The sequence below is a fragment of the Camellia sinensis genome, chromosome 10, assembly GCF_055761805.1.
Source record: "Camellia sinensis isolate YWXY chromosome 10, ASM5576180v1, whole genome shotgun sequence".
Lineage (NCBI taxonomy): Eukaryota > Viridiplantae > Streptophyta > Magnoliopsida > Ericales > Theaceae > Camellia > Camellia sinensis.
In genome coordinates this window covers 5,942,958-6,015,046 of record NC_138970.1, presented here as the reverse complement: position 1 = coordinate 6,015,046, position 72,089 = coordinate 5,942,958, and positions in this window count along the sequence as shown.

The window sequence follows — 72,089 nt, the reverse complement described above, 5'->3', positions numbered from 1 at the left end:
TATGAAATTCAAGTGAAGCAGGCATGCAACAAGGGTTTCACTCTTGGTTGGATGTCTCTTCTAAAGAGGCTTAATGTCCCCAAGGACTCGTCCTTCAGAAATACCGACCTCATTCCTCTTCCATTCCCTCCAGCCCCAACTCCAGCTCTTGCTCAATCTGGCAGTGATTCTGAATCTGAGGAGGAGATTTTGGTGAGGAAGCCAAAAGATGCTGCTGGGGTCAAGTCCCCTCCTCAGAATGAGCAAGTCCTAGACTTGACTCAAGATGAGGAAGGTGATGAGATTCCTGAAGACGCTACTCCTGAGAAGGCATCAGCCGACGTCACCATTGCTGATAAGAGCCTTGACGAAACTTTGCAAGAGATTGATGCAGAGCTTGCAGCGGAGAAGGCGGCCGAGGTGATTCCTCAACAGTCTTCCGAGGTCCTAACCCAGCTCACTGCCAATGCTGAGGAATCTTAGTTTTCGTGTCTTTTCTTTTGTACTTTGTTTTTCTTTGTTTTTGAAACAATGTAAGCCCTCCATATGGCCGATGTGCCTCCTTTTTGTTGAATGCTAATACAGCTTTCCTTTACTGAGTGCTTGTACCTTTGTCTTCTTTTGACTGCTTTTGGGTGATTCTATACTTAGAATATTCTGCATGTTTTTAACATACTCTTTCTTCTTTGTGCAATCTTCTCGGGGTGACACACCTCGGATATACAATACTTCTCGGCTTAACTTGTAAACTTTTAACAAGTGTTGAACATCATACTGGTTTAATTCAACTTGTAAATTGCTACAAATTTTAACAAGTGTTTAAACAATAATCTGGGTTTAACTTCAACTTGCAAATTGTCCACAAATTTCAGCAAGTGTTTAATAATCTCGGTTTAACTTCAACTTATAAATTGTCCACAAATTTCAGCAAGTGTTAAACAATGATTTTGGTTTAACTTAACTTGTAAATTGTCCACAAATTTCAACAAGTGTTAAACAATGACTTCAGCTTAACTTTAACTTGTAAATTGTCCACAAATTTCAACAAGTGTTAAACAATGATTTCGGCTTAACTTCAACTTGTAAATTGTCCACAAATTTCAACAAGTGTTAAACATATTCTTCTTCTCTCTACCCCCTAATGTGAACTTGAGTTTCACTTGGGTTCTCATTATGTATGTATTCTAGAGACAATGTCAAGTATCTTGAAAAGAGAACTGAATCTTTATTTATTTACTTCGGCAAATGGCAAAGGAACAAAGAAATTCTAATGATAGAAAAATTTCAAATTACAAGTGTTCCAAGGTCTTGGAAATTCTTTGCCCTCATTATCTTCAAGCCGATATGCCCCATTACCTAGTACCGTGATGATTCTGTAAGGTCCTTCCCAATTTGGGCCAAGCTTGCCTTCTCTGGGATTTTTCTTGTTGCCGACGATTTTTCTTAAGACGAGGTCACCAATCTGAAATTCTCTTGGATTGACCTTTTTGTTATAAGCTTTTGCAAGTTGCTGCTGGTATACTGCGAGTTAGATTGCAGCTTTCTTTCTTCTTTCTTCTAAAAGATCCAGATCTCGAGCTAAGAGTACATCATTAATACTGTTCTCTACTCCCTAGGTTCTGATTCCTGGGATGCCGATTTCCAGTGGAATAACTGCTTCTGTGCCATAAGCCATGGCAAAGGGGGATTCCCCTGTTGATCTTCTCGGCGTAGTCTGATATGCCCAAAGTACATTGGGCAATTCGTCTACCCACTTGCCTTTTGCTACCTGTAGCCTCTTCTTTATCCCATCCAAAATTACTTTGTTGGATGCTTCTGCTTGTCCATTGCTTTGTGGAAAGCTTGGGGTTGAAAAGTAGTTCTTGATCTTGAACTTTACACAGAAGTTCTTGATTAGTTTACTGTCAAATTGAGTTCCATTGTCTGCAACAATTGCTCTTGGAATCCCAAATCTGGTGATAATGTTTTCCCAAATGAAGTTCTTCACGTCCACATCTCGGATCTTGGCAAGAGGTTCAGCTTCTATCCATTTTGTGAAGTAGTTCGTTGCTACCAGCAAGTACTTTCTTTGTCCAGTTGCTTGGGGTAATTGCCTAACGAGATCCATGCCCCATTGGGCAAATGGCCAAGGGCTGGATACAGGGTTCAGGTCAACAGCTGGCTGGTGTATCAAAGGTGCAAACCTTTGGCATTGTTCACACTTCTTCATGTAGGCTTCTGCATCTTTTTGCATGTAAGGCCACCAATACCCCTGGGTAATGGCCCTATGGGCGAGTGATCTGCCCCCAGCGTGGCTTCCACAAATTCCTTCATGAATTTCATATAAAAAGTCTTCAACTTGCAAAGGGTGTACGCACCTTAAAAGGGGTCCAGTGAAGGATCTTCTGTAGAGGTGTCCCTCTGTTGTTAGACTGAATCTTGCCGACTTCAATCTGATCTTGTGTACCTCCTTGCGGTCATTTGGCAGCTTTCCTTCTTTTAAGAACGTAACAATTGCGTCCATCCAGCTTGGTCCCATGTCTACGCACATTGCTTCATGCTCTGTGGTTACTGGTTCAATGCTTGGCCCCGACAGGTAGTCAATCATTATTGTTCTTGTTTTTCTAGGTTGTACTGCACTAGCTAGGTTGACCAACGCATCGACGTGGCTGTTATCATCTCGGCTTACCTGAAGTAGTCGGCAGTTCTGAAACAAGTCTGACAGTCTGATGACTTCCTTTGCGTAGGCCGACATTCGTTCATCTCGGGCTGCAAATTCGCCTGTTGTCTGGTTAACTATTAGTTGTGAATCACAAAAAACTATTACCTCATCTGTTTGCACTGCTGTTGCCAACTTCAGTCCTGCAATGAGTGCTTCATACTCTGCTTCATTGTTTGAGGCCTTGAACCCCAAACGAATTGACTGTTCTAGTACCTGCCCATCTGGGGATATCAATACTACTCCTGCCCCTGCTCCCTGTCGGTTTGAACTCCCATCAACGAACAGTCGAAAGGAGTCGCCGATGTAAATGCTGCAGGGTCTGAGTTTTTCTTCTTTCTTTTGTTCTTTCGCCTTTACCTGGGCTTCTCATTGCTTGTCTGGACATCATTCATCCAGGCTCAACGGAGCCCGATGTTCGATGGATTCTGGTGTAAACTCAACCATGAAGTCGGCCAGAACCTAGCCTTTAATTGTTATCCTTGGCCTGTACTCTAGGTCGTACTGGCCTAGGGTGACTGCCCACCTGGCTATTCTTCCTGTCAGGTCTCCTTGTCGTAGTAAGGACTTCAAGGGATGCTCTGTTAGCACCACAATTTTATGGGCCTGGAAGTAATGGTTCAACTTCTTTGAAGCCATTACTAGAGCTAGTGCCAATTTCTCTAAGGGTAGATACCTAGTTTTTGCGTCGACTAGGGTTTTGCTTACACAGTAAACAGCCATTTGCTCCCATTTTTCTTCTCAGATTAGTACTGCACTTATCACATGTTCTGAAACGGCTAAGTACAGGAACAACTCCTCTCCAGGTTTTAGATTTGAAAGAACTGGAGCTGTGGTCAAGTACTTCTTCAGGTCGACCAAAGCAGCTTCGCATTCTTCTGTCCACAGGAAGTTCGTGGCTTTCTTCACTAAGTTGAAGAAAGGTCTGCACTTATCTGAGCTTCTGCTGATGAATCTGTTTAGGGCTGCGGCCTTCCAGTTAGCATCTGCACCTGTTTTGCCGACGTCGGGCTCTTTAACTCTAGGATGGCCTTGAATTGATCTGGGCTGACCTCGATGCCCCTTCTAGTCACCAAGTATCCTAAAAACTTACCAGATCCAACTCCAAATGCACACTTCGATGCATTGAATCGGAGCCGGTATGTTTTAAGGATTTCAAAGACTGCTTTTAGATCGGCGAGATGACCTTCAGGCTCCTTAGTCTTAACGACCATGTCGTCGATGTAGACTTCTACTGTTCGGCTGATCAGGTGTTTGAACATTTTGGTTACCAGTCTTTGGTAAGTTGCTCCTGCGTTTTTCAACCCGAAAGGCATTACTTTGTAACAGTATAGGCCTTTTGGGGTGATGAACGCGGTCTTCTCTTCGTCTGGGGGGTACATGGCTATCTGGTGGTACCCCCTGTAGGCGTCTAGGAAGCTCATTCTTCCATGCCCTGAAGTGGTATCTACTAGCTGGTCAATCTTGGGTAGAGGAAAACTGTCTTTGGGACAGGCTTTGTTGAGGCTGGTAAAGTCTACGCAGACCCTCCATTTACCGTTCTTCTTCTTTACCACCACTGTATTGGATAGCCATGTCGGGTAGTGAACTTCTCTAATGGCCCTGGCCTCCAGAAGTCTGTCTACTTCTTCCTCTACTGCTTCGACGTGCATCAACGTCGGTCTTTTGGCTTATTGAATCACAGGTTTGGCCGACCTGTCAACATTCAGTTTGTGGCAAGTGACCTCGGGGTCAATGCCAGACATTTCGTAAGGTGTCCAAGCAAACACCTCAATATTTGCTCTAAAAAAAGCTTTCAACTCTTTTTCCTCTTCTTCGGCTAATCCCGAGCCGAGAAGAAAGAAGTGTTCTTCATCCCCATCCTGGACGAGAATTTTCTTCAGTGCCTCTATGCTCTTCTCGGCTGGCTCCTTGCCGACGTCTTCTAGGACTTCCATGTCCTCATCTTCAATTTCTGCCTTTTCTAGTTCTCGTATGCTGCAAGTAGATTTCATTGCTGCCATGGAGCAATTCTTCGCCTGCAGCTGATCGCCTCTGACTTCCTCTATCCCATGCTCTGTTGGAAATCGCAATAGTTGATGCAATGTTGAGGGAACTGCCCCCATTGCATGTAACCATGGCCTTCCCAAGATGACGTTGTAAGGGGAGGGTGTGTCGATGATGGTGAATTCTGTCCTAATCTTCCTGGTGCCAGCCTACACCTCCAAGCTTACTGTTCCCAGTGACCATGTCGACGTTCCATTGAACCCAACCATTGGGCCATTGGATTGTTCCATATCATCTGGGTGAAGGCCGAGCTCCTTGTAACATCGGACGTACATGATGTCACAAGAGCTGCCTTGATCAATCAGGATGCGTTTCACTTGGCACTCCCCAACCTGGAGGGATACTACCAATGCATCATTATGCGGATGCTGGACCATTTCTAGGTCGGCTTCAGTAAACTTTATCATTGGTCCCTGGCACTTTTCTACCTGATGTCTTTTCTCCCCGACTTGGTCGACATGTTGTAGGTGTTTTACTTTCTGGGTCTCTCCTCGGATTTTGTTTTCGTTGACCTTTGAGTGGATTACGTTGATTATCCGAGGTCCTCCTGCCTGTGGCTGCTGTGCTGGGGGAGGTGGGGCTGCTGGCGCCTGAGGCAACCTTGCCCGTTCTTCCCTTGTCCTGGTCTCATCGACAAGGTCTCTCAGATGTCCTTGTCTCACCAGGTCTTCCAAATGTGTTTTCAGGGCTCTATAACCCTGAGGTGTATGCCCATCTGCATTGTGGTAGGCACAATGTCTGCTAACGTTTCTTCCCATGAACTCTCTTGGAGTCCTCTCTGGCGTTCTAAAATAGGGCTGGTTCCGAATTTGATCCAGGACTTTGTAGATCGGGATTCGGAACACAGTTGTTACTGCCTGTGTGGCCCTCAGTTCTGCTTCTTGTTTGTTCGATCCATTGTTACCTCGGCCTCGCTTCGGCGAGCCGTTTTCTTTTTCTTGTTTTATCTCATTTGCCCCCGACGTGTCTTCTTCGGCTCTGGCATACTTCTCGATTCTTGCATGAGCTCTTCCATACTTTTTGGGAATGTCTTTGCCAAAGACTTTCGTAGTGGACAGTTGTTTTTTAGGCCGTTCTTGAAAGACACGACCGCCATCTCTTGATTACATTTGGGTATTCGATTGAACACCTCATAGTATCTTTTTGCATAGGCCCTAAGGCCTTCATCCTTGCTGATCTTCAGAGCCATCAATGCGTCCACCCTTAATGGCTGCAGCTTGTTTGTCACGAACCTAGCCACAAACATCTCGGTCAGGCCTTCCCGAGTCTTCACACTTCCCTTCGGTAGTTTGTGGAACCAATCTGATGCAATCTCCCCGAAGGATGAGGGGAATACTTTGCAGACCAATGGCTCGTTCCCACTATACAATGCCATTGAGTTCAAATATAGTCTAACGTGGAAGTTGGGGTCTGACTTACCATCGTATATTTGAAACCTCGGCATACTGAATCTCTTTGCTGCCTCAAATCTGTCTAATTCCACCGAGAATGGTGTCTTCGGCTTATCTGGGGAGGCTACCTCGACTTCGGCATTCTGTTGCTTCCTTTTGAGGTAATCTCTTAAGTCTTTTTTGCTCCGTCCAGGAGCTCGGCTATCTTTCGACTTCAGTCCTTTCGGTATACTACTCTTGGCCTCGTGGTGAGCCCTTTTCGACCCTTCTCCATGAGTTGTGTCGAAGCGCAGTGCCTGCCCCTGAACATGCCGATGTCCTTTGGGGTCTACCTCCTTCGTGCGATGCGTCCTCTGTGATTTTTCTCTTCTTGATTCTCTTCGTCCGACCTCCCTAGAAGGTCAGTGAGAGTATCTTTCGCTCCCGTTGTGCTGAGGGGCTATAGGGATTTTTTTTGCCCTCTCTTCTGGGTATTGGCCGCTGGAATCGGCGTGTCTTGCAACGGGAATGATGGCTGCATGACGTTATTTTGCATCATGAAATTGACGACCGACTGTAGGTCTGCCAATTTGTTTTCCATATCTCTTACTTCTTCGTCCCTCTGTAGGCGCTTATCCTTCCATACCTGGAGGTCGTCCTCGTTGTAGTACCCACTCTGATTTGGTTTCTTTGGTGCGTCGCCAGTCTGGCCGACGTCTTTTACTCCGTGATTTTGGTCACGAGTTTCTGCGTTGCATTCATCTCCTGTGATATCAAGGTCAATTAGTCTCTCACTCTCGCCAGGAGTGTCGTCCCTAATCTTTTCCTTCTGTCCGTTACTGGCCATCTATTCTCCTTTCGTTCCCACAGACGGCGCCAAGTTGTGTGAGTGATTTTCTGATCACATTGCCCGACTCAGTATTCAGCTGGAGAGCACTGGCAGGGTAGATGACCCATGGGGGTGCCTCTCTTTTATAATTAACTAGTTTAATTTTGCATGTGTTGAATATGTATTCGTTGTGATTGATTCAGTTATATATATATTTTAAGAATTTGTGTCAAAGTGTTTGTTGTAACAATATTTATAAAGTGAAATTATTTTAAATAAATTCAAAACTAAGAGATAAATTACTTTTTATTTTCCAAGATATTTTTTTTTAAAAAAATTTACACTGTTAAATGTTCCACAAATTATTATGTATTGCAATCATCGTCCACAATTAGATTTATATAAATTTAAGTTTAAATTTTAAACTTTATAAATGTGTCAATTTACATATGGTAATTGCCATTATAATTTTTTCCTTAAAATAAACTGTCATAATTACAATGTAATATTATTTGAAATTTATTTTTGTGTATTATTTGTAAATAATTCTTAATTGGAAAGAAAACTTTACACTTAAATATTTCCATATTAATCTTTTCAAAATTTAAAATACAATTTTGAAAACTTTTCCATGTTAGTCTTTGGAAATAATATAATTTAAAAAATTTATAAAGTTGTTATGAATGGATTTCCACATTAGTCTTTGGAAACAATTTAATTAAAGAAAATTTGTAAAGTCATTATTAATGGATTAATTGACTTTTGTAGTGTAGACACCTCATTTTTGACCGCCCTTACGATGTGGACGTTACCACTTGCATACCCAATGATGAATGTGTATATGCTTGTTAAGTGCTCGGAGTCATTATTAATGGATTAATTATTAAAGTCATTATTAATGGATTAATTGACTTTTGTAGTGTAGACACCTCATTTTTGACCGCCCTTACGATGTGGACGTTACCACTTGCATACCCAATGATGAATGTGTATATGCTTGTTAAGTGCTCGGAGTCCTTAGTGGAATGCCACAATTTTGAGCCTTCAAACCCTATATACCTCTTGCCTTGTTTTGGACCAAAACCCTAGCTTTTCAAGCCTGAAAAACCTTGAGGCCTGCTGGCCACCACGGTTGCCTGTTGGCCACTTATGTGGCTTGCCGACCAGAATTAATTACCTACTGGCCACAAGCGTGTTTTGCAGATATTTTCTGCCAACTGTACCAGTTGTTGTCATAGATGCATGCACTTGTTTACACGTGTATGTATTGATATATCTGAGGGAGTTTGATGTTTGTCTATATATATAGAGGACCTTCCCTCTTGCTTTGAAGGTTAGAAAATTTTGGAGCAAATTATTTTCTCTCTCTCTACAATTCTTTGTCTCTCTCTTGCTAGTTATTGAACCTTTGCCTATACACTCTGAACCCAACCTTGCCATTTTTGAGCTGAGGTACTTTTGAGCCTACTTTGAGCCCTTGAGGGTGAGTATGTGTTGAATTGTTGCTTAGAAGTGTTCTCCTCTTCAAGAGGTATAAAGCTTGATTTGTTTCCTTACTTTGTTTGCTTCGTTTGTTTACTGTTTTTTGGACTGTTTAAACTATATAATTTTGGGTTGAAACTTGTGATTTAAGGTCTTAAAGGGTGGAGGGGTGATTCACTTTTCTTTCTACCTTGCGTCTCTAGCTTTATCCCTTGTGTTTTCCACCCTTACACTACTTTTTTTTTTGAGCTTTTAAACACTGATTTGCAGAGCTTTTTTCTTCAGTGACTAAAATGTTGTTTTGAAGTCCAAAAATGGAGGGGGTAGCCTCCCCTCCTTATGCTTTGTTTACTAGCTTACAGAGCTCCATGTTTTAGCTTATTGTTCTAGCTTATTATTCTAGCCATTTTTGTCTTAATTCTAGCATGATTTAAGACTTATTTAACATTGTTTTAGGACTGTTTTTAGTGGTTCATTGCATTTGAATTTTGTATTGCATGCTTATAGTGTAATTGTCCTCATAAGTTTGGTGGTTTAGGCCTTAGCCACCATCCTTTTTGAATTGATAGCATTTGTTTATAGCTTTCCATACTTGTTTTCACCCATAATCACTTCTGCAACCTCCCTGCTTTCTCGGCTTTTGCTTTGTTTTGAAAGTTGGTTCAAACTATTTGCTTGTTTAAAGCATGAGATTGAGGTCTTGTGCTTAATGGTTTAATCCCTTTGGGGGTTCATTACTAATGGCATGACACTTCTCTCATTCCCAAAACAACTCTTGGTTTGATGCTTCTTTTTATTAGAGGACTTAAAGCTCACTTTTGGACTTAATTTACTAAGGAATGGTTAGTAACTAAAATGGAGTAATAACATTGGGGAGTAAAAATGATGCAAGATAATAATTTGGTTTGGGTTCAATCGGACATTAATTAAACCCTTGAGTCTTGAATCGTTTCATACTTGTTAGTGATGTAAACGGTTCAAGAGTCATTGTCAATCACTTCCGTTGATCAATTTATGATAGGGAGGGGGTTTGAGAGTCTTTATTTGTTGCATTTATTAAACTTGCACACTTTGATTCATAAGTCATTATGCAATGAAATTGCATCAATTGATAGTTTGTGAATCAAATTTACTACTTCTTTGAGTTGTTTGATGATAAGGAGCGGTAAGTTGTGCAAACAACCCTTGAGAATACCATGTGCTTGCTTTGTTTGTTTTCTGTTACAGCAGGAAAAACCAAGCATTAGTGGTCAGTAGGCCACTTTTTGTGGACGATAGACCATTATTTGTGGTCGGCAGGCCACCACTTCTAGCCTGCCGGCCACCTTTGCAAAACCCAGCAATGGCTTTTTGAAATGGAACAGAGCTGATTTTGAGGTAAAAAAACAATGCAAATGTTCTAACTGTGCAACAGAGACTTCTTGGTAGCAGAATAGTGGCTTTTTCGAGTAGGAATCCGTACGCATGCATGAGCACTCCTCGCTTCCCGGTGCCGTTTAATTTAATTATTTAACTTAGTTATTTGTTGTAAATAATTAATTAGCTAGACTAGTTATTTAATTTTGTCTTGTAATAATTAGTTAATTAAGCTAGCATAGTTTAATTCGGTTTGTAATAATTAGTTAAGTAGGTTAACTAATTTATTTATTTCGTTTTGTAATAGTTAGTTAATTCGTAGTAATTAGTTTAGCTGGTTAGTTTATTCAGTCCCTCCTACATAAGGGCGTAATGTTACAATAATGTGTATGTTTTTCAACCCTACGTCTTTCTCTCTTTTATTTACTTACTTATGATGGTTAGTTTAGGACATCATGTTTTGTTTAGCATCTCTTATGCCTTATATCCACTTGTCTTGCATACATTGGGCTCGACGTATCATTCTAATTTGCATTGTCGTTTAAATACTTCGTGGCATACGTACTTAGACCGCATGCTATCAAATTGATTCACATGCCATATTAGTAGCCGAGTTTAATAATTGCATATCGCATGTGTTGCATTAGTCATATTGCATTAGTTAGGATTATGCATTTTTCCTAACTCTTTTCTTTTGGCTTGCCTTGGAGTACTAGGTGAGCATTTTTGCTTTAGCATATTGCATTTGTATGTTAGTGTTGCCATGTCAAAGCATGTTCACCATGAGGCTAAGTGCTTAATTGATAAATTGCTTGAATGCCTGTGGATGAAGGCTAGTTGCTTGAATTGGAATAATTTGAGTAATGTTCATATGCGATCACTTTTTCAAGTGGTACATATTCGAAACAATTTTAAAAAACAAACATGAATTAAGTGATCTAATTTTTGCAAATTAGTCTATACTTGTGTGCATGCGCATCATATAGTAATGTTAGCCTAATAAATCGGAATAAGAGCATATAATGTAAATAAGATTCACCTTGCTTGTTTTCACTTTTCAAAAAACATTTTTCAAAAAATTTTACTTTCTTATTCTCCGTGTTTTTTTGTTTTTACTGTTTTTTTTAATATTTTAAGTATTTTTTTTTATACTTTTGAGGCACACCTAACATAAATACACCTAAAAAGTAAAAAAAATTGTAAAAAAAATCTTTTAAAAATTCACAAAATACCAAAAATATAAAAAAAATACAAGAATTCAGTGTATTTTTTGTATTTTTATGTATTTATTAATTTTTTAAAAAAAATTTCACAAATTTTCTACTTTTTAAATACATCTAAGTAATGTGCATGTAAAAAAGTAAAAAAAATGTTTAAAATTTTAAAAAATATTCACTAAAAACAAAAAAACACGAAAACCAAAAAAGTCAATTTTCAAAAAACTTAATCCAGAAAACTCAAACCAAACACACTGATTCACATTATGATTAGTAGAGGCTGATCTTTGATCGGGCGAGCGGGGGTGCTTAATTCATGACCTTTCCCTTTCGTACCTAAGTTCCCGATCTGAGACAATCTTCGTGATGACGGACACGTGCCCTTTGACACGAGTCATGGGTTTTCTAAATTTCTCAAAAATATTTAGGTGGCAACTCTATATCTAACAAACAGTCTATTCTTGGCAATTTGATTCAAAATCGATTTTTCCAAAGATTTGCCGGATTTGGACTCTTTGGTGTTTATCTATTTCACATTGCACTTGTGAGATCAGATTCAGAACTGCGGGAGTCCGATACTGTAGGGTATATTCGTCTTCTAAAAGGGGGCATGAAAAGTCGAGCTGCAGTTTCTGGCGACTCTACTGGGGAAATTAGAGAACTTGACTTAAACTTCATGATGTGAACTTTTATTTACACTTATATGTTTCTTTGCATTGCATTTCCATTGGTGCGCTTAAGTCACTGTGTTTACCATCTGCTATTCTTGGACAGTTTGCCGGAGGCTTCTAAAAGCTTGCCAAAAGGCTGACCGGTCATGGGCTCTACCATGATGAGAACACGACCCTTGGATATGGACTATCGCTGTATCGTTTGATCCTCCTTTCACTTCTCGGTATTAGGTGTAAGAGGTATATTAGGTAGTCTTGCTGAGGTACCCTTTTGACTATTCGGCCTAGTTGCATATCAAAAAGCCATAGAGACTGTTCCAAACTAGGACAAGATGCTCACTCGAAATGCAGGATTGCGTAAAAACCACTTTGTTTGAATAGTGAACCCTAGTTCTTGATGAAACTAGGATAGGGTAATCCTACTCCCTCATAGAGAAACTAGGATAGGGTAATCCTACTCCCTCATAGGGGTGCTTTGGCTCTCATGTAACTGGTATGTATTTACAATGAAACTGTACAGGAATGTGCATAGCAGTTGCGAGTTTACAAGTTTGATATCTGTTTTGGAGGCAAAATTTAGTGTGAAGTGCAGTCCTACAGCTTTGATCATGTCTGTGTTGATAACATCATTAGCTGAGGTGCTGTGCGATTTCTGATTACTACTTTCTTTTTGCTTTATTTCTTTTTGATAGGTAGTTTACCACCATAGCTTCAGAAAGTTCGGATATCCCCCAAGTACTCTGGACCCGAGTCAGAAGGCTTTGTAAAGCCGAGGATCTTGTTCGGGGATAGCCCGTGTTTACTTCACTTCCACTGGTTACAAGACGGAGGAGAATCAGACAGAGTTCACAGGTTCAGTTTTTACAGCAGTCACCCCTCAATTCACCTGCGTCTAGTCAGGTTCAGGGATAGTCTTCTATTTCTAGTCTAGTACGAGATCACTCGCTTATTCCGATGGCACAGTATCCCCCAGTCAGTATGGAAGAATTGATACATCATTTGTAGCAGATAGTCGAAACCCTATAGCAAGATGTTGCCCACCAGGCCGAGGTCACGACCCGTCAGTTTGAGGTTATAAACAGGTTATAACAACAGCAACTGCAGCCGACTGCGGCCTCTGCATCCCATGCACCTCCCATGGGTATCCCAACACCCGGAGCCACTGCTCATACTGCCAATGTCCAAGAAAATTAGGGCAATCCAGCAGAGCCAATCCTAGCACAAGCCTCCAAAGCACCTGTTTATCAGACTGAGGCTCCGTTCGAGTTTGAGGTTGACCCAATTACACTCAAGGTCAATAAACTAGAGAAGTTGTTCAAGAGAGCACAAGGGGATAACTCTATCTTGGACATAGAAGACGGGTATACCGATTCTGCAATGACATTGCCAAATCAGTTCAAAATGCTGCACATTGATCGATTCGACGGCTCCGGAGATCCAATTGTTTACCTTTGGCTATTTTCGGACATCTTGCAGCCGATGGGCCCGACTAGACTACAGAAGCTGTCTTTCTTTGGCCATACTATGTCTGGTATAGCAACTATTTGGTATGCGAAATTGGAAGACTCTGTTAAGCAAAGTTGGGAGGAGATAGCCGAGGCCTTTGTCTCACAGTATTTGTACAATACACAAATCGAGGTCACAACTCGTGATCTCGAGGCAACACACCAAGAGCCAAAGGAACGCTTCTCTGAATTTGTGATAAGGTGGAGAGCTAAAGCCTCGATGATGACCACGAGGCCTTCCGAGAAGGATCAGATCAGGATGGTTGTCCGGAATCTACATGACAAGCTGCCGCAAAAGATGATTGTCCTACCTCTGTTCATATTTACAAAACTCCATGAAATGAGAGTGCAAATCGAAAATGCCATGAAACAAGGGCTGATTACAGATGAGAATGAGCTGGCAAATAGGCCGTTTGTCCGCAGTTCCAATGTTGCCAGTGGTAGCACAACTGCGACGTCGTCAGATGTAAGCATTGTCACCACAACCAAAACTGCCGACCCCTTTGCCAATACAAGCTCACAAACATCGTCCAACCCTGGCCGATCCCAGAGGACTTTCACAAAAGGGCACCTCAAACCTCTAGAACCCCGTCCCCTTCCTGATTCTCTCCCAACCAAGCATAATCTCGCAAAATATTGCGCGTTTCACTAACAGCATGGTTATGATACTGACCAGTGCTTTCGATTGTGTCATGAGATTCAGGATCTCATTGACAACAAGGTGATCGCTCCACCCTAAAAACCCAATGTAACCACAAATCCACTCTCAGCCCATAATCAAGTCCCTCCGCCTCGAAATCTTAACCTGATCCATACACTGGCCACCCCCTATGACCCCAGTGTATATATTACCCCCTCTCACCTACCAAAACCGACGTTGTTCATTTCACAAGGCGCAGATCTGTGCGTGATGGACACGTCCAACCCTCAACCCAAACTTTTGGTGACAAGACTTACAATAGAAGGGGAGTCGACCTTGGAGGAAGGTACTAATCCGTTGTCGGAGTGTTCTGAGGGCTCAAATGATGGGGCGTATAACCCAAGCTGCTACATTATGCCGACTGGTCAAATCAAGCCTGAACTGGTACTGCCGACCTGGGTAGATGTCAATGTGGTCATGGAAGATGGCCTGAGCCAGGGGTTGGATGATCTAGCAGAACTGGAGGAGGACTTGGACAATTTGTAGTTCTTTGATAAGCAGGATTAGGGGGATGTACAGATTGGGTGGTTCGACTTGAACGGATCAACTGACAACTCTAGATGGCTGAGTGATGAGCCAGATAAGGAGGAAGAAGCTGGAATGGGACAAAAGGGAAAAGAAGTAGAGATAGTCGTAGTGGCCGGAAAGGCTAATGAGAAAGGAAAGTTGCCAGAGAATGCTGGCGTGGAAAGCTCAGCCCAAGAAGTGGGCACTGTGAGCACTGCGGATACAAAATAGGAAGCTGCACTGAAGCAGTTTGAACTAGAAAGGGTTGTAGATAGCCTAGAAGCTGTGAATGCATAATACCCTATGAAGGGCACCTATGAGGCAATGGTGATACGAGCAGAGCCGGACAATTGATTTCATTGATTTCAAACATAAATTTCTCCAACTCTCTGATACAAATCAAAGTTGCTTTTACATCATAAAACTTGAAAATAAAGGTCAAAGCAATAAACTAGGGGCATAGGTGAGTCAATTGCTCCTGCGTCCTCTACTCGTGCTTGCGGAAGCTTCTGAAGCCAAAGTGGGCCCGGTTTGTGCCTCATCCTCGAGCCAAGCTAAGCTCTCGCCAAAAAGGGCATAACTGAAGCTAGGGGCAGGGGCCAGAAGCTCTCTCATCCTCTAGGTAGTGAGGTACCTAGCCAAGTGTGAAGCATGAATCGGGAATGAAGCCGGGTATTCTACCCCCTCCTCTGGGCAGGTCTGATCATGCCCGAACTGACGTCTGAACCGAAAAGGGAAGTAGAACACGCAGTGCGTGAGGCCAATCAACTGTATACCAGGCTGTCGAGTCATTGTAGACCGCCCCGAGAACTCCGCTCTCCGCCCCGCGAGGGCGTGAATCGCTTTGTTCTTTAGCTACTACAGTTTGGACTCAATGTGACGGTTCTGAATCTAATCTCACAAAGTACAATGTGAGACCGATAAATCACCAAAGAGTCCAAATCCGACAAATCGTTTTGAAAAATTGATTTTTATAAAGAAATGCCGAACATGGACTGCTTTGCCAAATACAGAGTCGCCACCTAAATATTTTATTTTTGAAAAATTTAGGAAACCCTGACTCGTGCTTAAAGCCACGTGTCCGTCGTCACCAAAGTTGCCTCGGCTTGGGAGCTTGGGTACGAGAGGGGAAGGTCATGCAATGAGCACCCCCGCTCGCCCGATCAAAGATCGGCCTGTACTAAGCATGATATTTTATTTTTGAAAACACATGTGTTCTTATTCCGTTTATTAACCTAGAATTACTATGTGATGCGCACAGCATACAAGTATAAACTAGATTGCCTAAGTTAGAACAAAACATTGCATGTTCGTTTGTTTGAAAATGGTTTGAAGTTTGCTACTCGCAAGTAGGCTAAGACATAGATTTTGCCACCATCAAGTGGGCTTATAAAACATGGTTTTGCCACTTCAAGTGGGCTTAAAACTCATAGTTTGATGAATTGTTCCAATTCAAGCAATGAAGCCTTCATCCACAGGCATTCATGCAGTTAATCACTTAAGCAGTTAGCTTCATGGCAAGCATGCTATCATGGCAACACTTACACACATGCAGTATGCTAAAGCGTAAACACTCACAGTGTACTCCGAGCCAAAACAGAGAACTAGTTAGAAATCATGCATGATCCTAGTTCATGTTAAGATGGCTAATGCAACACATGCAGAAATGCAACTAAGGTAGGCTCGACTATCGGCATATGAATGCAACTTGGTACATGTATTCAAATTGGAATTGAAATACAATGCAGTTAGTATGATGTGCCGAGCCTGGTGCATGCAAGACAGATGAATGAATGCACGCATGCGAAACATAAGGTATGCTAAACAAAATATGCCCTAAAACTAACCATTGTACGCGGTTAAGTAAAAGGGAGAAAGAAATGGAGGTTGGAAGACATGCATCACACACACGCACGCTTATTACAACAGTTGGCCCTCTCGCAGGAGGGTCCGAATAAGAAGCTAACTAGCTAATCTAAGCTAATTAAACTAATTATTACATCACAAAACTAGCTAACTAACAAAACTAATTAAGTACAAAACGAAGCTAATTAACTGATAAGTTAACTAACTAGTTATTACAACACAAATAAGCAGCTAAACGCATTAACTACTTAAATACAAAACCAAAGCATAAACTAGCTAAGGAAAGCAGTAGAGAGAAGCCCTCAGGAAGAGGAGTGCATGCATGCCCGGTCGCCTCGTTCGGTAATCCATCGCGATGCCCCGATTTGCTTCTGTTTGCAACTATTCTCAGAACCTTGCACCAAGCTGCAGAAAGCTTCCAACTCACTTTGGGGACCTGTGGGAGGGCTGCCGACTACCTAGGGATGTTGCCAGCCACTGGTCGATCACTTTCCATTGCTGCAGACCAGAAAAAGTGATCGGCCAGCTAGTTTTTCTGGTTGGCCGACCAGTTTTTGCTGCACTTCTTCAATTTGCTGCAACAGAGAGCAAGAAAAGGCATGGCATTGTATTTGCAAGATATGTGTGCACAATCACTCTCCCTATCATTTCATAAGCTCAAGGGAGTGCGGTTCTTGACCCTCGGGCCACCAATCGCGCATTTCAATGCATGATGGCCGAGAAGCCAAATTGCACAATTTAATGTAAAATGAATGCACACATAAAAATATAAAGCCTTGACCTCTATCATGTATGATCAAGAGGGTCGGCGACCGAGAATTGAGGCACGTTTCATCACTTCAAGTATGAAACGTCCTTCATTCCTCGTGTTTAGACTAACACCTAATCCAAACAAATGCAATGCAACTCAAGCATGGAAATATGCAATGCAACTCAAGCATGCAAACATGCAATGCGACTCAAGCATGCTAAACACAATGTAAGGCATGCATACACAATGCAATGCAACAACATGACATACTCAATGCAATGTAACATGGCATACACAATGCAAACAACAACATAGCATACACAATGCAATGTAACATAAGCATACAAATGACATGGCATACACAATGCTAAATGCTAAGAACAACATGGCATACTCAATGCAATGTAACATAAGCATGCAAGCAACATGGGATACACAATGCTAAATGCTAAGAACAACATGGCATACTCAATGCAATGTAACATAAGCATGCAAGCAACATGGCATACACAATGCTAAATGGGCTTAAACTGAATGTGGACAGACTTCAACCATGCCCAAAATAGTGGCCATAATGATGAAACTAAGGCATGAAGATCAAGACAAACATGCTCAATGCAATGGCCCATCAACCAGGTATAAGAGCACAACTCTCAAGAGTGCTCAAGGAGTGATAAACATGGAAGTGTAACAACACCATAAGCTCTGAAATTAAGCAAGAAATGATGCCAAATCATTCAAACAACACAAGCAAGGCATGCTATGGTCCTCAAAGCTTGAAGCTAGTATAGGCACTTGTATTATAACTATGCAAAACATGAAGCATATGGTCAAGGCAACCCAAAACAGTCCTAGAATATGTTAAAATGAGTCTAAAACATGCATGTAAGGAATCCAAAATAAGTTAGCATGAAGGGCTTGAAGCATGGAATATGCGAGGCCAAAAGAGAGGGTTACACTACACCTACCAAGACCGAGCATGGGATGGCTTCGCCAATAAAAATCAAAGTTATATCATGGCAAAATAACCCCCAAAACACACTGTAGACGCGCCCGCGAGGGCCTCGCTACAGTTCGGACTCGATTTGTGTCACGGTTCTTAATCTGAACCAAAGAGTCCAAATCCGGCAAATCGTTTTGAGAAACAGATTTTTGAAAAGAAGTGCCAAACATGGATTGCTTTGCCAGATACAGAGTCGCCACCTAAATATTTTTTTATGAGGGAATTTAGGAAACCCTGACTCAGTGCCAAAGGCCACGTGTCCGTCATCACCAAAGTTGCCTCGGCTCGGGAGCTTGGGTACGATTGGGGAAGGTCAGCTATGAGCACCCCCTCTCGCCCGATCCGAAGATCGGCCTCTACTAACCATGATATCCGTTTTTGAAAATGTTATGTGTTCTTATCCCGATTATTAGCCTAGAATTACTATGTTATGCGTACAGCATAAAAGTATAGACTAGATTGCCTAATTTGGGAATAAGCATTGCATATCCGTTTGTTTTGGAAAAAAAGATGTTTTGGAATTTGCTACTCGCAAGTAGGTTAAAACACGGATTTCAATGAGCTATTCCAACTCAGACAATCCAACCTTCACCCACAGGCATTCAAGCAGTTTATATCACATAAGCAGCTAGCCTCATGGTAATCATGCAATTATGACAACACTCACACGCATGCAAGGATGCTAAAGCATAGATACTTACATCGTACTCCATGCCAAAACAAAGAACTCGTTAGCAATCAATGCATGATCCAAGTCCATGTTTAAATTTCTAATGCAACGCATACGGAATGTCACTAGAGTAGGCTCGGCTAGTCTATGAATGACATGTGAAAATGCACAAGTAGCATGTATTTAAGTTAGATTCGAAATGCTAATGCAGTTAGCATGATGAGCCGAGCCCGGTGCATGCAATACTGATGAATGATGCACGCATGCATAGCATAAGGTATGCTAAATTAAACATGACCTATTACTAACCATCAAAGCAGGTAAGCAAAAGGGAGAAAAAAGTGGAGGTTGGAGGACATGCACACACTCACCCACACTTATTACAAATTCGCTCTCGCTCGGAGGGACCGAAAGAATAATACAAATTAACTAACTCGCAAGCTAATTAATCATTACAAATCCCCTAATTAATTAACGAATTAACTAAGCATAAGAAAAGCAATAAAAGGGGCCTCGGGAAGAGGGTTCGATGCGCGCGTGCTCGGGTCTTGCTCGGAAGTGCACTGCCATGCATAGGCTGCCTCTGTTTTCCCTGCTCTGCCTCTTTGAAGACTGCCAAAGTCTCAGAATTGCTTCCCTGGACATTGGGAGACACCACCGGTTGGGTAGAATGGCCACCGACAGTAAGATGTGATCATCAGCTGTTGATGAAGCCATCGGCCCAGGATGGATTGCCGGTCGGCACTCTGTGCAGTCGATCGGTAAAAAGTTCCTGCAGAATCTGTTTGACAGCAGCAGAGGACAGGGCTTTGCATGGCAATGCAATTCAAGCAATGTATGCACCAATCCTATCCCTTATCATGTGTATGACTCAAAGGGACATGGTCCTTGGTTCTCGGACCATCAATCGCGCATTTCAATGCGTGATGGCCCAAGACACCAAGTTGTGCATTTTCATGTCAAATGAAATGCAAACCAAATAAGCACATAAAGGCCCAACCTCTATCATTTGACTTCAAGAGGCAAGGCATGCATGTTCAATGCAATGCAACCTAAGCATGTTAGCTAACATGCAAGAGGGCATAAAAGAGAGCATACAAACGTGCAATGCGCATTAGGTACACAAACTAAGCAACAAAGCAAACAAGCATGCCACAATTATGCAAACCACTAGAGCATGCAAGATGTAATCCAATCACGCAACATGCTAGCAACTTGACCACTGGAATGTAAGGCGAATGCAAGTGATTTCAAGCATGTAACATGTGCAACCAAAGCATGCAAACATGGGATGATGTAACAACACTTGAATGGCATGCAAGGGATGGACTTACACTAATTGGACAGCTCTAAGTTAGGTCCAAAACAGTGGCCAAAAGCTTAAGAAAATGGGACCAAACACACATACACACATGCACATGTTAAGGCCTAACGCTTAAGCATCAAAGGACAACTTTTAAGCGCACTTAAAAGGGAATAATCATGGACATACGGCATGCATTATAAGCCTTGAAAATCATGCTATAAGAGGTGCCAAACCAACTTAAACAAGACAAACATTAGCATGCAAATGGTCAAAGCATTTAAAACAAGTCAAAGGGGACTTAAACCATGGCTAAGCCAACCAAGCCTCACAAGGCCAAGAAGGCTTAAAACGGGTCCAAGGCAGACCTAGACCATGCAAAGGGACCCCCTAGATGGCATCTAAGTGGCTCAAATTCAAAAGCATACACAAAGGCCAAAACATGGAGCATACAACATAAGCTTTCAAAGCATTAAAGAGGTGTCCAAGGCAAGCATACAAGCATATCAAAGGGATTGAAATAACATGGAAAATGATCCCAACCCACAAAATCGAAGCAAGTGATGCATGCAACACACTCATACACTTAAGGCCAACAAACCAAAAATGCAAAGAGGCTATATAATGCATGCCATGGTCGACCAAAATGGCTAAGGACAGACCTTAAACATGGCAAAATAAGCATGAAAGCTTCACAAAGCTAGGCCTAAAGCATGCTAGAACAATGGTTTACAACCTAATGCATGTTAAGGCAACAAAATGGCATTACAAGGCATGTATGCTAAGCAAGCATGGTGTACCAAACCAACTAAAAACAGAGGCATATTATGACATAATAAGCACAAAAATCAACTAAGGCATGGTCAACAAGAGCCTAAGCTAGGTGCTCCCTCAAGAGGCAAAAATGGTCATTTTCAAGGACAACAAGGAGAGGGGGTGGCCCTCTCCTTCTTGGGACCTCAAGGCACCATCCTCACCCCTGAAATCCCTCAAGATTTCAGTGGTGAGGAGGCCCAAACACCAAGGTCTCGGAGCTTACACAAAATGGCACAAAATGGAGCCTTACAAGGCTTAAGAGGGGTCAAACAACCTCAAACCACAAAACACTCTAAACAAACTATTTAGAGGGCCTAAAAACAGAACTTTTTTATGTTATATACTAAACACAAAAACAGTTTCAAGGTAGGCAAAAATACAATGCAAGAAAGGGGTAAAAAGGAGCAAGCTTCTTACCCTTGAAGACCTTCTTCAACAATGGAGCTCCAGCAGCTTCTTTAGGTTGAAACCAGCTTCAAAACCTCCAAAACAACCCTTAAGAGGCCTCAGCTCCAAGGGATGGTGTAATGGTGGGTGCTTGTGAGCAAAAGTAAGACAAAACACACACACTAAGCTCAAGAGAGAGAGAGAGATATATAGGATAGATACAAATTCCTAACCCTAAAACCAGAGCTCTCTAACTATGTTGTCTAACCCTAAATCCAAGAGAGGAGACTCTCTCTTATACAGCTCTCTCTTGTAAAGCTTGTCAAATAAGCTTGTCAAGAGAGAAATCCCTCCATACACGTGTATGGAGGGGAGTAGAGTGGGTGCCAGCTATCATAGCTGGCACAAAATATCTATCAAAAGTAGATGAATAGTGATCGGCCATTCAAAATTGCCATTTTGGCAAAATAAATGTCCGACTGGCAACAAAGAGTGCCGACCGGCAATATACATTGCCGATGGCATAAAATCACTGGCCGGTGGCCTCATGCCATGGCCGGTGATGTGTGGGGATGCCTCACAAGGCATTCCCTGCCCCTCCAAGGAAAAACACAAGTGTTTGGTGCAAAACCAGACACAACACGGTCGAGTCGAGAGGTCCTGAGGCGAGGCGCGCAATCGAGACCTCCGGGAACTCAAGACGAACACAAACAAGGGTAATCACCAAGTGTTCCAATGGTGACGTCCAAGTCTTGAGGACGGTAAAAAATGAGGTGTCTACAGTTGCCCCTCTTTGACAGAACTCGAAAGTCATAACAATGATGGGAGTGAATGTCAAAGCCCAGAGACGACCCATTTTTGACAAGGTCGAAGACTCAGACAAACATGCAAGACAAACAAGATATGCGCCCGAAGGCAGGGGCAAAATGCAAGACAATGCACAGAGCCGGACATAACTTATGATCATGCAAAGAAAGCTGTGACGAAGCATAACATGCGACAGTTTTAAGCTAGCATACACCAAACTACACTACGATGCAGAAAGGATGTAAGAGAATTATACAATTCTCGATACGTCTCACTCGGAGGATACAATACCTGCTCGATTCGTCTGGTTGCACCAACCTCAAATGAACCGTACATACAATATCGTGCCTGCAAAGAAAACAACTCAACAGGTACAATGTTATTAGCAACATGCATGACAATGTAAAAATGGATGCAAAATGATATGTAATATATACAAAACAATGTATAAACAATGCAAATGAAGATGCAATGTAATCGAAACAATGCAAACTATATGCAAAGCAATTGAATCATGATCCAATCATGAGCGGTTCGAAACCACACCTATGTCAAATAGATTGATGGAGGTAACAAGTCTGTCTACCATAGAACGGTCAACTGAACTATGAGTAATGTAGACAGACACAAGAACAAGTATTGGGGGGATGACAAAGGTGGGGAAACGACCCGCTGGGGAAAGGACAATGATCCTAATGCTGGATGCGACAATTACACTACAATGTAATATATACAATGAAAATGCTGGGAAAAATGTCAATGGATAAGGCATGCGGGCCAAACCAAATCTTGCCTAGGAAAAGCATGTACGCATACAAGCCATGTCTAACATAGAACGGTCCACTGAACTATGTTTCGACACGAGAAGTATGGGCACATACCAGACCAAGCTCAACATGGAAAGGCGCGAGCCATAGGCGGAGGTGATGCAGTGAATGCATGCAAGCTACAATGCAATATCTACAAATATGCAATGGAATGGGAATGCAATACAATGGATATGGCCTGCGGGCCAAACCAAATCTTGCCTAGGGAAGGCATGTACGCATACAAGCCTCGTTTAACATAGAACGATCCACTGAACTATGTTTCGACGTGAAAAGTATGGGCACATACCAAACCAAGCTCAATCATGGAAAGGCGCGAGCCATAGATGGAAGTAATGCAGTGAATGCATGCAAATTACAATGCAATATCTACAAATATGCAATGGAATGGGAATGCAATACAATGGATATGGCCTGCGGGCCAAACCAAATCTTGCCTAGGAAAGGCATGTACACGTACAAGCTTCGTCTAACATAGAACAGTCCACTGAACTATGTTTCGACGTGAAAAGTATGGGCACATACCAGACCAAGCTCAATATGGAAAGGCGCAAGCCATAGATGGAAGTGATGCAGTGAATGCATGTAAGCTACAATGCAATATATACTATATTACAATGAAATGGAAATGCAATATGATGGATATGGCCTGCGGGCCAAACCAAATCTTGCCTAGGAAAGGCATGTACACATACAAGCCGTGTCTAACATAGAACGGTCTACTGAACTATGTTTTGACGTGAAAAGTATGGGCACATACCAGACCAATCTCAATCATGGAAAGGCGCGAGCCATAGATGGAAGTGATGCAGTGAAAGCATGCAAGCTACAATGCAATATATACTATATTACAATGATGTATAACAATGCAACTATTTACAATGATGCATGACAATGCAACTATTTACGATGATGCATGACAATGCAACTATTTACGATGATGCATGACAATGCGATTGTATTTTTTGTTTTGTTTTTGTTTTTGAAATGCAAATGTATGATGATGCATGATTTCGAAGTGCGCAACAACGCGCGGCTTTTAAGGTACATGACAATGTAAATGGACTGTGCACATCAATGCACTAAAGGTCTTGCACCTTCTGAGGATTTAAGGTCTCCTAGACCGTATACTAAAGGTCTTGCACCTTCCGAAGATTTAAGGTCTCCTAGACCGTATACTAAAGGTCTTGCACCTTCCGAAGATTTAAGGTCTCCTAGACCGTATATATTCTCGGTATGTCTCACTCGAAGTATACCATACCTGTCCAGTTCGTCGGGTTGCACCGGCCTTAAATGAACCGTACATACAATATCGTGCCTGCAAAGAAAACAAACTTAACAGGTACAATGTGATTAACAATATGCACATTAACGTACTTGAAGATGCGTGACAACGCAAAGCAAGTGGGAAGCATAACAATGCTGTGAAGGCATAGTGATGTAAGTGGAGCACGCGGTCTACGCAGGCAACGAAAGTGATCATAAGCATGCGGTCTACGCAAGCAATGAAATTGAATATAAGAATGCGGTCTACGCAAGTAGAACATGTGGTCTACGCAAGTAATGAAATTGATTACAAACATGCGGTCTACGCAAGTAACGTAATTAATTATAAACATGCGGTCTACGCAAGCAAAACATGCGGTCTACGTCAGGAAAGCATGCGGTCTACGCAAGCAAAACATGCGGTCTACGCAAGTAAAACATGCGGTCTACGCAAATAGTGTAATTAATTATAAACATGTGGTCTACGCAAGTAAAACATGCGGTCTACGCTAGGAAAACATGCGGTCTATGCAAGCAAAACATGCGGTCTATGCAAGTAATGGAATTGATTACAAACATGCGGTCTACGCAAGCAAAACATGCGGTCTACGCAAGTAATGAAATTGAACATAAGAATGCGGTCTACACAAGTAACGAAATTGATTGAATGCATGCAAAATGCAATGAGATGCACAAAACCGCGCGATGCATTTAGACAACGCGAGTGCATAAGACAGTGCGATTGATTTGAAATGCACAAGACAGTGCAATTGATATGTGATGCACATGGGGCAACTTTTGAGTTTTGTAAAAGCCAAAAGGATACGGAAAGGATACACCTTGCACGAATTCGAGTGCCACGCACAGAAGACACAACCCGAGGTCAAAACGGAGGCCGGTTGAGCGTCGAAAATGCACTGTTTTGCACTGTTTTGAGCACTAAAGGCCCTGGACCCCACACATAACTCAAACAAGGGTGTAGGAGGCTCCAAAATCACTGTAGGAGACCACCAGATGTCCACTGGCCATCAAAATGCATCACCGGCCATCCATCGGCCATCATACAATCTCCATCGGCACAATGTTTTGCCGACCGGCAAAGAGTGTGGCCGACCGGCAAAAAGTCCCTGTATCGGGGCAGTTCTGTCATTTGGCCACGGGTCTTTTAAAATAGGGCTTCTAGCCCTATTTGGTTCACTTCCTTTTGCTTGAAAATCCTCTCCCTCTCTCTCTAGAGTGTTTTCCTCCTTCGATTCTCTCATTTTCGTGCGTTCTAGCCCCCGTTTCGTTGTCCGATTCGCGAATACCTTCGCGTTTCGAACGTTTTGAATCGAACGAAACTTCGTTTCGGTGTTGTTTTTTTGATTTCCGCCACTCGGGGCTTGTTTCCCTCGAGTTTTTCTCGATATCTGTGCCTTTTCCGCACGTCGGCTTTTCCGGCCTTTTCCGGCCCTCTCGGGGTTGACTTTTTGTTGACTCTTCATATTCTCGCCCCGTTTTTCGTCTTTCGGCCATTTTCATATTCTCTTCAAGATGGCGGACGATCTTCCACAGGGCGGGGCCCCTCCAGAGCTCGAGATGGATCCTGAGGCCGACCCCTTGCCACTTCATATCCGGCCGTTCGATCCGGAGACCTACATGCCTGCAGTTCATGTGATGCTCCCCGATGGACTACGCCAGTTCCGGAGCTTCGAGAGGAGCGTGGCATCCGAGATTCTCCTGCGTGAGCCTACCTCCCATCTGTCCTTCGGCGCTTCCGAGGTAACATCCTTTCTTCTATTTTGTTATTTCCCGCAATGTAGAACATAGTTGCCATTAGTTGATCCTGTTCTCTAACTGCTTAGCCCGGATGCACCGATACACTGTACACTGTAGTTGATTGCAAACAAACTTACAACCGATATCTGTTTGGAACTTACACGTGCACATACACTACACTGACCCTGAATCACCCAAACACACGGCGCACACTGTATTTCACTACTTACACACTGGTACCTGATATCTGCTTGAGTCTGAAAACATGCACACATGCTGTATTTGCCCTGAACCACTCAAACACGCTGACGCATCACACGTTGTAGTTCACTGTAAGTACACCGGCACCCGATGTCTGTTTGAATTTGAAAACATGCACACATGCTGTATACTTGTATGCTTCTTAAAACTGCGTTTTGAATATTGCCTCGCAATTGTTGTTTTTGATTACAGGGGGATTCCCATACCATCCGCGGGTATGGGAATATCGTCGCTCGGGACTGGTACCTAGAGCTTCCAGACGCGGTTCGTCATATCATCGACGAGGCCGGTTTCGGCATTTTCTGCAGGGGGCTCTCCCGGCTTACGACCTGTAGGCCCTTGCTCGCCGCTTTAGTGGAGAGGTGGTGGGATACCACCAACTCCTTCCACTTCTCCGTTGCGGGGGACATGACGATGACCCCTTATGATTTCTCGATGCTCATCGGCATCGGGGTAGGGGGTGATCCGATCCCCTTCGACACTGATATGGGTGAGTGGGACGCCGTCCAGCTGTACCTTCTCGGCACTCAGCCTCCCCTCGCTCGAGCAGGGTTTGTCAGGTACTCTTGGTTTGAGAGCCATTTTCGGATCCAACCATCCTTGGCGGAGGAGGCGCAGATGACCCCAGAGGAGGTGGATCAGTACGCGCGGGGCTTCATCATGTTCCTGCTCGGGACTACCCTTTTCGCCGACCGGGCGAACACCGTGCCTCTGTGTCTGTTGAGCGCACTGGTGGATGTTAGGCGGATCCGCCATTATGACTGGGGTGGCGCTGGCTTGGCCACTTTGTATGGTTATATGAGCTCTTCTTCCCGCCTCAGCGGACCGCTTCTCGGCGACTACTGGCGAGCTTGGGAGGTACATCTTCTTTCCCTTTTACATTTCTGCTTCACGTTTTCTGTATTCTGCACACTACACACACCACGGTCTGCCTCTCACTGACTATATACTGCACACGCGACACACATATACTCTACTTTACTTTGACTGTATACTGCACACACTGTATGCTCTGTACAATACACTGCACAACACACGGCTCTGCCATTTCTGCTTTATTCTGTATTTTGCTTGATCTGATAGTCATACTTATATCTGTTCTGCAGTTGTGGGTGTATGCCTACTTTCCCAGGCTTGCCCCAGCACCTGATGTGGAGACCCCACTCGGCGTCCCCTTTTCTCATCACTTTGATGTGCGATGCGTGCGGAGACCACGAGAGTCTTTTATTTTCTTCCGCCGCTACTTCGACACCATCACCGCCGCGGAGGTATGTTCAACTTTAGAATTTGCTTAGGCTTCGCTTAGCACTGTATGTTTTCAATAACAGACAGCTAACAAACTGTATTTCATTTTCAGATCACTTGGCAGCCCTGGGCTCCATTGCCGGCCGTGGTGAGGGATCACTATGAGGGCGCAGGGGAGACTGCCCGTTGTCGGATTTTGTTGGAGGGCCCGGTCTGTCGGGCTTGGTACCTGGGCGAGCGTTTCTTGCGTCAGACCCTGGGTTTACCAGAGCAGATAGTTCCGGGTTCGCCTCTTACGCATATGAGAGATACAGAGGGGATCTCCCTTGAGCAGATGAGGGACTACACCGTCGGCTGGGGTGCAGAGCATCATAGAGGCGAGGGTGACTATACAGAGTACGTCCGGACCTACATTATGTGACCCTTGAGCGGTGGCCGTCAAGTTGAGGGAGAGAGGCCAACGGCGTCGGCAGCTGGAGCAGGAGCGGGAGCGGGAGCAGGAGCGTCGAGGAGAGCTCGAGTCCGCGGCAGGGGTGGAGTTTAGAGAGGGCGGGGGACCAGCTGGCCTGCTCTGCCCACTTTACTGACATACAGAGGGCAGGATGGGGCGACCTACCAGATCCCCTTTGCTCCTCCCCCGGCTGATCATGAGTTAGCCGGTATCCCCGACTTGCCTCCGGTATGTATTACTTCATTTTGCATCTTGCATTGGCATTTCATTTCAGTTTATTTGATATTCCGCGGAATACTGATATATCTTGTACTCTTGCAGGCGTCCTCCGAGTACACCCGGCAGTCCGTGGAGTTGAATGCCTCCATGATGGGGATGCTACAGCGGACCTTCGACCTCCTGGCCCTCTATAGTATTCCGGTATGTCCTTCTGACGACGGTCTCCAACCATTCATAAGCTGATTCACGTAATCTGATGCACGACACAACACCTGACACACTGATCTCACAGCATCTGATACACTGCATACACTGCATTTATACACTGCACTCTGTACTGATGAACTGCTCACGGCATTCATACACTGTACTCATACACCGCATTCTGCACTGATAAACTGCTCACGGTATTCACACACTGTACTCATACATTGCATTCTGCACTGATACACTGCTCACAGTATTCTGATGTATTTGCCTTTTGTGTTTTTCAGCCTCCATTCCAGATTCCTCCGGTGGGTGGTGCTCCGGCTGGGCCCTCTATTCCTGCTCAAGGAGGGCGTGGAGACACTGTACGTCCCCGTACCAGGGGATGGCGTGTTCATGTCGGGAGTAGCTCTCGGGCGTCGACCCCCGATGATGACGATGATGATGATGACGAGTCCGAGGCAGAGGCAGAGGCCGGGTCATCTGAGGAGGCTGGAGACAACTCAGACTCAGGCTCAGATGACGATGCTGTTGACGATGCCCCTGGACCTTCGTCCAGGAAGAGGGTGAGGACAGATCCCCGGGCCCGAGACTACTGATGATGATCCAGATTGCTATTTTTCTTCCTTTTGTACTTTTTTCTTTTCTTTTTCTCTTTGCTGGTATTTAGATTACCTTGTACTGCCGCAGGCAGGTTTTTGTTTTCAAAGCTATGTACTTGAAAAAGATAATGAAATGAACAAACTTTTTGCTTAAAAAGTGTTACATTTACATATCTCATGTATTGCATCGCATTACATCATGTTACATCTCAATGTGAATGGAATTGACCTGTTGTCTGAAAAATTGAGCATTTGTACTGTAATGATCAGATAACCAAATGGCTTCATAGCAAAACAGCCTAGGCAACACATTGCTCAAACTGAACGCACAGCCCATACTCTGTTGGGGATTAGTCTGCATACAGCCCCTAACACCACACTCGGTTCATTCTGCACACAGTAAATCCTGAACAAACAGCCCAATCTGACAAGATGGAACACAAAGATGGAACCAGTTGAAGTTGAAGCACGCTCAGATGCCCCGAATTTTTTTTCTTCTTCTTTTGCTTCGCACAGATGTAGAGAATGACACAGCACTCTGAGCATAAATGATTTTTGAAATAAAAAAAGCATTTTCAACCGGGGTATCGAGCCTACAACTGAACACAGCGGGAAGGACTCAGACAAAAGGGTACGCGACCTAAACACAACGAGACACGCTCGGAAAAGACCCAAAACAAAAGTTGAGGTGAACAAAACGAAAGACATGACACGCGGACATGTTCAACGAAAGACCTCAAATCTCGAGGAGCTAGTTCCTCCGGGTGTATTTCCCACCCTTTCTGATTTGTGATTCTCACATCACTCGGCCCTCAGGCCCAGTTTTTTCCTCTCAAAACCCTTTTTCTTACTTTTCTCTCAACTCACACCTCTCTATTCTTTATTCTCTCATTTTTCATCTCTCCCCAAGGTGATTGATGAATGAATAGGAAGTTGCGGGTTCATGCCCAACACCGTTAGCTCATAGCTATTTCTTCTGGTGGGTAGAGTGCCCTCCTGGCAAGTATGTTGACGACGGGGGAAAGACAGAACGCATGACTCAACTGTGCCCCTAGTTCATCATTTTGACCATTTTTTGTTTTGGTTTTCTACTAAAACAGTTTTGATCAAGATGAGAGTCGGATTAACGTACTTATTCGATTTTTGATTTGAAAACCATGCAAGTCAGACTATAAGTACTGAAAATTTTCCTTTTTGGGTCCAAGAAAATGGTCCAGTTTTGAAAAATGAAATAGTTTTCGAGAAAATAGTCAACCTCAGTAAAAATTTTCAAAAACTATTTTGCAAACAGTCAATGCTCAACGAGCATGGAACTTACTCTTTGAGATGCGCAACCTCAGATCGGAGGCAATGGAAAATTTCCCCTGGCTTGAAAGGGGTGGATGGCAATGGAAAGTTGCCCCTGGTTTGAATAGCGACTCATGGCAACGAAAAGTTGCCCCTTGTCTGGATGATGCCGCAGCATATTGTAAACAGTCTTCATTGGTGGTGGTCGAACTCTTGGACACGGAGATGACGAAGACGGTCATAATCAATATATGGACACAGTCACTTTGGAAGTGTTGGCGACTAGTCTTTGGGACGAAGTTGCCTATGTATCCGGTTGTCACAACCGAACTATCGGATTCAGAGAAGGCAAGGATGATCAAAACCATTACATGGACTGAGGCGCTATGAAAGCGTTGGGGGCTGGACTTCAGAATGAAGTTGCCTACGTATCCTAAACATGGGAATCAAGCTTTACGTAGTTCCGGTTAAGGTACACTCGGGTATTTTAACCTTCCCTTTTCAGGCTCTAACTTTTGCCAAGGTGCCCGATGCGGGTTTTCGACCTTGCGAGCTTCTTTTTATTTTCTTTTTTTTCTTGATTTTTTTTGTATCTTTTCATTCTCTTTTTTTTTTTCTTTTTTTGTATTTTTCTCTTGCTCTAACTTTTGCCTGGGTCGCCCTTCGGGGTTTTCGGCCCAGCGAGCCTCTTAAAAGGGTAAAAGTGTAACAAGTCCATGCTAAATGGTTTTTGAAGTTGAAGCCTCTCTGTATCTAGGAGAACGGCTGTTGCAATGATTTGCAGAAGAATCCTTCATGGTCGCTCCATGAGCTTCTTCTGGTGAAATCTAATCTTTTTGATTCGACTTTGATGCCTCTTGTTCGAGGGCTGCTTCGAAACTGGCCACACGGGCCTCCTTTGACAGTTGACCGTTGAGTGTTCCGAATGAGTTTGAGGTTTAAAACAAACAGGTCGAATCTTGAGGCTGAGAGCGATCCTAGGCTGCACAATCTCAAGAGCGATTCCACACAGGTCTTCACAGGGCCGCGCAAAACATTCGTTTTTGAAAGTTTTTAAGAAAGCAACAAATCACTCGCGCCGAAGATAGTGTGGAACCAATCTGGATCAAGCCAGGGTCCTTCCCAGTACTCACGCTGACAAGCATGATTTCATTCATTAAGGGCTTAGCATGCCTCTCTTTTTCTTAATTGATCAAATTTTTGCAAAACCGGAGGAATTCCTTCCTCTTCATTTTTACCGCAGTGTTAAAGAGGTTTTGAAAAACATAGGTCAATGCAATGATTTTCAGGGTACAAGAGAACAGGTGGAATGCACGGCCGTTTGATTCAAATCCTCTGGCACAACTAGCCTAAAACAAACAATAAGCATGGAAACATGATAGCCGCAGCTGTTTCATTCAGGTTTCTCGGATGTAACTGGCTCCACAGCAGAGACAGACTCAAAAAGAAAGCAAAAAGATTAAATACAAAACGGTGTTCGAGGCAACAACCCCGGAATCACTCGACATCCGATACAACGGGACTGACTCGGTACCACAAGACAGACCCAAAAATGAAAAGACTGACTCAAAGCAAAGAGGCAGACTCAAAAACAAAATAGAGAACTGACTCAAAACCCAAGCCAGAAGCTACAAAACTGCATTTACAAATGCTCAAAAAGTGTGTGCCAGACGCCACATCTGAAATACACCGAGCGCCGCCTACAGGTGGTCTAACCCCTGATCACATACTTGCAGTATCCTCAAAGTCCAACAACTCGGTAGTAACAGACTTCGCTAAGGTAGGTGGAAGAATGACCTCATTATCGATCAGATCCTGCACTTCATGGCGAAGGCGGAAACAGTTGTCGGTGGCGTGACCGGTCTGTTGGTGGTACGCGCAGTACAAAGCAGCATCATGTGTGAGAGGGAGATTCTTCGGGAGAGGCCAAGGTTCAAGGGGTTTGAGGTGCCCCCTTTCGGCAAGAATCTGAAGTGCCTTAGACAGAGGCATGTAGAGGGCATGGAAGATCCTGTGCCCTCGGGGCAGGTACTTTGAAGTCTGAGCATTCTTACTAGACGCACTAGCAAAAGGGTCGGCAGGCTCTGCCTTGGTTTTATGATCTTTCCCAGGTGCAGGGTTGGGAATAGGAGGAATTGTTCTGGCATGACGGGGCCTATCCCGATTTCTTGATTGACTTGAACTACCCTCAGGTGGAGTGGGGAAAGCATCCTCCACAGTTTTTGCCACAACTGCGGATATCTGTTGCTTGTTCATCCCCCCGGCTTTCAAAGCCTCGACTGCCCGTAATAGTTGTTCAATGGGATCAGCATCTGCCTTCATTTTGTTCTTGCCTCTGGCCTCAGCCTGATCGGGGGTTTGGGTTACTGCATCAGAGCGAAGCCCGGTTGTTGTTGACACGTCGTTGCCGTAGTTGGAGGCAACCTCTGGTTGGCTGAGCTCTATCACAATCTGCCCCAGTAGCGGGGGCTCCTGTGGTATGAAATTCTCGGCATACGGTGCCGTTGGTGGCGAAGTCGACATTCCATAGGCCAGATCAGCCACGGATCTTTGGAGGTCACCAATCATTCCCATCAGCTCGAATGTGGTGGGCTCACGAGCCTGATACAACTGGGGGGTCCAGACTGGGTGTGCGACAGGCGACCTAGGCGGGTGCGATACATCAACATTAGTTTCATCCCACAGGGTGGTCCCTTGATCTAGCGTAGCTGTCATAACCACAATTTCTTCTGAATTCTGCGTCATCATAAGTCCGCTGTACTGAATGGTGACTGACGGATCAGATATCTGTCTTGCCTCAGCAAGGGGGAACACTAGCTACTCTGTATTAACTCTCTGAACCTCTGAACCTTGAAAGGAAAAACAAACAGTATTTCAGCCCAAACAGATCAAACACGGGTGTAGCCGAACAACTGCACTCTACTACTGATCACTGTTCCCCAGAATCACTGTTCCCAAAACTGAACTTGATACCCGCAGATAACTGATTTCTCGACAACACTGATACTGGTGCCCTCGGGCCTGATACTCAAACTTGCAAACTGGTATGTATGTTCCTGTAGAGATACACTCTAAAGCACATAGCAGATAAGTGAGAGCCAAAACACCCCTATAGAGGGGTAGGGTTTCCCTGTCCTATTTTGTCAGGAGCTAGGGTTTCACTATGCACGCAGCAGTTTTCAAACAACCTATAATCGGGTAAGCAACCTGTCCTAGCTTGGAATGGTCACTATGGATCTGAATACGCACTAGGTCGAATGGTCGAAAAGGGTGCCCCGGTAAAACCGGGGTTTGTGTTCCCATACTGTCAGAGCCCACAACCGGTCAGCCTTATGGTCATGTCTTGACAAGACAAGCCTTCGGCAAACCGTTCAGGAATGGCAAATGGCAAACACGGTGTCCTAGGCGCACCAATGCACATGCAATGCAAAGAAACACATAAATGAAATCAAAACAGGATATCACGAGTTCGAGTCAAGCTCTCTAATTCCCTAGCAGAGTCGCCAGAAACTGTAGACGCGCCCGCGAGGGCCTCGCTACAGTTCGGACTCGATTTGTGTCACGGTTCTTAATCTGAACCAAAGAGTCCAAATCCGGCAAATCGTTTTGAGAAACAGATTTTTGAAAAGAAGTGCCAAACATGGACTGCTTTGCCAGATATAGAGTCGCCACCTAAATATTTTTTTATGAGGGAATTTAGGAAACCCTGACTCGGTGCCAAAGGCCACGTGTCCGTCATCACCAAAGTTGCCTCGGCTCGGGAGCTTGGGTACGATTGGGGAAGGTCAGCTATGAGCACCCCCTCTCGCCCGATCCGAAGATCGGCCTCTACTAACCATGATATCCGTTTTTGAAAACGTTATGTGTTCTTATCCCAATTATTAGCCTAGAATTACTATGTTATGCGTATAGCATAAAAGTATAGACTAGATTGCCTAATTTGGGAATAAGCATTGCATATCCGTTTGTTTTGGAAAAAAAGATGTTTTGGAATTTGCTACTCGCAAGTAGGCTAAAACACGGATTTCAATGAGCTATTCCAACTCAGACAATCCAACCTTCACCCACAGGCATTCAAGCAGTTTATATCACATAAGCAGCTAGCCTCATGGTAATCATGCAATTATGGCAACACTTACACGCATGCAAGGATGCTAAAGCATAGATACTTACATCGTACTCCGTGCCAAAACAAAGAACTCGTTAGCAATCAATGCATGATCCAAGTCCATGTTCAAATGTCTAATGCAACGCATACGGAATGTCACTAGAGTAGGCTCGGCTAGTCTATGAATGACATGTGAAAATGCACAAGTAGCATGTATTTAAGTTAGATTCGAAATGCTAATGCAGTGAGCATGATGCGTCGAGCCCGGTGCATGCAATACTGATGAATGATACACACATGCATAGCATAAGGTATGCTAAATTAAACATGACCTATTACTAACCATCAAAGCAGGTACGTAAAAGGGAGAAAGAAGTGGAGGTTGGAGGACATGCACGCACTCACCCACACTTATTACAAATTCGCCCTCGCTTGGAGGGACCGAAAGAATAATACAAATTAACTAACTCGCAAGCTAATTAATCATTACAAATCCCCTAATTAATTAATGAATTAACTAAGCATAAGAAAAGCAATAAAAGGGTCCTCGGGAAGAGGGTTCGATGCGCGCGTGCTCGGGTCTTGCTCGGAAGTGCACTGCCATGCATAGGCTGCCTCTGTTTTCCCTGCTCTGCCTCTTTGAAGACTACCAAAGTCTCAGAATTGCTTCCCTGGACATTGGGAGACACCATCGGCTGAGTAGAATGGCCACCGACAGTAAGATGTGATCATCGGCTGTTGATGAAGCCATCGGCCCAGGATGGATTGCCAGTCGGCACTCTGTGCAGTCGATCAGCAAAAAGTTCCTGCAGAATCTGTTTGACAGCAGCAGAGGACAGCACTTTGCATGTCAATACAATTCAAGCAATGTATGCATCAATCCTATCCCTTATCATGTGTATGACTCAAAGGGACATGGTCCTTGGTTCTCGGACCATCAATCGCGCATTTCAATGCGTGATGGCCTAAGAGACCAAGTTGTGCATTTTCATGTCAAATAAATGCAAACCAAATAAGCACATAAAGGCCCAACCTCTATCACTTGACTTCAAGAGGCAAGGCATGCATGTTCAATGCAATGCAATCTAAGCATGTTAGCTAACATGCAAGATGGCATAAAAGAGAGCATACAAACGTGCAATGCGCATTAGGTACACAAACTACGCAACAAAGCAAACAAGCATGCCACAATTATGCAAACCACTAGAGCATGCAAGATGTAATCCAATCACGCAGCATGCTAGCAACTTGACCACTGGAATGCAAGGCGAATGCAAGTGATTTCAAGCATGTAACATGTGCAACCAAAGCATGCAAACATGGGATGATGTAACAACACTTGAATGGCATGCAAGGGATGGACTTACACTAATTGGACAGCTCTAAGTTAGGTCCAAAACAGTGGCCAAAAGCTTAAGAAAATGGGACCAAACACATATACACACATGCACATGTTAAGGCCTAACGCTTAAGCATCAAAGGACAACTTTTAAGCGCACTTAAAAGGGAATAATCATGGACATATGGCATGCATTATAAGCCTTGAAAATCAAGCTATAAGAGGTGCCAAACCAACTTAAACAAGACAAACATTAGCATGCAAATGGTCCAAGCATTTAAAACAAGTCAAAGGGGACTTAAACCATGGCTAAGCCAACCAAGCCTCACAAGGCCAAGAAGGCTTAAAACGGGTCCAAGGCAGACCTAGACCATGCAAAGGGACCCCCTAGATGGCATCTAAGTGGCTCAAATTCAAAAGCATGCACAAAGGCCAAAACATGGAGCATACAACATAAGCTTTCAAAGCATTAAAGAGGTGCATACAAGCATATCAAAGGGACTGAAATAACATGGAAAATGATCCCAACCCACAAAATCAAAGCAAGTGATGCATGTAACACACTCATACACTTAAGGCCAACAAACCAAAAATGCAAAGAGGCTATATAATGCATGCCATGGTCGACCAAAATGGCTAAGGACAGACCTTAAACATGGCAAAATAAGCATGAAAGCTTCACAAAGCTAGGCCTAAAGCATGCTAGAACAATGGTTTACAACCTAAGGCATGTTAAGGCAACAAAATGGCATTACAAGGCATGTATGCTAAGCAAGCATGGTGTACCAAACCAACTAAAAGCAGAGGCATATTATGACATAATAAGCACAAAAATCAGCTAAGGCATGGTCAACAAGAGCCTAAGCTAGGTGCTCCCTCAAGAGGCAAAAATGGTCATTTTCAAGGACAACAAGGAGAGGGGGTGGCCCTCTCCTTCTTGGGACCTCAAGGCACCATCCTCACCCCTGAAATCCCTCAAGATTTCAGTGGTGAAGAGGCCCAAACACCAAGGTCTCGGAGCTTACACAAAATAGCACAAAATGGAGCCTTACAAGGCTTAAGAGGGGTCAAACAACCTCAAACCACAAAACACTCTAAACAAACTATTTAGAGGGCCTAAAAACAGAACTTTTTTATGTTATATACTAAACACAAAAACAGTTGCAAGGTAGGAAAAAATACAATGCAAGAAAGGGGTAAAAAGGAGCAAGCTTCTTACCCTTGAAGACCTTCTTCAACAATGGAGCTCCAGCAGCTTCTTTAGGTTGAAACCAGCTTCAAAACCTCCAAAACAACCCTCAAGAGGCCTCAGCTCCAAGGGATGGTGTAATGGTGGGTGCTTGTGAGCAAAAGTAAGACAAAACACACACACTAAGCTCAAGAGAGAGAGAGAGAGAGAGAGATATAGGATAGATACAAATTCCTAACCCTAAAACCAGAGCTCTCTAACTATGTTGTCTAACCCTAAATCCAAGAGAGGAGACTCTCTCTTATACAGCTCTCTTTTGTAAAGCTTGTCAAATAAGCTTGTCAAGAGAGAAATCCCTCCATACACGTGTATGGAGGGGAGTAGAGTGGGTGCCAGCTATCACAGCTGGCACAAAATATCTACCAAAAGTAGATGAATAGTGATCGGCCATTCAAGATTGCCATTTTGGCAAAATAAATGGCCGACCGGCAACAAAGAGTGCCGACCGGCAATATACATTGCCGATGGCATAAAATCACTGGCCGGTGGCCTCATGCCATGGCCGGTGATGTGTGGGGATGCCTCACAAGGCATTCCCTGCCCCTCCAAGGAAAAACACAAGTGTTTGGTGCAAAACCAGACACAACACGGTCGAGTCGAGAGGTCTTGAGGCGAGGCGCGCAACCGAGACCTCCGGGAACTCAAGACAAACACAAACAATGGTAATCACCAAGTGTTCCAATGGTGACGTCCAAGTCTTGAGGACGGTAAAAAATGGAGTGTCTACACACACTGAAATGATAGCTCGCAAGCTTAGGTATGAAGGCATACGCAATGGCTTATGTTTAAGGCATAAAGGACCAACCCTTCAAAGCATTGAAAGAGTGACAAATGCAACTGTATGACCACACTATATGGACTGAAATAACATTTCAAATGATGCCAATTCATGAAAATAGTCCAATTAATGCATACTAATAGACTTGATACACAAAGCTAACAAGCTAGAATGCATTATAGCTATAGAAAGCATGGCATGCATGACCAAAACAACACAAATCAGAGCTAGAGCATGCTAAAACATGGACAAAAGCTTCTTAGAGTTAAGCCACAATTATGTTAGAATGATGGTCTAAAGCATGATACACATTAGGCTAGTTCATGGAATTGCACTACAAGTGCATGAAGCATGAATGGGGCTATCAAACCAAACCTTAACAGAGGTATATCATGGAAAAAAAACACCAAGAACATGCTGAGATGGACTCAAAACAAGCTAGAATGACATGCTATTTCATGAAGCATACAAGACTAGTTTATGAAATTTACACTACAAGTATGTAAGGTATGCAAGGGATGACAAAACCAAGTCAAAACAGTGGTATGCCATGCCAAAATAACCCCAAATACATGCTAAGATATGGCCAACATAAACTTAACAAACATGCTCAAACATGAGACATATGAAGCAAGCATTCAAGAACACAAGGAGAGGGGATAACCCTCTTCTATTTGGGACCTCAAAACACCATTTCCACTACTGAAATTCCTCTGAGTTTCAATGGTGAGAAGGCCAAAACAAGGTGATCCCAATAGCTTAAAATGAAGGTTCAAAACAAGGCCTAACAAGGCACAAGAGGGGGTAGACTACCCCCAACACAAAAGAGACCTTAAACAAACATTACAAGCATGCAAAATCAGAACTTTTTTTTAACAGAAAGTCAAGCCAAAAATAGCATGCAAGTAGGGCTAAAAGCTTAAACAAAAATCAAAGTTCAAGAGGGTAGAAACTCACCCTTGTAGAACCCCTTTAAAGCTGCAACTCCAGTAACTTTCCTTGATCAAAACCAGTCCAAAGATCCCAAAACCAACCTCAAAGAGCCTCAGCAACAAGAGTATGGTGTTTGAGTGTGTGTTTGTGTGCAATAGTATGATGAATATACACTTTAAGGTACAAAACAAGAGCAAACAAGGAAATATAGAGACAAGTGTGTATCTATATCTCAAGCCACAAAATCTGAACCTAAGGCATGAGGGAGGAGGCTCCCTTATATAGAAAAATATGCAACAAGCTTGTTGGACAAGCTTTTGGCCTAAAGCCACCCCTCCATACATGTGTATGGAGGATGGCTTCTATGCCTTCCAGCTGTTACAGCTGCCCTAAAAATATCTCCAAAAAGGTGATGGAAAGTTGTCGTGGTCGACCAGCTACTTCTACTGGTCGGCCGACCAATGGAAGTGGTCGACCAGGGCAAAAAGTGGTCGGCCATAGGGGGGAGATGGTCTGCAGCATGAAAGCAATGCAATGGTGTGGTGGCCGACCAGAAAAGGTGGTCCAAAGAGCAAGAAAACCAGTTGTCTGGCCAGAAAACTGGCTAGCAGGAAGGAAAGTGGTCTCCAAGGGGAAAGAACTAGTCTCCCACCCTTGTACCACCTTCCAAATAAGAAAAACAAGGTTTCTACCAAAAAGGATGCAAGACGAAAGTCCGGGAGGCAAGGCGCGCGGTCGGGAGCCTCGAAAACTAGTCTATGGCATCAAAAGTGGTGTACGACCACAAAAAGTGGTCCGGACCACAGTGTCCCTCTAGGCAGGGCAACAAGGTGTGGTTCAAAAACCAAGCCAAGCGGAGAACGTTAACCGGTCCCGAGACAAGGCGCGCGGCCAAAGACTATGAAAATCGAAAACTAGTCTCTAAGCGGGAAAAGTGGTCTACGACCACAAAAAGGTGGTCTATGAGACCTCTCCCTCCCTCTGGGGAAAGGAAACAAGGCTTGGTCCACAAACTGAGCCAAAGCACAAAGAGTTCAGAGGCCCGGAGGCAAGGCACTCAGCCGAAAACTCCGAAATCTCGAAACGAGCACAACATTCATAATCACCGAACGCTCAATCGATGACGTCTGAGTCTTAAGGTTGGTCAAAAATGGGGTGTCTACAGTCATGCTGTAACTTATCTCAGTCAGATGAAGCCAGGGGCAGTACCAAGCTATGTTAGCTGCAGACCTGCTACACATCCAGTTGCACCGCCATCCCTCGTTGGGAAAATCCACTAGTCGTTAGTGGAAGAAATAAGCTTGAGCTGAGTACTCAGGGCAAGAGTCCACCACCTTCAGCTTATCCATGACCCATACTTGGGAAGGGATGAAAAATAAGAGAGATTAAATAATAGAGAGGTGTGCTGGAGAGAAAAGTAAGGAAAGGGCTTTGAGAGAAAAATAGAGCATGAGTACCGAGTGATGTGAGAAACACATATGAGAAAGTGTGGGAAACAATACCTGAAGAAGTAGTGGACTCCCCGCAAATCTGGTGGTCTCTCGCCGATGAAAAGCATGCAAGCCCATCAGGGTCTCGGCCAGCGCCAAACCAATGCAGCTTTTACCTTCTTCAAACATTAGGCCACTTCAATCAATCATATGCTGGTTTCGCCAAAAGAGGCAAGAAGGAAATGAGCAAGCATACATAAACAAAGGGTATGTTGTCGAAAACCTCGCTAGAGAAGGTCTCCTCCGTCACCGATGTCGGCAAATCGATGCATCAAATTGGGTATATCTAGCTCTCCATTGTGGGCCAAAGATCGAGCTTCGTGCAAAGTGAGCCCACACATCCGTCCCAAAGCTTGGGCGTGTCCAAAACAAGGCTGAGGTATCATTTTCTCATCGCGCTGGGTTTCTATCAATGCCTGAAATTCTTCAAAAGTCGAGCACATTTCTTATGTTCCGAAGCGAAATACATGTGTAATTGGGTCCTAGTATCAGGCCGTGACATAGAGGAACGGAAAGCAAAGTGGAGTATGGCTCAACGGAAAATGTGCATTTATGCCAAAACCCCAAAAATTTACCTTTTCTGTGCCGTCTAAAGTGGCTATCCAATCCGTGAGCTTCTCGGTAAGGAATATCTCCATTTGTAGAAGAAACAACAGCTAAAATGAGGTTTTGGAGAAGAAATCACGAAGGAAGACCTTTTGTAGAATAGAAGGCTGTGAGTAGAGGCTAGCTATTAGCAATCTGGTGATCCTTACATTTGTGGCCAGCAACCCATCTTTTGTGGCCGACAACCCCCCTTTCTGGTCTGCCGTCCACTTGTGTGTTGTGCAGTGTTGGCAGCCTGATTTTTGTCTTGATCTTTGTGTTTTGAGGTCTTGTTTTGAGTCTTTTGGTCTTAGGAAGTGTTTATATTTGTGTTTGAGTTGTTTTTGCTTTGCTTATCGAGTTGTATTTTTGTATTTGGTTGTTGGTTGTCTCATTACCCGATTAAGAACATCGTGCCAATGCAAGTTTTTGTTTTCAAATTCAATTCCATGTTCATTTTCATGCAAATATGGTGCTCATGATGCAAAAATAATAACACTTTTCCTAAAAAAACTGTGACGTTTTATTCTGATCATGGTTTTTACAAAAGAGGAGTATAAGTTTCAAGAGCAAAAGTAAAACCTATCTGAATCTATACATGTGCTAATGCTACCAAACAAAAAGAAACTAAGCAAAAATACAAAAAATCGGTGCTAGCCATCTCAAGCTCGAGAGGCCTTCTTCGTCCTCTTCCTCTGAGGGGACTCAGGGGCACTGTCTTCATCAGTACCGTTGTCAGAATCAGACTCTGAACCAGAGCCAATATCATTTCCGCTCCCTGCCTCAGATCCAACCTCGGTGTCATCTCCACTCCTAGACCCCGAGCCAGCATCATCATCTCCGCTCTCAGATGACTCAGAATGTCAACTCGCTGCCTTCTCGAAGTCGCTAGTCTCAGCATCATCATTGCGTAAAACGGGCTCTAAGGGACTGCTCCGACCTTGAGTACTCCTATCCTTGCCTCGACCGCGGTGCACATCTCTACCATAAGCTGGGGCCTACTTCTCTCTCCTCCCTGTTGGAGGAGGTGCTGCCAGTGCTGGTGCCGCTGCTGCCACTGGTGCCCTCGGTATAGATGGAATCTGGAAAAACAATTGTCAACATATCAACTATAGTACCCACCAAAAAAAAAAAAACATATAAGCTACAGTGTGTGTATCAGATGCAGATAGTATGCAACATCAGTATCATGTAGAAACCAGATACAATATGAGTACAGTGTGTGAGTATAGTGTGCCAATGCAGTGTATCAGTGCAGTTTGGAAAAGACTACAGTTGAAGTACCGATGTATCAGTGGAAAGATGATAGTGTGGTGCACCACAGAGTTAGTAATGAAATGCGTGCAGAAATAGAGGAAATTACTTGAATACTGTAGAGACCAAGTAGTGTCTCTTTCCTTTGTACCATGCCGATCAAAGAGGTAATTAGCTTGAGGAGGCTCTTTGTATACTCCGCATTAGGTGCTTGCAAGTGCATTTGACTGATCAATATCTGGAATAAACATATCTGAGATAAAAATATGGGGTACAAATCGTAAAGTGTGGTCCATACCTGAGGCACGCCTCAAGCTCTAACATACTCGTGCCTTGCCTCTGTCAGCTCGATCAAAATCTGGTAGGCTGTCTCGGTCGGCTGCCAACATGTGAGCGCAGTGGAAATCTCCGGCCACCTGGTCATCTGCCCAACAAGAGCGGCCCCTCTAGTATGGGTCTTGGTCGCCTGAGTCGCCTCACCCGCCACAGGAGCTCTTGCTCCCTCGCCTACGTGAACGCCTATCAGAGGAGGCATAAGATGAGTCTAGATGAATGTCGTGTAGTCGCCATCTCCTCTGAAGAAGTCAGCATCTAGACCTACCATGAACTATATGATCGCGTTAACCGGTAAGCTGTCTGCTATTCTCGTAGACGCTGGGGGTAGCATTGGAACAACTGGATCAGGCAAGCCTATGGTTTGGTGTACAAACCGCTCGCTCAGAAACCAAGCCTAACAGACTTGGCTCTCTAGCAAAATTCAAAAGGGAGATATGCCCCAAGCCCCGCATACTAGTCCCTCATACCAGTTAGCATCGTCGCTCAGGACTACCATGTGATCTGCAAACAGAGAATGTACAGATTGATAGTTGCCGTCAGTGGCCAAAGTATGAATCAAAGTAGTATTAAAGCAAAAATAATTGTGAGTTTCAGGTTACCTTGTCAGCGGCCACTGTATCAAAGTAGCGGCGGAAAAAGGCAAAGGTCGTGTCGTCTCAGCTCCGACGCCAACACCGGCTGTCGTACCGTCATTAACGCGTTACCATAGGGGAATCTCTTCCATAGGCTCTGAGCTAGAACTGGGAAGTAGGCATAAACCCACAACTGCAAAGAGAAGGCAGTGGCGTCAATATATGAACATATATGAAATAGAAAGTGTACAATCAAAAGCACAATGCATGAATAGATATGAAATAGAAAGTGCAAAGCAGAAAACACAATGTATGGACAGACACAGAAAATGCAAAACAAAAAGCATATGTGTTAAACAAATATTGAACAAAAAGTACAAAATCAGAAAGGTCTGATGCATACCTCCAGGCCCTCCCATAGCCTCCAACTCGCTCTCTCCTCATTCGAGAAATGGAGCTCATGTAGTCGTAGAGGGTGGCGAGGCCAACCTCGCCCTAATCATAAAATCGCACTCGCGGCCGGGTCACCAAGGCGCTTAGCAAATATAAGCCTACGGTGTTCCACCTGTTTGAAAACAAGGTGGTACCGAGGAGAAACATCAAGAAACCTTGGGCGTACTGCTCCATCTTCTCTGGTGTCCCGGGCTCGCTCCTGCGGAACTGCTCGGCAAACTAACTGTACCTCACCATGGCCGATCGGTACAGACGTGGGCGTGCTCCCAAAAGGTGGATCCAAGCAGCCTCCCACTCGCCCATATCCTCGTTGAAAGGGATCAGATCACCCCCTACTCCAAAGCCTGTGAGCATGGCGAAGTCATAGGGAGTCATCGTCATCTTCCCGGTGGTAGAGAGGTGGAAAGAGTTAGTGGTGTCCCACTACCTCTCCATCAATACCCTGAGAAGAGTCCAACTCGTTATATGCCATAAGAGTCTAGAGCAGAAAAGGCCGAAGCTAGCTGTAGACGTCCCTGAACGCCCCGGGAGGGAGATCCCGTTTTGTTCATTTGGGCTCACTACAGTTCAGGACTCAAATGTCACGGTCCTGTATCTAATCTCGTAGAGTGCAATGCAAGACCGATGATTCATCAAAGAGTCCAAATCCGGCAAATCGTTTTTGAAAACAGATTTTTTTGAAAGAAGTGCCAAACATGGACTGCTTTGCCAGATACAGAGTCGCCACCTAAATATTTTATTTTGGAAAATTTAGGAAACCCTGACTCGTTGCCTAAGGCCACGTGTCCGTCATCACCAAAGTTGCCTCGGCTCGGGAACTTGGGTACGATTGGGGAAGGTCACTTCGTGAGCACCCCCGCTCGCTCGATCAAAGATCGGCCTCTACTAATCATGATATCGAGTTTTGAAAACATTATGTGCTCTTATTCTGATTATTAGCCTAGATTTACTATGTGATGCGCACAGCATACAAGTATAGACTGGATCGCCTGAATTGGAACAAAACATTTCATGTTTATTTTTTGAAAGCGGTTTGCTACTCGCAAGTAGGCTTAAAATGCAGATTTTGCCACCCTCGGGTGGGTTTAGAAAATGATTTTGCCACTCTCAAGTGGGCTTAAAACTCACAGCCAATGTATTATTCCAATTCAAATAACCCAACCTTCACCCACAGGCATTTAGGCAGTTATATCACATAAGCAATTAGCCTCATGGTAAGCATGCTATCATGACTGTCACTCACACGCATGCAAGGATGCTAAAGCATAAAACTTACCGAGTACTCCAAGCCAAAACAAAAGCTATGTTAGAAATCCATGCATGATCCTAACTATACAGAAATGTCTAATGCAACACATGAAGGAATGCAACTATAGTAGGCTCGGCTATTCTAAAGATGGCATATGAAATGCTACAACTAACAAGTATTCAACTCGGAATTGAAATACAATGCAGTTAGTATGATGCGCCGAGCCCAGTGCATGCAAGACAGATGAATGAATGCAAACATGCTATCATAAGTATGCTAATTGAAGCATGCCCTAATCTAACCATCATAAGCTGGTAAATAAAAGGGAGAAAGACGTGGGGTTGGAAGACATACATCACACACACGCACACTTATTACAATTGTGCCCTCGCTCGGAGGGTCCGAATAAATAATATAGTCCGAATAGATAACAGCTACAGCTAATTATTACACAACATTAACTAATTAATAAACTAGCTAAGTAAGCAATAAAACTGTCATGCATGTGATTGCCTTGGCTCTATTTTGGGTGACGATGGATGCATGCATGCATGCTTGAGTTGCCTCGTCGGAAAATTCTATCGCGATGCCTCGTCTTGCCTTTGTTTGCAATTGATTTTAGAAATTTACACAAGGCTCCAAGAGGCTGAAACTCCACCCTGGGAAGGCTGCCGACCAGCTATGGGCTTGGAAAACACCTGCCGACCACCCTTTGTGGTGGATACCAAAAAAGGTGGTCGGCCTGCCAGAAAAACTGGTCGGCCGACCACTTTCTGCCCCTGGATCCTGGTTTTCTGCAACACAAAGCAAGAGAGAGACATGGCAAGGTATTTTCAACGAATGTGTGCACGACCACACTCCCTATCCTTGCACAAGCTCAAGGGAGTGTAGACCTTGATCCTCATCCCACCAATCACGCATCTCGATGCATGATGGCCGAGGAGTCAAATTACACGACTCGATGTGAAATGAATGCACGTATAAACACAACAAGGCCTAGACTCCATCATGGTTAATTTGGAGTGTCGGCAACTGGGAATTGAAACACGTTTCGTCACTTAGGATACGGAACGTCCCTCGTTTCCCGTGCTTGGGCTAACTCCTATCCCAAACACAATGCAAATGAGATGGCATATACAATGCGACTAACATGCAACCTAGCATACGCAATGCTATGGACTAAGATGGCATACACAATGCAGGTGATGTAATATGGCATACACAATGCTCTAACATGCAACCTAGCATACGTAAAGGCTATGGACTAAAATGGCATACACAATGCACGATAGACTTACACCAACATGAGTGGGCCTCAGCCACACTCACATCAGTGGCCATTAGATGAAAATGAGACAACCGAAATACGAGCACACATGCACGAATACCAAGGACCGAACCTAAGGCATCAAATGCCACTCTACCAAGGCATGGCAGGGGATGAAAGATGGCATGCAAACTTGCAATTTCTAGCACTGAAATATGATGTGCAATGGTCCCGAATCATGGAAATATGGCACCCAATGCATGAAAGAGGCCCCGAAACTTAAAACTAGACAAATGCATTGAATCACAAGTATGTAGAGCAAGCATTATTTGGCCATGAGGCATGAAAACAAAGCCAAGGCAGTCCAAAATAAGCATAACATCAGTTCCAAGCATGGCCCAAAAGTGCTAACATGAAGGGCTAAAACAACATGCAACTTAGGCTAGTAAGCATGGTTTACATGGCATGTATATGAAGCATAAGAGAGGTCACCAAACCAGCCCAAAATAGTAACATGGCATGTCAAATAAACCCCAAATAACCACTGAAATGCATCCAATGCATGCAAAAATGATGAGCTCCTTTGGAGGGCCATGCAAGGGGTTACTCAACACATACAACAAGAACACTTAACATGGCAAAACCAACTCTAGAAATCAATTATGACAACCCTAAAACTCACCAAAAAGGCCCTGGAATGGGTCAAGGAAGCATGCAATGAAAGGTCCTCTTGAAAGGCCTTGAGGAGGATTGTTCCACACATGCATTAGAGACACAAAATATGGTCAAAGAGGCTCCGGACAGAGCTAAGGCATACCTTGAAACTCACCAAATTGGGCCTAAAAAGTGACTTCACAACATGCAAGTAAGGGGCCATTTGGAAGGCCAAAAGGGCCAACAAACAAGACAAGGAGAGAGGGGGCCACCCCCTTCTGATTTTAGCTCTCAAAAACACATCTAAGCCACTAAAAATCCACTGGATTTCAGTGGCTAAGAGGCCAAACCAAGGCCAATGCGAATGCTCTAATGTATAGCCCTAATCATGAGGAAATGAAGCATGCCAAGAGGAAGATGACCCCAAACAGAAAAATACCCTTAATCAAACTTCAAGAGGGGCTCAAAATAAGACTTTTTTTAGTTCATGGAAAATCTCAAAAATGCTTGCAAGTAAGGCTAAGATATCATGCAAAATAAGCCCTAAAAGAGAGATGAAGCATACAAGGATGTAGGAGACCTCAAACATAAAAGTATCCTTAATCAAACTTTAAGAGGAGCTCAAAATAAGACACTTTACAGTTTATAACAAAACCCAAAAAAGCTTTCAAATAGGGCTAAGCTATGGAGCAAAATAATGCAAGAAAAAGGAAAATGGAGACTTACCCTTGTAGCACAGCAATGCAGCAACTTCTGGACCAAGTTGGTGAACCTTCAACCCCTGAAAATCAATCCCAAAGTGCTGGAATGGATGGTGGAGGTGGTAGGCTATGAGGTGTAGTGTAAATGACCAAGAACAAGGGTGTTTTGAGTTTGGATGAGAGAGCTATGGAGAGTTGTATGTATATGCCTCAGCTGGTTTTTTCTAACCCTTGCAAATGGAGGAGGGAGCTTGGTTTTATAGAGGAGAAGAGCTAAGGCTTCTTGGAGAAGCCTCAAGAGAGGGTCAAAGCTTCTCAAAGAAGCTTAACCAAAAGGGTCAAGCTTCCCTAAGAAGCTAAGCAAGAGGGTCAAAACCAACTTAAGAAGACCAAACAAAGGGCTAAAATCTCGGATAGTGGGTCAAATGCTACACAGCTGGCACAACTGTATTGCACTCAGGAAGGCCAAAAAGCAGAAGGCTGGCCGACCAGCCAGGGTGGTCGGCCGACCAGGGTTCAAAAGGGTCAAGGTGAATTTCTGGTCGGCCATACCAGAAATGTGGCCTCCCAGATGAGTAGAATACAACTGCATGGTGAAAAACCAGAAAAAGTGACCCAGGAGAAGGAAAAACCAGCTTTCTAGCAAGGTTCAAAAGGGTCAGGAAGAAAAGCTGATCAGCCTACCCATATTGGTGGCCTCCCAGGTGAGTACAACACAATGCTTGTATAGGAGACCAGAAATTACGGTCCAAAAGTGAGAAAAACCATCTTTCTGTCAAGAAAACCGGCTGGAGGAGAGAGAATATTTTTTGAAAGAATTTCTGGTCTCCCACTATACTACCACCTACCAAACAATGAAAATAGGGTCCATACCAAAAATGAACCCTAACTGATGCAAAACGAGGGTTCGGGGGCCAAAATACGCGGTCCGAGGCCCCGAAAATAGGCTGTTAGGTACCGGAAGTGGCGTGCAACCACGAAGGTGGTCTCTCGGGCCACAGTGTCCCTCTAGGAAGAGGAAACTAGTTGTGTGCCAAAAATCGGAGCAAACGGAGGTAGTTAAGCGGTCCTAAACCGAGGCACACAACCGACGGCTGCGAAAAACCGGTAACTGGTCTCCAAACGGGAAAAATCTCTTTGAAAAAACTCGAAAGTCATAAGTGACGCGAGTGAATGTCAAAAGCCCAAAGACGACCCATTTTTGACAAGGCCGAAGACTTAGACAAACAGGCGAGATAAACAAAGACGTGCCTGTAGGCATGCCCACAGGCAGGGGCAAGATGCAGAATGATATGCACCAAGTCGGACGTAACTCATGATCATGCAAAGCAGCAAGCTGTAATGAGGCAAGTATTCACAATAGATGCAACAGTTTTAAGCAAGAATGCAAAGCAACAACTACATTTCATGCATTTTAAGAATGCGGAGAAGTATTCAATTCTCGCCACGTCTCACACGGAGAAGATGCAATACCTGCGCGGCTCGTCTGGTCACACCAGCCTCAAATGAACCGTACATACAATATCGTGCCTGCAAAATAAAGAAACTTAACAAGCACAACATAGTTAGCAACATATGTTCAACGCTATATCGAACGCAGACAAACATGGTGTCGATGGGAGAGTGCATCGCAACGCGAGGAGAAGTGTGCGTGATAACGCAAGTTAAACATGGAGGCATGACAATACCAATGAAACGTGCACAACAATGCAAGTGGTGTGCATGAGAATGCAAGTGACGCGCATAACAATGCAGGATAAGTGCAAACTCGAATGCATATTTGACATAAACAACGAGCAAAGAAATGCAAGTTTTGATGAGGGCGACTCAATCGCGGCCTCTGGTTTATCTCCAGGAAGGGCCACAACATATTCAAAAAGGATACACCTCGCTCTTGGCGAGTAACGATGAAACATGCATCGGAAGCTGGAGTTGAAGTTCCCGCGGAAGGATTTTGCGACGAAAAGTGCACTTTCCTTGTACTTTCTCGAGTGCTAGGGACTCCGATCACTACCAAAATTTGTAGGGAGCTTGGAGACCACCTTGGGAACACCACCGACCAGGTTTGGAGTCCACTGGAGGCCACCGACCAGGTTTGGTGAAGAGGGGTGGTCGGCCTACCAGAAAAGGTGGTCGGCCGACCACCTAGACAAAATCTGGGGCAGTTTGGTACTTTCACCCTCATTTCTTTAAATACATTCGGCCAAAGCTTTATTCCTCACAACTTCAGATCCGAAATCACCTTCTCCTCCTTCCTAGACCATTTTCTTCCTCAGATCCGTGCTCTATACGCGTTTTCCGACGCCCCACGCAAAGTTGTTTCACGAAATCTTTCGGTTTTCTTCACTTTGAACCGATTAGATTTTGATTTCGGAGCTCTTTTCCTCATTTTCACCACTTGAGGTAAGTTTGTCTCAACATTTGGAAGATTTTCTCAAGAGTTGACTTTTGTTGACTTTTTTATTTCCCGAGAGTTGACTTTTGTTGACTTTTTTCAATTTTGGCTCATTTTGTTCATTTTGGCTCCTTTTTGCAGATTTTTCAAAATGGCAGGTCATTTCACTCACGGTGGAGGTCCTTCAGGTGCCGGAGGCGATCTAGATATTATGTCTGTGCCGCTGAGGATTCGCCCCTTTATTCCCGAGAGGTACGACCCCTCGACGCACATCCTCTCACGGGCAGTTTTCTATCATTTTACGGACTTTGACGATCGAGCCCCCGTGGATTTGCTATTGCGGGAGCTGGAGTCCCATCTCTCCTATCAGGCACGGGAGGTATGTACTTCACTTTTTTACATTTCCTGCAATATATTCTGCATTTTCCGTGCATCTCATGCTTTTGCTATGCATGCTTATCTGCTCGTTCTGAACACATTCGCACACCATACTTCTGCTCATCGTAGCATACAACTTGTCCTGAGTACTTAGTCTATAACACAGTATTCTGTTTTGCGTCTTGAACACACAGCCCAAACACTTGAATTTCTGAACCCGCAGCCCATATTTGATTGTGAACACGCAGCACACACTTGTTGAGAGTTGAACACACAGCCCCAAACTTTGAATTTCTGAACACGCAGCCCGTATTTGATTGTGAACACGCGGTACACACTATTTCTGAAATCTGAACACACAGCCCAAACACTTGATGTTGAACACACAGCTCGAACTTTGAGATGAACACACAGCCCACTGATTTTGAAATCTGAACATACAGCTCAAATACTTGATGTTGAACACACAGCTCGAACTTTGAGATGAACACATAGCCCACTGATTTTGAAGTCTGAACACACGGCCCAAACTTGACGTTGAACACACAGCTCGAACTTTGACATGAACACACAGCCCACTGATTTTGAAATCTGAACACACAGCTCAAACACTTGACATTGAACACACAGCCCGCACTTGTTGAAAGTTGAAAGTGCAGCCCAAACTCTGAGTTTCTGAACACGCAGCCCACATTTGAGGTGAACACACAGCACACACTTGTGTTTGCACGCAGCTCACAGCATTGTATCTGATTTGATTTGCACACAGCTCAATACATTTCATTTGCACGCAGCTTATTCATTTCATTCTGAAACTGAATACATGTATTCATTATGAATGCAGGTGTCTTCCCGTGTTACACGAGGATATGGCTCCATTGTCGCGAGGGAGTGGTATGCAGAGCTCCCGGAGGCTGTCCGCGATTGGGTTGACCAGGCAGGGTTCGGACCCTTTTGCACGGGGATATCTCGCTATCCTGCTAGCAGGACATTGATGGGGGCTCTTGTAGAGAAATGGTGGGACACCACCAACTCCTTCCATTTCTCGGCTACCGGGGACATGACTATGACCCCTTTCGATTTTGCCATACTGACAGGCCTTGACATGGGAGGCTGGCCAATCCCTTATGATGAGGATATGGGCGAGTGGGAGGCCGCCTGGATCTATCTATTGGGAGCTCACCCACCGGTGGACAGATCTTCAGGCAGAGTCCGGTACACCTGGTTTTCTACACATTTCAGAGAGATGGTGCCTGAGACTCCCGAGGAGGTAGAGCAGTATACTCCAGGGTTTTTGATGTTCCTCTTCGGGACCACTCTATCCTCCGATAGGGGGAACACTGTCGGGCTTTATCTGCTGAGTGCCCTGGTAGACCTCGCATGGGTCAGTCAGTATGATTAGGGTGGCGACAGCTTAGCTACCCTTTATTGCTATATGAGCGCGACCTCCCGCGGACGGGGGAACATAGTCGGTGGCTACTGGAGAGCCTGGGAGGTATTTTCTGCCCTCTTGATTTACATTTCTGCTTTTCATTATCTGTACATTGCACACACGGCACACTTCACATTCTGTACTTTGCATTCTGCTCTCAGCATTCTGCATTCTCTGTACATTTTGCACTCAGCATTTTGTATTCTGATGGCTATTGTCCTGTTTTCCACAGCTATAGGTTTTCGTATACTTTCCCACACTAGCCCTGGAGCTTGAGGTGGAGGTGCCCCTCGTGATCCTCTATTCGCTCGTATTTGAGGGCCAGTAGCGTCCGAGACCTCGGGAGACTCTCCCCTACCCGCGGCAGTATTTCGACACAGTGCGGTCGACAGAGGTAATTCAGAACTCTCAGTTCTCCATGTTTTCATCTTTGATTTAGCCTGCACATTTATGATTTCTAATCGGCTCATACATTGGTTATCCGCAGATCACATAGCAGCCCTGGGCGCCCTTGGATGGGAACACCCAATTTCAGCTTGCTGGGGGGTGGGCCGCTTCTCGGTACAGGATCTTGTTTGAGGGGCCAGCTGGTAGGGCCTGGTTCCTGGGGGAACGCTTCATGCGCCAGACGATGGGTTACCCTCATCAGGATATCCCCTCAGCACCTCCGGTCGATATGCGGACTACCGGGAGGCTCACTCCCCAGGAGGTTACTAGTGCCGTGCTGGGTATTGACGTATTGCTACATTTGGAGGAGGGGGAGTACGCGACCTACCATCATACATACTTGATGCCTCCATTGACAGGTGTCCGTACCCCCACGAGGAGGTCTGCTGGCATGCCATCATCGAGTCGAGCTCGGGCTATAGATATCCCTTCTACCAGCAGGGCCGGTACGCCTAGAGGTGGGGCTAGGCTGGTTCCCCCGATTCCCCCGACGTATCACCATGCCGGATGGCTAGAAATTCCGACCGAGTTGACGGGTTGGCGATACGGGATTTCCTACCCGATTCCGATAGAGCCTCCTACGCCTGATCATCGATATGCCAGTGATCCTGACTCACCACCGGTATGCTCCACTGCTTTTCATTTATCACTCAGATACTTAGACACTCATTTATTCATTGATGATTTGAGCTTGTATATACAGCCACCCAGAGAGTACATGGAGGGGATGCTCGGATTGGTGGCCTCACTTGAGGGCATGGTCTTGCGGAGGGAGGCACAGTTGTCCACCCTCGGTGTCTCGGTACTCTTTAATTTTCTTGCATTTATCATACTTCTGATGACATGCTGAACTTGAACATTTCACTGCATTGATTGCCTATATGTGTAGAGAACATATAACACACACCTCATTCATGTACTATATCTGCATACATCCACTCTATGTAGCTTTCTTGTCTGTGCATCTAATATACATATTTTGGCTGATGTGTTCGAATTGCACTCTTTCTTTTCAGATGCCTCCGCTATATAATGAGCCACAGGCCGGTCCATCTAGGCCTTCCTGGGGAGTTGGGAGAGGGGGTTCGACTCGCGGTCGAGGCAGACGCAGAGCACCTGTTGTCGAGGAAAAGTCCAGCGAGGAGGAGGAGCCTGTACATCCCCAGTCAGAGACATCCGCTGACAGAGAGGGTGGCTCTGGTTCCGGTTTCGGTAGTGGAGATAAGGCCGAGGAGGGTTCCGAGGATGACAGCCCTGATTCAGATGACGATGATGGTGCAGAGTCTGTTCCGCAGAAGAAAACGAAAAGGGCCTTTTACTCCTGTGCTTGATTGCATTGATGCAGCTATTCCCTGCTTTATTTGCCTTTTTTACTAGTAGTTGTCGCACATTGAACATTATTAGGCAGTTTTATTTTCTGTAAAACTTGTACCCTTGTTGTAAAATGTTGTAACAAAGAAAACATGATGGAATGAAACAGCTTTTTGAAAAAGTGTTGTATTTTATGTTCTCAGCATCGCATCGCATCATTTTGCATGAAAATGAGACTGAATGGAATTGTGCACTGAAAATTGCCGAGTCAGGTAATGAACCGACACAACAAACTAAACAATTGACTTACTAAGAAATGACACATACTTAGCAAGTTTATAACTCGATAAGCAAGACACAACAACGTTGAGTAAACAAAGAGTAACAACTCAATATAAGAAATTCGATGACTCGATAAACAAGACTCAATAAACAAAACAACTCGATGATCAAAGCAACAACTCGAGAAGCAAAACAACAACTCGATAAGCAAGACTCAACAACAACTCGATAAACAAAATGCATTTCGGACGATCTGGGTGACGGAACGCATCCGAAACTGAGGAAAACTCGCACCTTTAACACTCCCGATGCATGGAAATGCTAGAAACTTTCTTTTAGAAGCTAGGACAGGGCCAAAGCCCCACTTTTCTCCATGGCCGACCACCTAAGGAAGCTGGCCGACCAATTTTTTCTTCAGAGACCAAGGGGGATGGTCGGCTTACCAGAAAAAATGGTCGGCCGACCACCTGGTTTAGCCACCACCAGATTCTTGACATGTGTCCCCCGAACAGTGCCCTATCCTTTATAAAGGTCCCAGCTTTGTGGTTCATTCATTTCATCTCAATTTTGCACCAAAATGGAGGCATTCCTCATCCAAAATCTCACAGCTTGGATTGCTTCTTTAGATGGCTCGGAAAAATTGAACTTCCGGGGCTTCGGCTTGAATGCACTATTCACGCTGGGCTGTACTCCGCTGCATCTTCCCTTTCTCCATGCCGCAGTAAGGTTTTGAAATCCGGTGACACACGTCTTCAGCTTTAGCGGGCAAGAGATGTGTCCGACCTTCGAAGATTTTCAAGCTTTAATGGAATCCGAGCGCAATGAGGAAATCTTGCCTCAACTCCGATTTGGCCACGTCCAAGCCCTAGGACGAATGTGCAGCCTCACTTTGCATGATGCTCGATCGTTGGTTCACGACGGGGAGCTGGACATCCCAAGCTTGGTTCGTTGGTTTTCTGATGCTGGTGACCACGGGGACCATCATTGGCAGGGCTATCGGCGACACGTGCTTTGCCTATGTTTGCTATCTCACTTCTTGCTTGCCTCGGGCTCCGGTGGATTCAGTGTCCGGTTGATCGAGGTTACCCAAGGTTTGAAGGAAGGCAAGAACTACATTGGTTGAGACATTGATGGGCTTAGATGCTTTTCATCGCCGGGAGACGGCTAGGCTTGCGGGGAGCCTACTACTTTTGTAGGTAATGTTTTTCACCCAATCTCATATATGTATAGCTCACATCACTCAGCCCTCAAGCTCGATTTTTCTCACAAAACCCTTTCCTTCCTTTTCTCTCATCATACATCTCTCTATTCTTTATTCTCTCATTTTTCATCCCTTCCCAGGTGTGGTTGATGGACAAGTTACAAATTGTGGAGCCTTGCCCAGCATACTCAACTCGTGGCTATTTTTTTCGACAACGCCTGGTCGATGCCCTGGATGAGGGGTGGTGGTACAACTGGATGTGCAGTTTGTCTGCAAACTGCATTGCTTGGCGCTGCCCTTGGCTCAATCTGCCGGTAATGAGTTACAACATGACCCGTCAACCTGATTGGCATGACACACTGTGTCTTCTACTTTTCGTTCTGGTTCAGGTGTCAGTTCAGGCATGATCAGACTTGCCCGCCAGAGGGGATAGAGTACCCGGTCGCATTCCCAGTCCGAGGCGTACAGCTTGCTCGATATGCCATAGCATGGAGGACGCGAGAACTCCTGGCCCCCGCTCCAACTTTCAGTTGCACTTTATCTGATGAGTGCTTGGATTGGCTCAATGAAGAGGCACAGGAAGGGCCCACTTTGGCATCAGAGGCTTCGACCAGCTCTGGGAGGGGGCGCAGGAACACCTGACTTATCTATGCCCCGGATTTATTGCTCTATTAGTACTTTCAAGTTTTCTTTATGAATGTAATAAAAGTAACTTCAATTTGTATGCAAGAGCAGGAGAACTCAGTATTGAAATCAATGAAATTGAAGGTTGTGGGTACTAAAAATTTTCCGCTTTGGTCCAAAAATGGTCTAAGTTGTAAAAAGATTAATTTTGAACAAAGTCAACTTTATTAAAAATTTTCAAAACCATTTTCAATATGGATCAGAACTGGACACGCCTGAAATCTGTCACTGAGATGCACAACCCCAGATCCTAGCAAATGGAAAGTTGCCCCTAGTCTGAATAGTACTACAGCACTACACAGCAACAGAAAGTTGCCCCTATTCTGAAGAGCACTGCACCAGAGATCGTAACCGAACTCTTGAATGCTGAATAGATAAAGATGGCCGAGATGATCGAATGGACAAAGTTGATCGGGAACAGGTTTATGGCTGAACTTCAGGATGAAGTTGCCTACATATCCCAAAGATGGGAATCAAGCCTTACGTAGTTCAGGCTCGGATTCATTTGAGTATTTTCACTCTCCTTTTATGCTCTAACTTTTTCCAAGGCCGTCCTTTCTGGGTTTTCAACCTTGCGAGCTCATTTTTTATAATTTCAAAATTTTTTGTGAGAACTCTAGGCCATCTAAGTCCATCAGAACCACAACTCCACCTGACCAGATAGACTTAATGATGTAGGGACCAGTCCAATTGGGTCTAAACTTGCCCTTAGGGTCGTGGATGGGAGCTCGGTTGTCCTTGAGCACCAAATCTCCTTCTTTTAGATTCCTAGACTTAACTTTCTTGTTGAAAGCCCGGGCAATTCTGCGCTGATAACCTTGAACATGGTATAGTGCTTTCAGTCTTCTCTCATCAAAGAGCATGAGTTCTTCAAACCTGCTCTGCTGCCAATCTGCTTCGGCTATTTGACACTCGGCCAACACTCGTAATGACAGAAACTCAATCTCGATAGGTAGAACGGCCTCCATCCCATAAACTAATGAATACAGAGTCGGCCCAGTGGAAGTTCTAATTGAAGTCCGGTAGCCCCACAGAGCAAACGGCAGCTTATCTGGCCAGTCCCAGTAGGTTTCTACCATCTTCTGCAGTATGTGTTTGATTTTCTTGTTGGCGGCCTCAACCGCTCCATTGGTTTGCGGCCGGTATGTGGATGACTTATGAAAAGCCACGTTGTATTTCTCTAACAAGTCAATCACTTCCTTCTTGAAGCGGGAACCATTATCTGAAATGACCTCGTTTGGGACCCCATATCGACAGATGATGTTGTTTCTGATGAACTTTGCAACGTGCGACACCTTCAACACCGCATAAGATTGGGACTCAACCCACTTCGTGAAATAATCTATCGCGACTAGGATGAACTCATGCCCATTCGACCCCTTTGGAGTGACAGCCCCGATCACATCGATTCCCCAAATCAAAAATGGCCATGGCGAAGTCATATTGTACAGCTTCGCCGGCGGAATGTTCATACGGTTTGCATGGATCTGACACTTGTGGCATCGCCGAACAAAGCCGATACAATCCTCCTCCATGGTGGACCAATAATAACCTTGTCTGAGGATCTTTCGCGTTAGCATTACCCCGTTCATATGTGCACCGCATTCCCCTCCATGGATGGCCTCCATCAGGCGCTTCGATTCTTCAGTTTCAACGCACAGTTTATGCATTTCCAGATGACCTCTCTTATACAATTTACCTCCGCAGATGATGAACTGAACGGCCATTCTTCTGATCGCCCTTTTATCCTTGGCATTTACCCTTGGTGGATATGCTTCCTTCTCCAAGAAATTCCAAATATCGTAATACCAGGGTTCTCATCCTGAACCTCATCTATAGCAGCAATTGACTCGTAAGCTGGCACAAATTTCTGGTCGATAATGACTGGACACATCCGGACTCCAAACGGGATGTCTATCATGGAAGATAGAGTTGCTAGTGAATCTGCGAACCTGTTGTTTTCTCTTAGTAGATGAGTGAAGTTTAGCTTCTCAAACCGAGGAATCAGCAGGTCCAAGGTTTGGTGATACATTATTATCTTTTCTTCTTTGACTTTCCAGTCTCCTTTTGCTTGAGACACAACAAGATTCGAGTCCCCGATGAAGTCCAACCGTTTTGCCCCTAGTTCCAGGGCTGCTTCTAGACCGGCAATGCATGCCTCATATTCTGCTTCGTTGTTCGAGACTTTGAATCGGAGTTTGAATGCTAGAGGGATACGGGAATTGTCGGGTGCTATCAGTAACACCCCTATCCCATACCCATACTGGTTTGACGCTCCGTCAAAGTACATCGTCCAAGTTTCGTCTTCGATATGCAAAATGGCCTCATCTGGGAATAAGTACTCAACTGCTTCACCTCCTTCCACTGGATGATCGGCTAAGAATTCTGCTACTGCTCTTCCCTTGACTGACTTGCGCGTTACATATTTCAGATCGAATTTGGAAAGCAACAGCAACCAACGAGCTAGCCTACCCGTAAGTGCTGGTTTCTCGAAGAGATATTTGATGGGATCTAGTCGTGAAACCAACATTACGGAGTGAGCTAACAGGTAGTGTCGCAGCTTCCTGGTAGCCCATACCAAAGCTAAGCAAGCCTTTTCCAACGGTGTGTAGCGAGTCTTATACTCTAGCATCTTCTTGCTCAGATAGTAGATGACTCTCTCCATTTTGTCCTCTGATTCTTGCGCGAGCATGCAGCCCATTCTAGTCTCAGTCACTGAAAGATACAAAATCAACGGTCTCCCCGGCTCTGGCGGCGACAACACGGGTGGGTTCTGTAAGTATTCCTTGATCTGTTCAAAAGCAGCTTGGCATCATCCATCCCATTGGAAATTATTTCCTTTCTTTAGGAGGCCAAAAAGTGATTCACAAGTCAAGGTTAATTTTGAGATAAACCATCTTATGAATTGCACTTTACCCAGAAATAATCCTCACACCTCCTTTTTAGTCCTTGGCGGTGACATTTCTAGGATGGCCTTGATTTTGGAAGGGTCTACTTCGATACCTTTCTGTGTAATCAGAAACCTCAGCATTTTCCCTGCTGTAACACCAAACGTACACTTCTGAGGATTCAGTCGCAATCGGAATTCTCTGATCCTTTGAAAGAACTTTTACAAGGCGGTGTAGTGGCCCTCTCTTTCTTTGGATTTGACAATCATGTTGTCCACATACACCTCAACCTCTTTGTGGATCATGTCGTGCAATATTATGGTCGCGGCCCGTTGATATATAGCTTTAGCGTTCTTCAGCCCAAATGGCATTACCCTGTAGCAATATGTCCCCCACGGGGTGGTGAATGCAGTCTTTTCTCGGTCTTCAGGTGCCATCACTATCTAATTATAGCCTGAGAAGCCATCCATGAACGAAAGCAAAGCATGCCCGCTGTGAAGTCCACTAACTCATCGATATGCGGCAAGGGGAAGTCATCCTTTGGACTAGCTCTATTCAAGTCCCTGAAATCCACGCATACCCAGATCCTACCATCCTTCTTTGGTACCGGGACGATGTTGGCCAACCAAGTTGGGTATTCGGATACCAGCAGGAAGCCTGCATCAATTTGCTTGGTGACCTCTTCCTTAATCTTGAGAGCCCAGTCCGGGCGGATCCTCTTGAGTTCCTGTTTAACGGGCTGAGCCTCGGGGTCAAGAGGGATCTGGTGCTGTACAATCTCAAGATCGATTCCAGACAAGTCTTCGTAGGACCACGCGAAAACATCTTTGAAATCTTTTAATAAAGCGACTAAGCGGTCGCGTTCCTCCGAAGACAACGTGGACCCGATCTGGACCAGCCGCGGGGCCTCCTCAGTACCAATATTCACAGTAGTGATTTCATCCATTAAGGGTTTGACAAATCTTTCTTGCTCTTGTTCAATTAAGCGTTGCAAAACCGGAGGAATTTCTTCCTCGTCGTTTTCATCAAAATTTTGAAAGTCTGAGTTAATGCAATAAATCAAGAGCACAGAAAAGTACTCACAAACCACAGCCACATCATTCTCATTAAGCACATCCAAATCATCCGATTCTTCGGTTACAACAGACTCAAAAGAGAAAGAAAAAGACGACCTGGACAGGACTGTGGTATCCGAGTTATCATCCCCAGGAATACAGGACTCAGACTCAGTCGAGCTGGAACCTGATTCTGACTCAACAGATTCGGTAGAATCAGATTCCGGCTCACTACCTGACCCGGTGCTATTTGACAAAAATCCCTCTTCATACTGCCAAATGAGAGGGTGCAGTAAATGCATCCAAAATGTTTACTGGTAGGCCCGCAGCTGTTTCATTCCCGATCACGCATACCGAGAAGCTATCCCCCAAGCACCTCTGTTTGATCGAAGGATCTGAAAGTAGACGTGCCAGCGCTACCCCCATTTCACTTTCAGCATCCTCAGACCCCACTTTCTTGCTCTGCTCAGCCTCAGCTAATGGGTCTGTCTGCTCTTCGGCAACGTCATCCCTGGATAACTGTAGGTCAAAGAAGATCTCAAAGCCTGGTACGCGCTTCCTCTCCGCGTTCAGCCATGGTTCTGGGAAGCCACAAAATGGAAATTCCTCCCCCTCTCGGACGAAGCGTCCGTTTAGGGTACTCTGGATGGGTCGGTGTATTAACTCATAAGGCTTCCCGGCCTTCTTTGCTCTGGCTCTCCCTGCCATCTCCTTACCCTTCCTTATCCAATCCTCCTTGGTGGGCAGATAACCCAAACCAAAAGTATGCGGGTTGTGTGGCACTTCGGCCAACGCTGCAACGCCCTTCCGGCCGCTCTTTCCTAATCCCATCCCGGGGATGTGTTGAAGCTTGTTCATGAGGTATACTGATTGAGCACTGACATACAACCCCTCATTAACAACCAAAATGTTTTGCACGACTCGGGCCTCAACCAGAGTGAAACCGGATAAGAACACATCCTCCATACCATGCTCAATTTCCAAGACTGGTGTAGACACCTCCGGCGGTGGATGAATCGACGAATTCCCAAAAACAATGGCTACTCCCTTCCCATGGGGGTATTTTACCATCTGATGCAAGGTGGATGAAACTGCCTTCACCTAGTGCAACCACGGCCACCCCAAGAGTAGATTGAAGGTCGCAGGAACTTCTAAGACGTGAAAGTCTACCTCATGTTGTCTTGGTCCAACCTTGGTCTGAATTTTCACCGTCCCCATTACTTCCCGGCTTGTGTTATCATATGCCCGAATCACCTGGGCTATCGGCACAAAGTCCGCGGTCTTTAAACCGATGGCATACGCGGTTCTTGCTGGGCACACATTGATGGCGAACCCTGTATCGACAAACACCACCGGTATCCATTTGTTTCTGCACTCCACAGAGATGTAGAGTGGCTTGTTATGGTTCGCACCCTCAGGTGGCAATTCTTTGTCAGTGAAAGTCATCATCGGGGTTGCCCCTCCCGGAAAAACTAAGCCCACCAGCTGTTCGGGCGTGGTGTCTATTGAGAGCTTGGCCTTGTCCATGGCCGATAAGACAGCTTGTTGATGCACTCGCGATGCCATAAGCAGTCCCCAGATGGAGATGTTTGCTTGTATCTTTTTCAACTACTTCAGTATAACCTTTTCTTTGATTTGCTTCTCTTTCTGTTTCTCCGCCTCCTTATCTTTCCCAGACACCTCTGGCTGATCTAGATGTGGGGGCTTGAAATACCGCCCGCTTCTAGTCATATGATCGACGTCGCCGATGTACCAGGTATCGTCTGGCTGGTGTAGACACCCCATTTTTGACCGACCTTAAGACTCAGACATCACCGATTGAGCGCTCGGTGACGTTGCATATCGTGCTCGTTCAGAAGTCTCAGAGTCGCGGCCGTGAGCCCTGCCTCCGGATTTCCGAACCCTCTTCTGTGCCTTGCCTCGGTTTGCGAACCAGACTTGATTTTCTCTATTTTTTTACTGAAGGGAGAGAGAGGTCTCGTAGATCATCTTTCAGTGGCCGTAGGCTACGTTTCATGGTCGTAGGCCATTTTGCCCGTTTGGAGTCTGATTTCTGGTTTTTCAGAATCGTTGGCCGTGTGCCTCTGTTCGGGATCGCTTAACAACCTCCGTTTGCCCCGATTTTCGGCATAAATCTTATTTGCTCCCTTTTGAGGGACACTGTGGTCCGAGAGACCGGCTTCATGGTCGAACACCACTCCCGGTGCCTAACAGCCAGTTTTCGGGGCCTCGGGCTGCGCGTTTCGGCCCCCGAACCTTCATTTTGCATCGGTTTGGGCTCATTTTTGCTGGAGACCTTATTTTCACTGTTAGAAAGCTTGTAGGAGGGTGGGAGGCCAGCAATTTTGCTGAAAAACCAACTTCTTTTTGGTTAAAAGTGGTTCAGCATGAATCCGGGAAAGAGAAAAATCTGCGCGGCTTCACCGAAATGGGCGTAACTCTTTGCACAAGAGGAATTAAGATATGAGGCCACCACCATTGGAAATATTACTTTCGGGGCTTCATTTTTCACTCAAGAATCTCCCAAGTCCAAGTCCGGGGGGGGGGAGAGATGTGGTTGGTTGAAGTCCGGTTGGACCGAATCTGCGCGGCTTCACGGAAAAGGGCATAACTTTTTCTACAGGAGGAATTTTAATGCAAGGTTTGCGCCATTGGAAAGCTAACTTTTGGGGCTTCATTCTAGGGGGTGGCCGGCCACTTTTCCCAATTTACATAGCCAGCCGGCCACTTTTTCTGGCCGGCCGGCCACTTACCTGGTGGATGACTTTTTTCCCCCTTTTAAACTGGCCGGCCATTTTTGCCCCTGTGAGTGCATTCCAGCCATGTATTTGTTTTTACACTTCACCCATGTCCAAGGGTTTGGCACTTTTGGAGGGAAACTTGACTCATTTTTCCCTCCATTTCCCCCCCTTTTTTTCCCCCTCCTTGGCTTATATATCAGCAGCTCCAGCTGCTGGTTTAGGGTTGGAACATTTTGCCTCAAACCCTTGCCTTGTCTCTCTCTTTCTCCATACTTCCAAGCTCCAATCCTTCAAACCTTACACCATTTTATACTACACCACCTAGCACCACCCTTCCATCCTTCATTCCAGCAGCTAGAGGTCATTCTTCAAGGCCTAAGAGTGCTGCAACTCAAGCCAAAAGGGTGCCAAAGTCAAGTCTTCAAGGGTAAGCTCCATTTCCCCCCTTTTGGTCCATATTTTGTTCAATACATAAGTCATATTTTCTTGATGTTTTGGGCTCCGACCCTAACTGAAGTTAAGCTTATTTTGTGCACTTACTTCATTATCCCTCTTATATGCCATTTTCTTGTGTAATATTTTTGGCTTGTGTATAAATCGTTTTGAGCTATGTCATGAACTGAAAAGTTTCGTATTTTGAGCCCTTCTTCAACATTGTTGAAGGGCTCATTTCTGTTTGAGGCCTCCATTTATCACTTGCCATTATATCTCTATTTTGGCTCCATTTTTGCATGATTTGTTAGCCCATTGTGATTCTGTTTTTCGGCTCTTTTTAGAACTGAAAACAGTCTTATTTTGGCCTTCTCTTCATGTTTCATTGAGGGTCTTTCACTATTTGAGGCATTCTTTTTATACTTTGTGTTATATCTCTCTTTTTGGCCATATTTTGCATAGTATTTTTGGCTTGTATATATGCTGTTTTGGGTCCGGACATCAATTGTAAAATTCTATGTTTTGGGTCCCTCTTCAACTTTGTTGAAGGACCCTCTTGTATTTGAGGCCAGAAACCTTCACTTGCTTCTTTGTCCACCTTTTGGCCCATTTCTTGCATGAGAGCTTAGCCATACCTTTGTTTGTTTTTTGACTCTTTTCAGAACTGTAAAAGGTCATATTTTGGGCCCCTCTTCAACATTGTTGAAGGGCCCTTATCTGTTTGGGCCAGAAGCTGTGACTTTCTTCATAATCTCACATTTAGGGCCATTTTTGCATGCTAGTTTTGCCCTATTTGTGTTTACTATTTGGCCCTGCTTAAAACTGAAAACATGCTTGTCTTGGGGCTTACTTTCTTCTGTATTTTCATTCCATGTACCAATTATGCATTCTTTGTATAGCTGTAAGCCATTTCATGTACCTAGTTTTGCATTTCGGGAGAAATTCCATGCATCGGGTGTCATTTCGCCTTGTTTCGGGGCTGTTTTGCCCCTCATTTTGCTACTAATTTTTGCATGTTTGCATATCATATTCCATGTCTTTTCCATGTCTCATTAGAGTGGCATTTCAGTGCCGTAGGTTCGGTCCTCGGTTTGCGTGCACGTGTGCACGCATTCCAAGTTGTCTCATTTTCATCTTATGGCCTCTTATGTGAGTGTGGCTGAGGTCCACTTGTGTTAGTGTAAGTCCATTTATGCATTGTGTATGCCATTTCATTTCATAGCATTGTGTATGCTAGGTTGTATGTTAGCGCATTGTGTATGCCATGTTACCTCGTGCATCGTGTATGCCATTTCATAGCATTGTGTATGTTAGGTTGTATCTTAGTTGCATTTCATGCATATCATGCATATTGCATCGTGTTTGGAATAGGAGTTAGCCCGAGCACGGGAAACGAGGTACGTTTCGTACTCCGAGTGACGGAACGTGTCTCAATTTCCAGTCGCCGACACTCCGGATTATCCATGATGGAGTTAGGTTTTAGTTGAGTTTTCATGTGCATTCATTCCATATTGAGTTGCACAATTCGACTCCTCGGCCATCATGCATCGAGATGCGTGATTGGTGGCACGAGGATCGAGGCATGCATACATCTGTGAAAATACATTGCTATGCCCCTTTCCTGCTCTCTGTTGCAGCAAATCAAGAATCGGCGGTCTTCCGGGGCTTGGCGCACTTTCCAAGAAATAATTGCAAAACAGAGGCTAATTGGGGCATCCTAGTGGATTTCCGCGCAAAGCAGCCCAAACATACATCATTCATCAGAGTCGAGGCAGTCCCTGGCTTGCATGCAAGTTTATAGCTTTCTTAGTTAATTTGTAAATTAATTAGGGATTTGTATATTATTTGGACTGTATTATTTATTCGGACTGTATTTATTCGGGACTGTATTATTCTTTCGGACCCTCTGCGCGAGGGGACAACTGTAATAAGTGTACATGAGTGTGATGTATGTCTTCCAACCCCACGTCTTTCTCCCTTTTATTTATCCGCTTATGATGGTTAGATTAGGGCATGTTTCAATTAGCATACAGTATGATAGCATGTTTGCATTCATTCATCTGTCTTGCATGCACCGGGCTCGGCGCATCATACTAACTGCATTTGTGTTTCAATTTCAAAGTTGAATACTTGTTAGCTGTTGCATCTCATATGCCATGTTTAGAATAGCCGAGCCTGCTATAGTTGCATTTTTGCATGTGTTGCATTAGGCATTTCTGTATAATTAGGATCATGCATGGATTTCTAACCTAGCTTCTGTTTTGGCTTGGAGTACTCGGTAAGTTTTATGCTTTAGCATCCTTGCATGCGTGTGAGTGAATGCCATGAATAGCATGCTTACCATAAGGCTATATGCTTATGTGATATAACTGCCTGAATGCCTGTGGGTGAAGGTTGGGTTGTTTGGATTGGAACAAATCATCAAATGTGTGTTTTAAGCCCACTAGATAGTGGCAAAATCATGTTTTCTAAGCCCACCCGAGGGTGGCAAATCCACGTCTTAGCCTACTTGCGAGTAGCAAACCACCTTTCAAAAAACAAACATGAAATGTTCTGTTCTAATTCAAGCAACCTGGTCTATACTTATATGCTGTGCGCATCACATAGTAATCTAGGCTAATAACCGGAATAAGAACACACAATGTTTTCAAAAATAGCTATCATGGTTAGTAGAGGCCGATCTTTGATCGGGCGAGCGGGGGTGCTCACGGAGTGACCTTCCCCAATCGTACCCAAGTTCCCGAGCCGAGGCAACTTTGGTGATGACGGACACGTGGCCTTAGGGAACGAGTCAGGGTTTCCTAAATTTCCCCAAAATAAAATATTTAGGTGGCGACTCTGTATCTGGTAAAGTAGTCCATGTTTGGCACTTCTTTCAAAAATCTGTTTTCTCAAAACGATTTGCCGGATTTAGACTCTTTGGTTCAGATTACGAACCGTGACAATTTGAGAGTCCTGAGCTGTAGTGACCCCAAATGAACAGAACGGGACTCACCCTCCCGGGGCGTTCGGGGACGTCTACAGTTTCTGGCGACTCTGTTGGGGATTTAGAGAACTTGACTCGAACTCATGATATCTGTTTTTGACTACACTTGTGTGTTTCTTTGCATTGCATTTGCATTGGTGCGCCTAGGATACCGTGTTTGTCATCTGCTATTCCTGAACGGTTTGCCGGAGGCTTGTCTTGTCAAGGCATGACCATAAGGCTGACCGGTTGTGGGCTCTGCCAGTATGGGAACACAAACCCCGGTTTTACCGGGGCACCCTTTTTGACCATTTGACCTAGTGCATATTCGGATCCATAGTGACCATTCCAAACTAGGACAGGTTGCTTACCCGTTTATAGGTTGTTTGAAACCGCTGCGTGCATAGTGAAACCCTAGCTCCTGACAAAATAGGACAGGGAAACCCTACCCCAACATAGGGGTGTTTTGGCTCTCACTTGTTTGTTATGTGCTTTTAGAGTGCGTCTCTATAGGAATGCATGTATCAGTCTACAAGTTTGGGCATCAGGCCTGCGAGCACCAGTTTAGTAGTTTGGGCATCAGGCATGCGGGCATCAGTATCTGGGAATCAGTTTTACCTGAGGGTATCAGATTTGAGGCAGAATTTTGGGGGCAGAATGCAGTAGAGGACACAGTCATCCTACTATGCTCGTATCTGTTTTGGTGAAGATAGGCTGAGATGCTGCATGTTTTCTCTTTTGCTAGGGTAGTCTAGGAACCATACCTTCAGAAGGCTCCGATATCCCCCGGGTACATTGGATCCGTGTTGATAGACTTTGTCAGGTCAGAAATTCAGTTCAAGGGCAAATCAGTGTTCCTTCGCTGAGGTAAGGCAAAGGAGGTCCAGATAGGGTTCATTTTGTTCATCTAATCCGACAGTCACCAGTCACATCATCAACAGACCCGTGATGGCACAGGGTTAAGAAGAATTTGTGGCCATGATAGCAGCATTAAATCAGGGAACTGCAATTCAAGATAAGACCAGTGCTGAAATGCAACGCCCATCTGGGGCATCTGTTTCGTATCCAGCTTTGGGACCGCAGCCGAACTTTGACCCACTTCCGCCAGTTGAAGATTTGCAGGGTCCAGATCCCTGAGAAGGGTTAGCTCAAGCTCGAGTTTCCACAACCCTGGTGCAGTCTACTGAGAGGCTTCGTCTCTACGATGTTAATAAGCTCGATCCGACTGCAGTGAAAATTGTGAACCTTGATAAGCAATTCAAAAGGGCACAGGACCTTAACTCCATTCACGACATTGAGGATTGGTCCACCGAGGTTTCCGTAAGGCTCCCAGTTGAGAGTACTAATGCTGGCGGTAGCACTATTTCCAAACCTGCTAAAATCAACACAGTCGCCATAGCCGACCCTTTTGCCAAGGCCAGCCTACAAATAGCCAGCCCAGCCCGAGCTCAGGGTAGATTTTTCACCCCCCTCCATATGAGCCTAACCAGCGCATTCAAAGTTTTGATGGAAAGAGGGCATCTCAAACCCCTTAATCCTCAACCTTTGCCAAATCCACTCCCTGCCAGACATAACCCCAGCCAATACTGTGTATATTATCAACAGCGCGGCCATGGCACCGATGGTTGCTACTGCCTTCGTCATGAGATCCAGAATCTCATTGACAACCGGACAATAGTTCCACCTCAAAACCCCAAGGACCAAGTACCTCATCCACATCTCAACCTCAGCCATACACTGCCACCCACCTACAACCCCAGTATATACACCCCGACCCATATATTCAAACCCGATATGTTTATCCCGGAAAGCATGGGCTTAAGCACAATGGATGCACTTGAACCCCAATCATCTCAAACCCGTGAGCCCACTACTTCTGAGCTGAAGAGAATGATCGAAGATCTTCAGAGAACTGTGACAGATCTGGCCTCCGGGACATTGGCTCCATCATCGACCACACCGCATACCGGGAACTTCATGTCAAAAGGCTCCCCAATTTCGGAACGGGCTGTATTTAAGGAATGCCAATCCCTTGGCAAAGTGGAGGCGAGTGGAAGGAACAAGATAGGGGCGGACATGGATCCCCATGAACATCTCCTGTTCGCTGTTAAGGCTTTGAAAGCCGAGGGACTGAACAAAGAGCAAGTCCTCGCAGTTGTTGCAAAAGCTGTGGATGACACTTTCGCTACTCAAGTTGGGGGCAGTCTGAATCAAAGGGAACATCGGAAGAAGGGCTATCATACCAGAGACGATCCTGTTATCTCTAATCCTCCACTCGGAAGAGATTGGCAAACCAGGCTAGCACCTGCCAATCCCTTTGTTGGTGCGCCCAGTAAAAATTCACAAGCCTTGAAGTACCAACCCCGAGGTCGGAGGGTCTTCCATGCCCTCTATATGCCTTTGTCCAAAGCTCTCCAAATCCTTGTTGGACAAGGCCATCTCAAACCCCTTGAGCCTCGGCCTCTCCCGAACCCTCTTCTGGCTACACATGATGCTACCCAGTACTGCGCGTACCATCAACAAACTGGCCATACTACTGACGACTGCTTCCGTCTTCGCCATGAAGTACAGGATCTATTTGACAATGGGGTCATCCCCGCACCAGGTCCTGCAAAGTCCATCGGCACTTGATCAGTGAACTTGTAGGGTATAATGTGATGTGATCGAGGGATGAACCACCTGCGGACGACGTTCAGTTTATTTCAGATATGGTGTATGGCACGCACTGTTTTGAGCATTGTGAATGCTGGTTTTTTTACTGTCTGACTTGGGTATTGGGTCAGTCTTGTTGTTTTGTACAGAGTCAGTCTTTTCTTACTGAGTCAGTAGGGTCTGTCTTGTTGTATCGAGTCAGTCCTGTTGTATAGAAGTCGGGTGATTCCGGGGGTGTTACCTCGGATATCATTATTTTGTTTTGCGTCTGTCTTTTCGCTTCCTTGTGAGTCTGTTTCTGCCGAGGAGCCAATGACACCAAAAGTTTTGAATGAAACAACAGTGATTTTTACGCTCTTATGTTTGCCTCGGCCGTGTGCCAATTGTGCCAGAAAGTTTGAGTGAAATGGCAGTACTTTTCGCCTACTCTTCTGCACCCCAAAATCATTGCATTGACCTAAGTTTTTCAAAACTTTTTGAACACTGCGGTGAAAACGAAGATGAAGGAATTCCTTAGGTTTTACAAAAATTTGATCAATTGAGAAAAAGAGAGGCGTGCTAAGCCCTTAATGATTGAAATCATGCTTGTTAATGTGAGTACTGGGAAGGATCCTGGCTTGATCCAGATTGGTTCTACACTGTCTTCAGCGCGAGCGATTTGTCGCTTTCTTAAAAATTTTCAAAAACAAAATGTTTTGCGTGGTCCTGCGAAGACTTGTGTGGAATCACTCTTGAGATTGTGCAGTTTAGGATCGCTCTCAGCCTCGAGACTTGAGCCCTTGCTTTCAAACCTTGACCTTGGATTCAGAATGTTCAACGGTCAACCGCGATATGAGGCCTGTGTGGCCAGATTTGAAACAGCCCTCGAACAAGAGGCACCAAAGTCAAATCAAGAAGATCAGACCTCATCAGAAGAAGCTTGCGAAGCTAGAATAGAAACACCCCTCGAACTAGGGGCGAAAATGTCCGATGTGCTCGAAGAGCCGAAGATGGATCCTTCTGCAAATCGATACAGCAGCCGCTCTCTTCGATACGGATGGGTTCGAGATCCTAAAACCATTTGGCATGGACTTGTTACACTTTTACCCTTTGAGAGGCTCGCTGGGCCGAAAACCCGGAAGGGCGGCCCAGGCAAAAGTTAGAGCATGAAAAGAAGAAAAAGAACAAAAAAAGAGAAAAGAACAAAAAAGAAAGATGCAAAGAAAAGAACAAAAAAAGCAAATCAAAAAAAGAGAAATGAAAAGAAAAGAAAAGAACACAAAAATTGAAAAGAATAAAAACATAGCTCGCAAGGTTGAAAACCCGCAAAGGGCGGCCTTGGCAAAAGTTAGAGCGCAAAAAGGAGAGGTTAATACCCGAGTGTACCTTAACCCCGAACTACGTAAGGCTTGATTCCCATCTTTGGGATACGTAGGCAACTTCATTCTGAAGTCCAGCTGTAAAACACTTCAAATTCGATTGTGTCCATGCGATGGTTTTGGTCATCTTTGTCTTCTCTGTATCTGAGAGTCTGGTTGTGTTCGTCGCTCCGAGGACTGACTACAATGCGCTGCGGTGCTATCCAAACAAGGGGCAACTTTCCGTTGCCATTCAAAAAGCCGCAGTGTCATTTCAAACAAGGGGCAACTTTCCGTTGCCATGCAGTGTTCTTCAGACAAGGGGCAATTTTCCATTGCTATGGGTCCGAGGTTGTGCATCTCAAAAGTAGGTTCCGCACTCGTTGAGCAGTGGTCGTTTGCAAAAATAGTTTTTGAGAATTTTTACTGAGGTTGACTAATCTTCTCGAAAAGTACTCCATTTTTTTTTCAAAACTGGACCTTTTCTTGGACCCAAAAAAGGAAAACTCTCAGTGCTCATAGCCTAACTTGCATGATTTTAAATCAAAAAATCGAACAAGCGCGTTAATCTAACTCTCATGTTGGTCAAAACTGTTTTAGTAGAAAGCAAAAACAAAAAATGGTCAAAATGATGAACTAGGGGCACAGTTGAGTCAGGTGTTCTGTCTTTTCCCCTTTGTCAAAATACTTGCCAGAAAGGGCACTCTACTTGTCGGAAAGGGCACCGTATTCGCCAGAGAAGGGCACAACAAAGGGCAGAAAGCTCTCACATCCTCCAAGCAACGAGGTATCAAGCAAAGTGCGAAGCACGAACTAGAATGGGGCAAGATATTCCACTCCATCATCTGGACAGATCTTATCACGTCCAAACTCCCTAGCAAACCATCATCAACTGATGTTAGCTGCAGATTTGCTACACACCCAGTTGTAGTGCAATCTTTCCGTGGGAGGAATTCACTAGTTGTGAGTGGAAGAAAGAGATCCTAGCTGAGTGCTAGGGGGGGCAAGAGCCCACAACTTTTGTTTATCCATCAACCGCCCTGGGGAGGGATGAGAAATGAGAGATCGAAGAATAGAGAGATGTGCGATGAGAGGAAAAGTGAGAAAAGGGCTTTTTCAGAAAAAACAGAGTTTGAGGGCCGAGTGATGTGAGAACCACAAATGAGAAATGGTGGGAAACACTACCCGGTGAAACAGGCTCCCTGTGCACGTCTGAGTGTCGTGTCTTTTTGTTTTATCTCGATTCTTGTTTTGAGTCGTTTCGAGTGTTACTCGACGTGTCTAGGTTGTGTGCCTTTTATTTCCTTGTTGAGTCGTTTTGCTGTGTTCAGGCGTAGGCTCAATACCTGGTCGAAAACTCATCTCTCAATTTCAAAAGTAAAATCGTTTTGTGCTCCGAGTGCCGTGCCGTTCTCCACATTTGTGCAAAACAGAATTGGTTCTTTCATAAAGTCGCGGGGTTCAACCTAGGTCACGTGAGAACAGTAAAACCAGGACCTATCTGAAGCTACATGGGTTCCAGACTGCAAAGCAATAGAAAAGAGGGAAAATTGAAGCATCTGAGTGTGTTTCACCTTCAGCAAATTTCGTGATTGTATTCCGGATGTACCTTTTCAAAGCCTTGTCAATGCTCCGAAGTATGAGTGTGCCTCTACCTCAAGCGCAAGATCAAGCCTGCTTCAAAGTTATGCACCCTTCCACCTGCATTGTTATGCACTTTTCCACTTGTATTGTCATACACACCATACTTCCATTTATTTGCATCTTGTGTTATCTTCTCCCTTTTATCCTTTTACGCTGAGCAGCGTTTGGGATCGTTGTCCTCCGGGACTTTCTCGGGTTGCGTTGTGTACGCACCTGGGCGGTTGTTTTTGGGCCTCCCCTCACGATTTCAGCGTGGTTTGAGTGTCCCATTCCTTACGCGATTTTAGCGTGTTTGGAATTTTTCTCAGGTTGCGTTGTGTACGCACCTGGACGATTGTTTTTGGGCCTCCTCTCACGATTTCAGCGTGGTTTGAGTGTGCCATTCCTTACGCGATTTTAACATGTTTGGAATTTCTCTCAGGTTGCGTTGTGTACGCACCTCGGCGGTTGTTTTTGGGCCTCCTCTCACGATTTCAGCGTGGTTTGAGTGTCCCATTCCTTACGCGATTTCAGCGTGTTTGGAATTTTTCTCAGGTTGCGTTGTGTACGCACCTGGGCGGTTGTTTTTGGGCCTCATCTCACAATTTCAGCGTGGTTTGAGTGTCCTGTTCCTTACGCGATTTCAGCGTGTTCGGAATTTTTCTCAGGTTGCGTTGTGTACGCACCTAGGCGGTTGTTTTTGGGCCTCCTCTCACGATTTCAGCGTGGTTTGAGTGTCCCGTTCCTTACGCGATTTCAGCGTGTTTGGAATTTTTCTTAGGTTGCGTTGTGTACGCACCTTGGCGGTTGTTTTTGGGCCTCCTCTCACGATTTTAGCGTGGTTTGAGTGTCCCGTTCCTTACGCAATTTCAGCATGTTTGGAATTTTCCTCAGGTTGCGTCGTGTACGCACCTAGGTGGTTGTTTTTGGGCCTCCTCTCACGATTTCAGCGTGGTTTGAGTGTCCCGTTCCTTACGCGATTTCAGCGTGTTTGGAATTTTTCTTAGGTTGCGTTGTGTACGCACCTGGGCGGTTGTTTTTGGGACTCCTCTCACGATTTCAGCGTGGTTTAAGTGTCCCGTTCCTTACGCAATTTCAGCATGTTTGGAATTTTCCTCAGGTTGCGTCGTGTACGCACCTGGGCGGTTGTTTTTGGGCCTCCTCTCACGATTTCAGCGTGGTTTGAGTGTCCCATTCCTTACGCAATTTCAG